Raw genomic sequence first — 72,089 nt, forward strand, 5'->3', positions numbered from 1 at the left:
TTTACAGATACAGATACTAATTGCTTAAATATTGAGTTCAAAACCAGGCACTAATATATGTGGAATAATTGGTTCTTGCTGGAGAAGGAAACCATAATAAAGAACTTGAAAGTGCTGTCACATTTCACATAACTAGTAAAATCGCAGAATATTTGAAAAATATTCTGAAAGAAAATGTCTTGGGGCTTTCTTAATGAGAATGAATGTGGTTTGAAAAGATCAAATAATATTCACATATGTCAAATACAGGTTTTAATAACGGTTAGAGATAATGAATAAAATTAAAGTAGGTCAATTTAAGTCATTTATTTTCCAAAAGGAGTTACACATCATAATCACTACTTGTTAAGACATAATTAAAAGCAAAAATGATATTTACCAAAGAAAACTGTTACTAAATGTAAAAATTCAACATGAGTAATTTTACCAATTTTGAATTTCCATGTTCATTCATATTAGCATATCAGCATTTTGTAGTTAATGGTCATATGTAAATATAATACTGTAATAATAATTGAGATAATAATAACTAGACAGTCATGAAAACAGTGCCTTTGCTTTGGCACTTTTATTGTGATTGAGAAACAAATCAGATGCTTTCTAGCACAGATAAAACATTTCTTGGACATACATATTTTATCTGTGAGAATAAACAACTGTAAAACAATGATAAACATTCCTTGGATTCATCAAAAATAAGATTAGATATAAAACATGACCCTCACATATACATAAATTAAATAGCATAAGGCTGTGATCTTTACTGTAACAAAACATACTCTTTGTAAAGAAGATTCTAATACTAAACCTATCAGATCATGACTTCAAAAAGATTGCTCTTATTTGGGATTGCAGGTTGCTTAATAAAAGTTTTCCATAAATTCACTATAAATGTCTAATTTTCTTTAAAAATCAGACTCAAGGAAATTGTTTCTTTATAAAACTAACTTCTAAAGTCCAATGTACATACTATCTAGAATACTAGAATACTTTTCTATGATAATCATTTTATAGATGCCAGTTTTAAAGAATTCTAGATAATCAATCTATACTCTAGAAGTCTTGTCATCATTTCTTAGTATTTGAACAAAGTCAAAACAAAGTCAGAATCAACTAATTCATAGTATGAGTCAGGATGGCAGATGCCATAATAATTACTCTTTCATTAGTTCAGCAAATGAAGATAACTTTTTAAAAGTCTATATTATTGGCACATTTCAAAGAATAATTCATTTCTATTATTTTAAAATAACAAGTATACAATTTCTCACTTATGTGGCATTGACCAAAATACCTACTTAATGAAATCTGCTTCAACTCTAAGAATGAATGAAATCTTCACAAATTTTACTCTACTAAATAAGAATTTGTGATTAATGGAATACAGTTTATTTGGACTAATTAAATTATATAAACATAGTTTTGTAAACCTGGTTTGAGAAAAGGAGATCTTTAAACATATTTTGCCATGCATGCTAAGTCGCTCAGTAGTGTCCAACTCTGCGATCTTGTGGACTATAGCCTGCCTGGCTCCTCTGTTCATGGGAATTCTCCAGGCAAGAACACAGGAGTGGGTTGCCATGCCCTCTGCCAAGGGATCTTCCAACCCAGGGATAGAACCCGGGTCTCCTGCATTGTAGGCAGATTCTTTACCATCTGAGCCATCCAGGGAAGCCCATATTTATACACACACACACACATATATATATATATTTATATAATATATATGCACATTCCATACATTGTTGATGTGTCTTCTGAGGTTCTTGGATTCAATTCTATATTTGTTTTTTAGGCTGTGTTTCCTAAAGGTGTCATGAAATATTTTATGTCTTTACTGAGAGAATTGATTTTAAAATATTGTCCCTATGCTTATTGATTTCTATATTTTTTAAACTCTATTTTACCTATGTATATTTTATGTCTAGTTGATTAATTCTCTGCTTTAGTTTTCTTATATGCTTATATTTAAGCCACTTTATGTTTTTTATATATACATGCAAAATATATCTTTGCTTTTGAAATTGTCAGTATTTAGTACATTATATTAAATTATTGATATGTTTAAGTTCAGCTCAGTTCACTTCACTTCAGTCGCTCAGTCGTGTCCGACTCTTTGCGACCCCATGAACCACAGCACACCAGGCCTCCCTGCCCATCACCAACTCCCAGAGTCCATCCAAACTCATGTCCATTGAGTTGGTGATGCCATCCAACCATCTCCTCCTCTGTCGTCCCCTTCTCCTCCTGCCCTCAATCTTTCCCAGCATCAGGGTCTTTTCAAATGAATTAGTTCTTCGCATTAGGTGACCAAAATATTGGAGTTTCAGCTTCAACATCAGTCCTTCCAATGAACACCCAGGACTGATCTCCTTTAGGATGGACTGGTTAGATCTCCTTGCATTTCAAGGGACTCTCAAGAGTCTTCTAATTCTTTGGTGCTCAGCTTTCTTTATAGTCCAATTCTCACATCCATACATGACCACTGGAAAAACCATAGCCTTGACTAGATGGACCTTTGTTGGCAACAAAATGTCTGTGCTTTTTAATATGCTGTCTAGGTTGGTCATAACTTTCCTTATATATTATATTACAGTATTTGACTCACCCCTTCTACTTCCTTTTTCCTCTTTTATTATTTTTTTTTAGTGAAATGCTTATTTTTAATTTATCTTTTTCTATTTTATTATGTTCTTTATTTCATATACATTTATCTTCATTTAGTGGGACTCTAATGATTGCAGTTGGTTCATATTACTTACTAGTCAGAGTCCCATGTAAGAACTCGGGATGTTATTTTTACTATGTCTTCAGCAACTTGACATTGTGACATTTAAACTCCGTTTGGCTCCTATAGATTTATGTGGTCGATCTTTATTGTACTTATTTTAATATGAATTTAAGACACTTTTTTAGACCAGTTTTAGGTTAACAGCAAAATTAAGGGGAAGGTACAGAAATTTTTCATATATTCCCTACTGTCCACACATCTAGCCTCCCCTAGGCTCTACATCCCTATCAAAACGGTGCCTTTGTTACAACTGATAAAACTGCGGTGACACATTATAATCACCCAAAGTCCATAGTTAACCTTAGGGTTCCCTCTTGGTGTTGTACTTTCTATACATTTAGACAAATTTATAATGACGTGTAATGACCACTACGGTACCATACAGAGTATTTTTACTTCCTTAAAAATCCCTAATGTTATTCCCAATCATCCTTTCCATGGCTCCACCACAACCATTTTCAACCACTGAAATTTTTGCTGTTAATAGTTTTGCCTTTTTCAGAACGCCATACAGTTGGACTCATACCTTATGTAGTCTTTTCAAATTAACTACTTTCACTTAGTAACATGCATTTATGGTTCTTCCAAAAACTTCACATTTAGAGATGTGTCTTCTGACAGCACGGTATAGTTGGGTCTTGTTTTTCAATCTGTCTAGCCACTCTACATCTTTTGATTAATGAATTCTGTCCAATTACATTTTGGGTGATTATTGGTATGTGAGAACATATTGCTGCCATTTTAACTTTTGCTTTCTATTTGCTTTATGTTGCCATTGTTTTTTTTTTTTTTTTCATTTATTTTTATTAGTTGGAGGCTAATTACTTCACAACATTGCAGTGGGTTTTGTCATACATTGACATGAATCAGCCATGGAGTTACATGTATTCCCCATCCCGATCCCCCCTCCCACCTCCCTCTCCACCCGATTCCTCTGGGTCTTCCCAGTGCACCAGGCCCGAGCACTTGTCTCATGCATCCAACCTGGGCTGGTGATCTGTTTCTTTTTCCTGTGTTTCTGCCTGCCATTATAGTTTGATGATTTTCTGTGAGGATTTTCTCACCTTCTTATTTTTCCGTTTTTTGCCTCTGGTTCAGTTTTATGTTTTGTGGTTACTAAGAAATTTGTGTATATTTCTCAAATATAAAATAGTCCTTTTTTGCTTACAGAATCTTTTCTTCATTTGTCAATACAGGTTTTGCCCTTTTCTTCTTTCTCTTTTATGTTATTGTCTCAAATTATCTCTTTTTATGTCTTGTATTTGCAGCAAATTGAAGTAGCTATGGTTATTTTTACTGTTTTTATTCCTTTTCACTTTTATGCTATAGTTAAGTGTTGAACAGGCTATTCTGCAATAGAGCTGTGATTTTCTGATTGTTACATAACAATTTAGTACAATTTTGTGTACTTTGCTTCTTTTTTTCCATTTTAGGTAAAAGACCTCAACATTTCTTATAAAGCAGGTCTAGTGTTGATGACTCCTTCAGCTTTTGTTTCTCTTGGAAATCCTTTATTTCTCCTTCATATCTCAATGATAAATTTGCTAGATAAAGTATTCTTGGGTGACAGCTTTTATCTTTCACAACTTGCAGTATGTCATTCTACTCTCTCATATCTGGCAGAGTTTCTGCTAAGAAATCTGCTGATAGCCTAACAGGTGTTCCCTTGTAGGTTACCATCTTTTTCCACTGACTGCCTTTAAAATTCTTTCTTTGTCATTAAGTTTTGACAGTTTTAACATGATATGTCTTAGTGAAGGTGTTTTTTACTTGAAGTAATTAGATGTTCTCTTAGCTCTATGTCCTTGTACATCCAGTTCCTTCCCCAGGATTAGGAAGTTCTGTTATTATTTCTTTAAACAAATTCTGTGTTCCCTATTTCCTCTCTTTTCCTGGGATACCTATTATCCTAATATTACCCTTGCTAACAGAGTCAGATGTGTCTTCAGAATTTCTTTTTTTTTGTATCCGTTAGCTGCCCAGTTATATCCAACTCTGTGATCCCATGGACTGTATGTAGCTTGCCAGGTTCCTCTGTTCATGGAGTTCTCCAGGCAAGAAAACTGAAGTGGGTAGCCATTCCCTTCTCCATGGGCTCTTTTCTATCCAGGGATTGAGCCTGGGTCTCCTGCCTTGCAGGAAGATTCTTTACTGTCTTAGCCACCTAGATTTCTAACTTTGAGCTTGCTAACTCCCCCTTCCAGATAGTTTGGTCTATTTCTAATAATTTCTAATGTATTCTTCATCTCATTTATTGAGTTCTTCAACTCCAGAGTATAGCTTGATTCTTCTTTTAGAGTTTCAGTCTCACTGGTAAAGTATAACTTCTGTCCATCAATTTTGTCCCTCAGCTCACTGAGCCACCTTTCTGAGCTCTCTTTTAGCTCATTTAGTTCATTCATGACAGTTATTTTGAATTGTCTATCAAAATAGCTATAAATAAATAGCAATACCCTGTGACTTCAAACTTGGTTTCTGCAGACTTGTCATTTTCTTTTTGCGATATTTTGTTACTGTGGTTTTCATGGTGCTTGGTGAATTGTTCTTCTGCTGGTGCAATTGAAGTTGCGAACACCAATTTCAGGCAAAGCCTTTTCTTTCTTTATTCTTTTTTTACTTGATTCTAAGGGCTCAACAGGTGGCGCTAGTAGTAAAAAATCTGCTTGCCAATGCAGAAGACATGAGACAAGGGTTTGATCCTTGAGTTGGGAAGATCTGCTGGAGGAGTACATGGCAACCCACTCCAGTATTCTTGTCTGGAGAACCCCCTGGACTTTCCTGGTTGTCTACAGTTCATAGAGTCTCAAAGAGTTGGATACAATTGAAATAACAGCAGACACGCACAAGGATTCAACAAGGTAGTAACTGGAGGCCTTTCTTTAGTTATTCAGTAGGTGGTAACGTAACACAAGCTTTTGGTTTCTCTTACCTGAGACCTTGGGTTATATTTGAGGTCACACTCATTGCCTGGTGCACTTGTTATTTCTTGGGACTCTGGGGACAGTGTTGATGGCATCACTGTCTGGGGCACCAAGACTGTGGATGCCTCTGTCGCTGAGGGGCAAGTTCCACTTCTGTGGCAGGAAGTGGGTGGAGGGTGCATGAGAGTTTCTGCGGTGACCAGGGTTGTTGGGTTCACAGGTACTGTTACTGCATGCTAGGTGTCTGGAGTCATGGGCATCTTCATGGCTAGAGGTACAAGTGTGTAGGTCCCACTGTTGCTGTCTATTTATCCATGGCCATGGGCACTGCAGCAGCCAAGAGGCTGGGGTCATGTGTCCTGACTTTTCTGATGCTACTGTGTTCTCCAGAGCTGCAGACTCAGCTGCCATGGCCAGAGGTCCAAGATCATAGGCAATCCTTTTGCTGCTTCCTGGTTCTACCTCCTCCACCTACCTTTAAATGTTCAGACTGTGGAATTCTCTGGCATCTTGGTGTGATGGGCAAAGGCAACTTTGTCATATTATGTTTTACTGGTTGTAGACTGAAGAGGTACAATAAACGAAGCATTTCACACAACCATGATGCTGACATCACTAACCCTGGAGGCTTTTTGAAGATGCTCAGTCGTGTCCGACTCTTTGCAACCCCAAGGACCATAGCTTAACAGGCTACTCTGTCCATGGGATTTTCCAGGCAGGAGTACTTTAGTGGGTTGCCATTTCCTTCCCCAGAGGATATTCCCAACCCAGGGTTTCAACCCGGGTCTCCCGCATTGTAGGCAGACGCTTTACTGTCTGAGCCACCAGGGAAATCCTAAATACTACATAGGTTTTTGCTAATTGATGTGAGTTTTCTCTCTCATAAATAGTAGAAGTGTGTTTACTGGATCAGTTTTTGAGTCTAACTCTCTGACCTGTATCAAAGATATGTTCATACCATATTTGTGGAATGTCCTTCAACAAATTCCTTTTTTCTTAAACTAGAGTGAATTTTGTTGTTATAATATAAAATCTGATGCAATGTTTGGTATCTGATTAAGGCAACATAAATGGGAATCTGTCAGTAATACTGAAACTATTAATAAAAAATGAAGTGAATCAGGCAGCCTGCAGTATTCAGAAGAAAAATCAGTAAGAAAATTAGTGCCTTTGATTGAGGGTAATAAAATACCCATTTGAGGCAAGCTTTAAGGCATCCAGTAGCCATTGACACTAAACAGTGTGATGGATGTAAAGAATAGGAAGACTGTGTGATGAAACCGTGGCTTCTAATTGCACTGAAGAAAAAAATAAAAATTTCAAAATCCTTCGCTCAAAAAATGTTCAGATATTTGGAAGAAAGGAATGTGTTATTTTCTACAGGATCAGATAAAATAAAACTTGAAATTTTATTCTCTGCTTTTCCAAATGTGACAACAATTTTTTTTTTCTGAGATGTTAGAGTCACTTAAATGACACTGAGAGCATGGATTTTAAAACACTAGGGCACTATATTGGGAAAGAAAGTTTTGGATGGTTATATGTCTTAAGAAACCTCAAAAGACCTGGTGTTTTATTAAACATCTTTTGGGTATCTAGTGGGAGGAGATACAGTTAGGAAATGTAAGTATTACATTGATTTCTGTAAGTAATGAAATGTAAGATACTATAACAAGATGTGTCAAATCAAGGTCCATAATCTTTTATATGAAACCAAAATTTTTTCACTTTCTAAGGAAATAAAAAACATTAATACCATTATCCAGGATTTGATGAATTTGGGACATATCCTCATGATACTTAGAGGCATTATTGTGTGCATTAAAAGCATAGTTGTTAAAACCAGACACATTATTTCAAATCCTAAGTCTACCATTTCCTAGGTTCATTTTCTAGGACGGATTTTTTTTTTTCTGTTCTGTGCTACCTTTCACTATCTGCAAATGCAAATAAAAATTAAAAATTTCATCTATGTACTTGCTAGAAGTAATGTAAGGAGTAAATGAAATAAAGTTACAAAGTCTTAGAACAGAGCTTAAAATTATGTGCATGTTGAATTAAAAAGAAAAATAAAAGATCTTTGACCAGCTAGATTCCAGTTGGATCTTGAACAATGACAGCAAATTATTACAAGTTAAATCACTTGCTGAATTTAACTTTCTGGCTGTTTTGCCAGATATGGCCACTTTAATATAGGAAAATAAAAAGAAAAAACAAACCAAAACAACTAGAACAACTCTGACACCTATTGTTCAGCTCTTCAGCTCTCAAAGAATTTTCCCCTGTATTTCAAAAAACCATGAAAACACCAGGGAAAACCCAGGTGGGATGCATGAGACAAGTGCTCGGGCCTGGTGCACTGGGAAGACCCAGAGGAATTGGGTGGAGAGGGAGGTGGGAGGGGGGATCGGGATGGGGAATACGTGTAAATCTATGGCTGATTCATATCAATGTATGACAAAACCCACTGAAATGTTGTGAAGTAATTAGCCTCCAACTAATAAAAAAATAAAAATAAAAATAAATAAATAAATAAATAAATAAATAAAGGGGGTCAAACACCTACATTAAAAAAAAAAAAAACCATGAAAACTAAAGAAGCCATTATCTTTCACTTGACAGGCACGGCAATACACTTTCATTATCTGAACTGTCTATCATTTCTGAGTTTTATATTATCATTTATAATGCATGCATCTTGATATCTTTTCATGTAACAGGATAAAAACTGGCCCATTTTGTAGATATTGTATGTTGATAATACTAGATGTTTGTGAAATAGAAGGTATCCTATATTTCTTATAAATATTAAATGCCTGCCAGAGGGTGAGAGTTAAATTGAATAAAAATATGCCACCTTAATAAAATTCATTTAAATGTAAAATTTACATCTTCTATACTTGCTCCAAATCTGTTTTAAATGATATACCTGGATTTTCTTGTGTTTGTTGTTTGTCTTGCTTAGTTTAATCAACTCAGTGGTCTCTATCTCATAATGTTATCTGCTTAGTCTGTGCTTAATCACTTAGTCATGTCTGACTCTTTGCAACCCCATGGACTGTAGCCCACCAGGCTCCTCTGTCCATGGGGATTTTCCAGGCAAGAAGAGTGGAGTGAGTTGCCATACCCTTCCTCCTTCCAACCCAGGGATGGAACCAAGGTCTCCTGAATTGCAGGCAGATTCTTCACTGTCTGAGCCATCAGGGAAGCCCCTTAATGTTATAAATTGCCTCATTTATATTATTTGGGCAAAAAAAGTAAGTCATTTGTTTTCTTCTTCGCATTTTTTTTTGTATTTTATATTTGTTATAAATTTCTGTATTTTTGAAATTTTCTTCTCTTTTGGTAAATTGGTTAAAATGTTTTGTTTATTATTTGTTTTAGCTTCTGATTTTACTTATTTTTTATTTTTATTTTTTTGGATGGGGCACATCATACAGTATATGGAATCTTAGTTCCCTGAGCAGGGATCAAATCCATGCTTCCTGCATTGGAATCATGGAGTCTTAACTGCTGCATGGCCAGGGAAGTGCCTAGCTTTTGCTTTTAAAGGCACCAAACATATTGTCCAAGAAACACATCAGTGCTGTTGTTACAAAGAACATATCCTCCACTTTAATCTCTACAGCAATGTGATAGACACTGATTATTAAATGCAATTGTTTGTTGATTGCTGCTGTTAGATCTGCAACTTCTGATTTCTCTGGGAATAGACACTACTTCTTCAAATTCTGTGACCAACAATAGAATGAATTCTTTATGATTCCTATTGCTTCACAGATAAATCTAGAACAGGTTTCTGTAATTAATAGATGTTGGAATCACATTTTAGATTCAAAAGATGTTGTGATTTTAGCTTCTATGATGGGATATGAATTTTGCATCACAAGATGATGGATGCTCTAAAAGTAGGAGAGACATTGAGAAGCTCAGCTGCCAGAAAGCAAAGAAGTTTGGCAAAATGTACCAAAGTACATTATCAAGAATGGAAAATATAACTTTATTTATGACTCATTTATTATAAAAATCTCTCTTTTCCCACAAAAAAACTCCATGTCTCTTCAATTTTTATATGTTGGATTCTGAGCTGTTAATTAATATACTTTTGATATATCTTTTATGATTTTATATACATGCTCTATAATTCAAGAGGTAAGTATTAAAATGAACCACAAACAATGCATTTCTATATACAATGGTAAATGAAGGGGAGAATTCATAAATAAAAATGCATAATTTTGTTATGTCATTACACAGAAAGTTAAGACATGTTGGTTAATGCCATTTATCTATTTATATAATTAATTGTGAGTCTATTGTTATTTATAAGGGATATAAAGGAACTTGTGCCAATTTTCTCAGTGATGGACCATTAAAGGGGACTCTGGATTCTATAGAAAATGTAAATTGCAATATACCTTAAGAAAATCTTTAGGTTGCTACAAGAAAACAAGAGATGCTTTAAAAATTTTGCTTTATTAGTTGAAGATGAAGAAACAAAGAGCTCTACATTGGTAAAGGCAAGAAAAGGTAAGGAAATACAAAATTAGCAAGAAGTAATATTTGTATAAAATTTTCAAAGGGCTAAATTCTTACTCATGAAAGAAATAAGGATATTAACAAGTTTATCCAAAAGTACATAATATATATTCATCTGAGAATACCAACACGAATAAGAAAAGTAGTCAGTGTATATCAAAGTAGAAGAAAAAAATATCTATTTGTTGATATTCAAATTTCAAATCATAATTTAGTATAAAATATTAAATGGGACATGAATATTCATCATATATTGATAAAATGTAAACCCACAGAAATACATAATGGATATAAACCTCAATATTTTGATGTGAACAGGAATATGTCTTCATATTCATATTGAACTATTTATTTTCAGATAACTTTCAACGCCTTATATCCCACCACTAATCTTATCTTTGTATCAGCTTCTTTATTTGAGACGTTAGCATCTTCAGAACTTCATTTGAGACCTGTTAGCATCCTTCAGAACTTCAGCTCAAGGTACTGATTTAAGGATTCTCAGGTGGCTTAGTGGTGAAGAATCTGCCTGCAATGCAGGAGATGTGGGTTCAATCCCTGGGTCAGGGAAGATTCCCTGGAGAAGGAAATGGCAACCCACTCCAGTATTCTTACCTGGAAAATCCCATGGACAGAGGAGTCTGGTGAACTACAGCCTATGAGATCACAAAAGAGTCAGACACAACTTAGCAAGTAAACAGTGACAACAATTAATTTAGCATTCCACCAAAATTCATAATCTTTATTTCTCCATACTAGTCAGTCTCTTCCAAATTCTTATCTCACTTTCCCCCTCATGCTTTTTGAAGTTTACATTTATCTCAAGTGCATTCATCGTTATAATAAGTTTTAGACATTAAATAGGAATAATATTAAACATAGTAAGAATGGTGATAATGATAATAATGTAGACCAAATTTATGAAAGTTGTAATAGAGGCAATAAAAAGTGAAGAGATCAAGTTATAAAGACAAAGGCCTATCTTTGCAAGAAAACAAAATATCTCTGGTTCTGAGATGATATATCCCAGAAAATTTTACTTATTTTTTGATAGATTTTTCCCTCATTTTTTCTTTCCCCTATTTTCTTATTTTTTGCTTGCTATTATATTTGATTAATTTAATTACATACCAATTTCTTTTCTACTTATCGTGCTGTGCTGTCCTTAGTCTCTCAGTCATGTCTGCCTCTTTGTGACCCCATGGACTGTTGTCCGCCAGGTTCCTCTGTCCTTGGGGATTCTCCAGCCAAGAATACTGGAGTGAGTTGCCATGCCCTCCTCCAGGGGATCTTCCCAACCCAGGGATCAAACTCAGGTCTCCTGCATTGCAGGCAGATTCTTTACCGTCTGAGCCACCAGGGTACCTCAAAAAATCTACTTATTGGCCTTTGCTTTCATGATTGAAGCTTAAAAGACTGAGTTGTTTTCAAATGAATTTTTCTCTCATTCTAGATTGGAAACAACTAATGGTATATATTTCCAACTTCTTTGGTGCCTTAAGGCATAAGAAATGGGTTCACTTTACAAAGGATGCATGGTAATATCTAGCAAATTAGTATTAGTTATTGAAATTAGTTATTGGTTTTAATTGTCTTATAAATTCAAGTTCTTTGGTGCTTCAGAACAAAGCACTGTCTGGTTCATTGCTTGTGTGAGTGCTAAGTCGCTTCAGTCATGTCTAACTCTTGGTGACACTATGGACTGTAGCCTTCTCTGTCCATGGAATTTTCCAGGCAAGCATACTGGAAAGAGTCACCAGTTCCTCTTCTAGGGGATGTTCTTAACCCAGGAATCGAACCCTCATCTCTTTCATCTCCTGCTTAGCCAGGGATTCATTACCACTGAGTCACCTGGGAAGCCCCATATAACTGTACTAGTTAGACTCAATTATTTCTTAAATTTTTTCACTCTCACACAAACATTCCACAGGGTATATTATTTCTGCATGTCATTAAAATTTTTTAATTACATATTGATTCATGGTGATTGCATTCTCAGAGTTTTGCTCTATTGCCAAGTCCTGGGAGATCATTTTCTAGTTTCTACAGAAAGACTACTTAGGCCTATAGTAGTACTTCTATAAGACTAACTAGTTATCTAAAATATTTTTGGTGTCTACAATGTGTTTGTTCTTCTTTCCTTAACATAATTCAGATTTTATTTAGTTGCTTAATTATAGGCATGATGAGAAAGAAACTATCTTTGAAGAGTACATCTGCTTTTTAAAAAAGTGGTATTTTAAAAAAGTGGTATTCTTGGTATTCTTCCCCAGCATTTCCTGTCTCTAGGGTGGAATATTCCCAATTTTAGATGAGAACCCTAAAGAGAGAGCTTGAATATGCATATGGTATTCACTGTGACATTAGCAGGTGCAACATTGCTTTAAAGACTGCAGCAAGGCATTTTAAAATGAATGTGATATTGCTCAGGGAACTCCAATTCATTTGATTTAAGCTGAAGGAGAGTTTCCACTTGGGTTATTCTTCCATATTCAAAACACTTTGTATCTTTTTTCCTTCCATTAATGATACAAAAATAGACTACTAAAATCATGGTCCATATAAAGACATAACACTCAATTTATATAATCAGTTTAGAAAAACATGAGACTGAGATATTTTAAAGATTTCTAGAATCCTGTTGATAGCTGTTTACCTGTTATGGCCAGAATTCAAATACCCTACCTAGTCTTCATAAAATTTTTGGCAGAAGAGCTCTGAATTAAAGCAAGAAAAAATTTCATTTTCTTTCTACCTAGCTAAAGTTTGAAAATATCAGTTAAAATTCCAATCTTGGTTTTCTTACGAAATAGCTCAACTGGAATTCCATCACCTCCACTAGCTTTGTTCATAGTGATGCTTCCTAAGGCCCACTTGACTTCACATTCCAGGATGTCTGGCTCTAGGTGAGTGTGAGTGATCACACCATCATGATTATCTGGGTTGTGAAGATCTTTTTTGTACAGTTCTTCTGTGTATTTTTGCCACCTCTTCTTAATATCTTCTGCTTCTGTTAGGTCCCTGCCATTTCTGTCCTTTATTGAGCCCATCTTTGCATAAAATGTTCCCTTGGTATCTCTAATTTTCTTGAAGAGATCTCTAGTCTTTCCCATTCTATTGTTTTCCTCTGTTTCTTTGCACTGATCGCAGAGGAAGGCTTTCTTATCTCTCCTTGATCTTCTTTGGAACTCTGCATTCAAATGGGTATATCTTTTCTTTTCTCCTTTGCTTTTCATTTCCCTTCTTTTCACAGCTATTCGTAAGGCCTCCTAAGACAGCCATTTTGCTTTTTTGCATTTCTTTTTCTTGCGGATGGTCTTAATCCCTGTCTTCCGTACAATGTCACGAACCTCCGTCCATAGTTCATCAGGCACTCTATCAGATCTAGTCCCTTAAATCTATTTCTCACTTCCATTCCTTTTAATGTTTGAGTAATATTCTGTTGTGTATGTGTACCACATCTTCCATATCACTCATCTGTCAATAGACATTTAGGTTGCTTCCATGTTGGCTATTGTAAACAGCACTGCAATGAACATTGGGGTGCATGTATCTTTTTGAACCATGTTTTTCTCTGGATATATGCCCAGGAGTGGGATTACTGGATCATGCAGTAGCTCTATTTTTTAGTAGTTTAACACCATACACAAAAGTAAACTCAAAATGGGCAAAAGATCTTAATGTAAGACTAGATACTATAAAGCTCTTAGAGAAAAAATTAGGCAAAGCACTCTTTAACATAAATCTCAGCAATATCATTTTTGTTCCATCTCCTAGATTAATGGAAATAAAAACAAAAATAAACAAATGGGACCTAATTATACTCAAAAGCCTTTGCACAGTGAAGATATCCATAAACAAAGCGAAAAGACAACCCATGGGATGGGAGCAAATATTTACAACAATGTGACCATCAAGGGGCTGGTCTCCAAAATTTACAAACATCTCATGTGGCTCAATTTAAAAAAAAACAAAAATTGGGCAGAAGACCTAAATAGACTGTTCTCCAAAGAAGACATACAGATGGCTCAGATGCACACAAAAAATGTTCAACATCATTAATCTATTAGAGAAATGAAAATTAAAAACACAGTGAGATATCACCTCACATCAGTAAGAATGGCCATTACTAAAATATCTACAAACAATAAATGCTGAAGAGAATATGGAGAAAAGGGGATCCTGCTACACTGCTGATGGGAATATAAATTGAAACAGCCAGTATGGAAAATAATATGGAGCCTCCTTAAGAAATTAAAGATAGAGGCACACATTTATTTTAAAACGTTATCACTATTATGATCTTATGACTGTCATCCACTTAACAGAAAATAATATCTGCTTTATTTGCAAATTGTATCATGTATATTAACCTGAAATTTCAACAGGAAATCAAGTGCTCAGAAATCAGTGTCATGGATTGGGCAAGTAATTCTTTATATCTCAAGTGTTTACTTATCAGTAGTTACTGTGTTGATTAGACAGTGTGCTGTAGGCTTTACAAATATTATTTTATTTAATCCTCATATAACTCTAGAGGTGGGTAGTAATATCTCACATTAACTGCTCCGGAAGATGAATTAGATAGAACAGTGCTAGAGCTCTTATGAAGGATTGAGTAAGTATTTAAATTTTACCACTTACCTCTGTAAATGTACCATGTGTATAAACAGTCTATAACTCAGATCTTTCACCTGTAAATGCTGTACAATTTATTTATCTCATATTTAGGGAGAAATGAATTAAGTTAATATACTGAAAGTGACTAAAAAGAGAGCACATGTTAAGTAACATTTAAGAGTTTACTGTTATTACAATAACAGAGATAGTTAATTGCAAAACCAGAACATCAATCCAGGCATACCTGGTTATTTCAATGATTTTGTAAGAAACAGAATTCATATTGAAGTATATGAAGGTTGACTGTAAAACAAATATCTATGTTCCACTAAATCAAGAGGAATTTCACCAAGTGCTTTCTCTGTTCTTATTAAAATGAATTTATATTTTTTTCCCTTTAATTTGTTAATGGGGTGACTTTCCTTGGTTGATTTCTAATGTTAAGTGAATCTTGAATTCCTGAGCATCTGAAATTCAGCTCAATTTAATAAAAACACAGTGGAAAAATTTTCATACTGCTATACTCAATTTGTAGTGTCCATCTTCTGATTAGAGCTCCTCAGGTGGCTCACTGGTAAAAATCTACTTGAAGGAGATGTGGGTTTGATCCCCAGGTTGGGAAGATCCCCTGTAGAAGGAAATGGCAACCCACTCCAGGATTCTTGGCTGGGAAATCCCATGGACAGAGGAGCCTGGTGGTCTACAGTCCTTGGGGTTGCAAAGAGTGGGAGACAACTAAAAACTAGTGACTGAACAGTCTACTTATTACTCCGTGAAAGGTAAGAAATTACTCTCTTTACTCTCTGGCTGATATCGACATCTTCTGTTATTCTTTGCTATCCTGCAATTTCTCTGTGATGTGTCCAGGTGATAATCCGTTCTGCCTTTCCTCCCCTCCTCACTCCCTTTCTTTCTTTCCCTTTCCCTCTCTCCCTTTCTCTTTCATCTTGTTTGGGATTTATTTGAATTCTTTAGTCTGTCAATTGGCATCACTCATAAACTCTATTGGGCTAATAGATTAGTAGGTATGAGTTTACTTCAAATTCTCCCTAACATGAGAGTCCTTCAGAGTCCCCATTTAGTGGAGAAAGAGTTTCTTATTACTTTCCCTTGACTTTGTTTTCAGTTTTTGTACCTCTGTGTGTGTGTGTGTGCTCAGTCATGTCCAACTCTCTGCGACCCCATGGACTGTAGCCCACCAGGCTCCTCTGTCCATGGGATTATCCTGGAAAGAATACTAGAGTGGGTTGCCATGCTCTCCTCCAGGGGATCTTTCTGACCCAGGGATCAAACTTGGGTTTCCTGGGTCTCCTGCATTTCAGGTGAATTCTTTACCTGCTGAGCCACTGGAGAAGCCCCTTAAGAGTTTACTGGTATAAGTTACAAATGCTTTCAAGGCAAAAGAGGCTACAGTGTTTTATTTATCCTTCTGAATTTCTATCTTCAATTAGATATTGGTTTATTAATTTCTTACTATTATAGATGCCCCTCAATAATTTTCAGAATGTTTAAAAATATCACCTATCATTTTTAGTTAACTTTTTGTAGAAGAACTTAGTGCTACCTATTATCAGAAAAAGAAGTGACATTTAAGCTAGAGTACAATGCATCCTTAGAATATCTACTGTTCACCAAATATACTTCCCCATGAACTATTTTTAAAATACATATTGTGTGTGCCAAGTAGTTTTTAAGATATGCGGGATATATCAGTGAACAGAAGAAAGATCCCTAAGCTTAGAGAGCTTACATTTTAGCTTACTTTCTATATTTTAAAAACTAAAGTAAGATAATATATTAATCTGAGCACCAAAAAATTGATGTTTTTGAACTGTGGTGTTAGATAAGACTCTTGAGAATCCCTTGAACTGCAAGGAGATCAAACCAGTCAATCCTTAAAGGAAATCAGTCCTGAATATTCATTGGAAGGACTGATGTTGCAGCTGAAACTCCAATATTTTGGCCACCTGATGAGAAGAACTGAGTGATTCACTGGAAAAGACCCTGATGCTGGGAAAGATTGAAGGCAGGAGGAGAAGGGGACGACAGAGGATGAGATGGTTGGATGGCATCACTGACTCTATGAACCTGAGTTTGAGTGAGCTCTGGGAGTTGGTGATGGACAGGGAAGCCTGGCATGCTGCAGCCCATGGGGCAGCAAAGAGTCAGACACTACTGAGCGACTGAACTGAACTGAAGATAATATATTAATACCTAGAGAGGTAGACTAATCTTCAAGGAAAGACATTAAATATGCTACATGCTATTTTGAAAATTGCAAATGAAAGATAGTTTTTTTTAACACTGTTATTCTTTATTTTCAGTTTTGTTTGAATACAAGTAGACAGTCATGTTAAAGTTCCAAGCTGCTCTCATTCATAGTGTAATTAAATTGGTTAGTGAAGCTTGCTGTATTTTTTTTAATTGAAAACTGCTAAAGCAATTTAATGAAATAGTTTAGATTTGTTTTCTTTTAAAATCTGATATTTTCCTCAATCCAAGTTCTTCTGAGCATAAACAATATATTTTTTCTTTGTCTCTTCCTAGGAAGCTCGCCAGGATATTTGTTATTGAGCTATAATTAAATATTTTAACTGTCCATTTCTTTTTATTTTCTCTACCTTTATATCTGCTTTTCAGTAGTCCTCACTCTCTGTCTTGTTTGTATTTTTTTCATTCCTTGCCAACAACATTTTAAAACTGCTATTTGCTGCTGCTATTTGGCCAGGCCAGGGCTTTCTATTTGTCCTTGTTTCTTTTTCACTACAATTGATTTTTAACCACCCAAAGATAAACTGTGACTTCCAACTGCTCTGTGGCTCTACTTGTTGTAATTCCTTCTTTGAAATGGCTGAGTGAGCAGGAGATGACTCAAATCAGGAGCAGGAAGCAAATGATTTCTTCCCTCATGAATCTTTGACTCAGCATTTGGCAAATTCTAGCGATGTGGAGGTATTTCCAATTGCCTCATTCTTCTACTTTCCTCAGATTGTTCCACATTTATGATCAATCAGAACTTCACAGAAAGGTTCATCTATTTTTGCAGCTCATTGATAAGAAATAAGCTGAAAAATCTGATAGTATGTTTTGGGTGATAGTTGAGATGCCAAGGTGGAACAGAAATACAATTTCAGATAAGTTTAATTCATCTTTCAATTTACAGATTACTTGAGGACTTACCATTTACAATAAACCTTGTTAAAGAATTACTTAGCAAAGAATTAACTACTCTTTTTCATGACCTAAAGTAACATAGTACATGGAAAATAGAATTTGTTCTAGGGTCAGGAAGCCTTATGCTTCTTCCAGTGTTTAAGATCAATCAGAAGTTTGAAGGAAGTCTGTCTTATTTTTATATGACTGTATAATTCTAGGTGTATTATCAAGGTCTTAGTTTGGTCATATATGGGATAAAGTTTAAAAGAGATGACTCTTATAATACCACACAGTGTCTCTGCATATATATTTTACATATAATAAAATTTACTGTCTTTTTTTTTGCACATATAGCCCTGAGAGGACATCCAGGGAACTCAATGGTAAGGAATACACCTGCCAATGCAAGGGCCTGCAATGTAAGGCATTCAGGTTCAACCCCTGGGTGGGGAAAATCCCCTGGAAGAGGAAATGGCAACCCACACCAGTATTCTTGCCTGGAGAATCCCATGTACAGAGGAGCCTGGTGGGCTACAGTCCATAGGATCCCAAAGAGGTGTACACAACTGAGTGACTAAGCACGCATGCATAGTCCTGAGAACTTCATCACACATAAAAGTTCGTATACCTGCTGTCATAATCAGAACATAGCAAAGTTTGATCACATCTCTCCCAAACTCTTCATGCTCCTCCTTTACAGATACTCCTCTATCACCTCCATTCTCTAGCAAAAACCTATCTACTCTGCACTCCTGTAGAGTTGCCTTTTTGAGGATGTCACATAAACTGTCATACAGCATGTAACCTTTTAAGTTTAGTTTCTCTCACTCAGAATAATTTCCTTGAGATTCATCCAAGGTGTTTTTTGTATCAACAGTATGGTCACTTTTATTTTCTGAGTGGTATTCCATTATCTGGATATATAATCACAGTTGTTCATTCACCTGCTAAAGGGTACTCAATACAAACCTAGAAGTGGGATTGCTCAATTTTATGAAATTTCTGTTTTTGACTTTGCAAGAAACCTTCATTCTGTTCGCCATAGTTGCTGAACCACTTTCCAATTCCATCAATGGTCAACGGTACAGAAGGGTTCCCTTTCCTCCACATCCTTGCTGACACTTATTATCCCTTGTCTTTTTGATGATAGCCATTCTTACAGGTGTGAAGTGACACATTGTGATTTCATTTGCATTTCCCTGCTGATTAGTAATGTTGAGCATCTTTTCCTGTACCTGTTGGCCATTTCATTGTTTTCTTGAGAAAAAATGTCTTTGTAGTTTCTCTGCCCATTTTTTAATCAGACTGTTGTAGTTTTTGGTTTTTGTTTGTTTGTTACTGAGTTGCATGAGTTCTTTAAAAATTTGGAGTATTGACCCCTTATCCAGTGCATGATTGCAAACATTTTCTCTCATCCTTTACACTGCCTTTTCATTTTGTTGATTGTTTATTTTGTTGTCCAGAAATTTTTAAGTTTGTTGTAGTCCAACTTGTTGATTTTCTTTTTGATGTTGTTTGTACTGTTGGTGTTATATCCAAAAAAATCATTGCCAAGAAAAATGTACAGGAGCTCCATCCCTGTTTTCTTTTAGTTTTATGGATTCAGGTTTCTATTTAATTATCTGACCTATTTTGAGTTAATTTTCATGCGTAGTATACGATAGGGGTCCAATCTCATTTTTCTGCATGTGGCTATCTAGTTTTTACAACATTATTTGTTGAAGAACCTATCCTTTCTCCATTGGATATTTCTGGCTCCCTTATCAAAAATTAGTTGACCATATATGTTAGGGTTTAATTCTGGGCTAAGTATTGAACATATATTGTTATTTTTTTAAATTTGTTTTTAGGAAAAAATTGCTTTACAATATTGTGTTGGTTTCTGCTACGTAGCAATGCAAATCAATCATAATTATACATATATCACCTCCTTCGTGAGCCTCCCTCCACTCCCTGCATCCCACCATTCTAGGTCATCACAGAGCACCGGAATGGGCTCCCTGTGTTATATAGCAACTTCTCACTAGCAATCTGTTACACACATAGTAGTGTACATATGTTGATACTACTTTCTCCATTTGTCCCACTCTCTCCTTCCTCCACTGTGTCCACAAGTCTGTTCTCTATATCGGCATTTTCATCCTTCACTGCCATTTTTCTATATTCCATAGGTATGCATTAATATACAATAATGTTTTTTCTATTTCTGATTTACCTCACTCTGTATAACAGGCTCTAGGTTCATCCACCTCATTAGAACCGACTCAAATTCATTCTTTTTCACATTTTATTATTTATTCATTTATTCACACATATTTTTGAGTGATGAATCAGAGGGTGCCTGGTTTTGAACACAATTTATTTCCCAATATCATCTTGACTCTGTCAGTTTAGTCCCCTCATCGTGTGTCTGAAAGTTTTCACCTTATATTCTGCTCAGTTCTCACATCTATAAGAATGACTCTCAAATCTAATTCTGTGATGTATTGACAACTTTTATCTTAATTTCTAGCTAGATGTCTGATTGTCAGAGCTTTATTAATGTGCCAGGAGCTGCTTGATTCATCTTTTATACATTAAAACCTCCTATTTATCAAATTAGTATGTTCCTCATCTTTTCTTATTCTGTTGTGCCATCATTCTCAAAGTTTCAAGACCTCACCAACCTCTACTTCATCTTTCTTCTTTGCTATAGTCCATGAATTGCTGAGTTTGGTTGATTCGGTTATATACAATGTTATATATTGTATAACAATACATATACATGTAACAATACATGACTCTCAAGTCATCATCTATCCTCCATTATTTCTAGCACACTTTGGTTAGAAGCTTGATTAAATCAAAATATGCAGGATTTACAATGGGTGAACATTGTACAAATACAAGGTTTTTTTCCCCAATATTTAGAATAAATGTCTATTACAGTTATAGAATATTAATTGGAATATACAGAGAAAGTCATTTAGAGAAATACAGGAACCCAATGTTTACATGAGTGATGGGCTGTTATGGTGTTTATTGGGAAGAGATCATTGGCACACTACCTGCACGGGCTGTCGCTTCAGGCGTCTGACTCTTTGTGACCCTATGGACTGTAGCCCACCAGGATCCTCTGTGCATGGGGATTCCCAGGCAAGAATAGTGGAGGGGGTTGCCAATTTCTTCCCCAGGGGATCTTCCCTAAGGAGGGTTGGAACCTGTATCTCCTACACTGGCGGGCAGATTCTTTACCACTGAGTCACTCGGAAAGCTAAAATTCCCTTTGCTGTTTGTTAGAGCATCTCATGTACCTGTTCTTTTGAAGAGTGTACATGCAATGGACATAACAAATCTATGCTGCCTAAACTGCGTTTACAGGGCGTGTTCTTGGACTTCCGTTATTTATGGCTTTTTGCCAGAATGTGACTGCAGCATTCAGTTTAGAGAACTGCTTCGCACCTGCAATTCCTCCCCGTGAAAGTGAAGGTGTCATTCAGTCAGGTCTGCTCTTTGCGACTCCATGGACTTGTCCATGGACTGTAGCCACCAGGCTTCTCTGTCCAGGGAATTTTCCAGGCAAGAATGCTAGAGTGGGACGCCATGTTCTTCTCCAAGTGATCTTCCTAACCCAGGGATAGAACCCAGGTCTCCAACGTTGCAGGCAGATTCTTTACCGTTTGAGCCACCCGGGAAGATCATTTCTGTTTAAGTTGGCAGATGAGAATATTCTCTTTGGATATTTTCATTCAGCAACTTTGAATACATGCAAATCTCAGATTACCATCTGTTTTATCACCAATTACCACTGAGTGAATCCAAAAAGCAGTCCTTTGTACCTGACACATAATGCCTCTTTCCTGTGACTCAGTTAAACTTATACTTCAGTCTGATAAAGTTTTCAATAATATTGATGTTATTCTAATTACATGTATCAGTCACCTCATATATGCCCTTGACTCTGAAGAGTAATAATTCAGAAATAATCCAATGTCTTCAACATGTAACACATTGGGCATATACACTATATTAGAATAAAATATAACACCACATTAGTCATTTTCCAAGCAATATTTTAACCTTTTAAAACTTATAAATAATAAGAAATATTGAATAAAAGTAAAAGTTAATGTAATAATCAGTTTACTGATATAAATTAATGACTGTTAATGATAAAAATTTTTTATATTACCAGTGTCTGGTAGTTATATTGGTGAATGAGTAGTTAATTATTTGAAACTAAAGAGCCACAAAGTGATTATCAATCTAGGAAAAATTATATGTGCAAAAGGATTTAAAGTGATGGTGTTCAGGTTAAGAGGGAGAAGTTGAAGGTAGTAGAAATAAGCCAAGTCATAAATGGAAGATTTTTAAAGGAGGGAAAGTAAATACATATTCTCTAAGGTTAATGAGAGAAATTTCAATTAAAAAGGTGGAGGTTAGGTCATTAAAAAAACTATTATATCCTGTAGTCTCTCTTCCTGACTGAAGGCACTATAAAATAATGGATCAGATATACAAGATAATCTTTTTTTCTAACTCTCAAGTCTCTGCTTTTATTTATTTATTTGCTGATTTATTTGCTTATTTATCACGCCACTCCACTTGCGGGCTCTCAGTTCCCTAACCAAAGACTGAACCTGGGCCCCTGGCAGTGGAAACATGGAGTCCTAACTATTAGACTGCAAGGGAATTCCCTCTAAGACAATCTTTATGAATGTTCCTACCACTATATTTACCTTATAGTCAACATTTAAAGTATATAAATTTTCTTCTTTCCTACCCCCCCAAACTATTTTTACTATAACTTTAGAGTCTTAAAAAATGTAGAGATGACATGATAAATTTCAATACTTATATATGTAAAATGCTGCCAAAGGTCTCAAATATCTTCATGTTTATCTAACTAATATATTTCAGTTAATTCATTCAGTCAGAATCAAAGATATCAAGCTAAGTATAAAGCTTTACAAATTTGGTTTATTATCCATCATAAATTGTCATATGTATAATAAAAACTATCAGTAATATATACAGAGAATTTAGCAAAAAACCATGTATTGCCTTACTATCTTTCAAGAAAATTGAAAATGATGTATGTTCTTACAAATGGTGTATTTATATGAATCACATATATATGGAAAAGTTTTTAGCTATGAGTTATAACAAAAACTTTGAGATCTAGGGAGATAATATTTGAGCTCAGTGTAGAAGATCAACTGGAAAATTATAATGATATATTTTACAAAGTATTTAAATAGTAGGTAAATTGCTGCAAAGTGGATTGACTTTCAATAATGGGCTTCAGTGACTTGGAAGTCATGCATATAATTATTGGAGGAAAAAGATTTTATCAAATTATTAATATTTCTTGTGCATTTCAATGTATCTATTCATGTTCATAAATTTGGGATTAAGAAATTTATAAATTTCTTTGTAAAAAATGAAACACTTAAAGAATGGTGGAACAAGGACCTTAAAAAACTCACATTACCACAAAAGCAATGAGACAGCTTATAAAATTTGACAAAATCAATTTTTTCAGAACCCTGAAATTAACCAAAGGTTTTCTACAATTTGAGGTGCTATTTTTTTAAGAAAAGCCTCTTGAATGCTGGTAAGAACAGCAACACTGATGGTATTTTAACTTCCTCCATTCCTCTATCCCTTTTCTTAAGTGATGCAGTGAACTTCAGAATCTTCAGCATTGTAAACATAGTGAAAACTAGAGTTTAACAACTGCTGGAGAAAGCAGAAGGCTTTGTGCTTTCCCCCAAACTCTATATACTAAAGATTGTTACTTCTGAACCTCATTTACCAGCTTCCTGAAAAAATTTTGTTCAAAGGATTTGTGTTATTTGACTTGATTCAGTGCTCAAGAAGTAATAACCTCATCACCAGGACTTTTTTTGAAACAATCAGTGGTGATTATTTAACTTCACAGTTGTCTGAGTAAGCACTGGTCAAGGACTTAAAGAGGAAAATATGGGGATTAGACATCCATAAGGGCCTTTGTAAAACACCAATATATGGGACTTCCCTGGTAATCCCATGGTTAAGACCTCACCCTTCAAAGCAGAGAGTGAAGATTTGATCCTTGGGCAGGGAGCTAAGATGTCTCACAGCCAAAAATGTCAACAAAGTCTTAAAGAAAAAAAAGCCAACATATTTCTGGACATCGAGAAGGCCATACTTTTGTGCAAGGCTTTGCATATGCCCAGGAAAGCCTTAAGAAAATTCTAAAGTATTACATATAACTTAGGTTAATACCTAATCATGAGAGTAGATATGTGCGATGGACAGAGTGAGTGATTATTTGAAGCAAGGAAGTTGGTAAAGAAACAGTCAAAAACAGATATAGGAGCCTGTAAGTTTTCTACTATCTTAATCCTTCAAAAACTCTCATCATTAACAATTGAATGTGTCAAGACATGAAAGTTGAAAATTGCTCTACAATTTCAGCCTATCCATCATTTTTATCAAGGAACTTGGATAATGGGAGTGATGTCAGTATGAGATGTCCTTTTTTTTTTGCCCCACTGTCATCAGCTGAAAACCAGTATCCATCAAAGAACAAAAGTTATCTGCAGGAGTTGTGGGATCTGGTACCATATGCCAAAGGAACTGGGAGGAATCTCCTCTACTCATGCATCACATGAGCAGATGCTCAACGTGTCTGACTCTTTGTGACCCCATGGACCGTACCCCGCCAGGCTCCTCTGTCCATGGAATTCTCCAGGCAAGAATACTGGAGTGGGTTCCCATTATTTTCTCCAGGGGGGTCTTCCCGACCCAGAGATCGAACCCGGGTCTCTCACATTGCAAGCAGATTCTTTACCATCTGAGCCACTAGGGAAGCCCTACTTTCACTTTCACTTTCATGCATCAAAAAATAGGCAGACAGACCCTGGTATGGTATGTGGAAATGGGAGGTGTCTAGGAATTGTTTCAGTCCCTCTTGACTATGACTGGGGAGCATCTAGATTATGCTAATTTGGGCAGACAGCCACAGATGAGAGAGAATGTTTGTAGAAATCCAGGTTTTCTAAGGGAAGATCCAGTACTCTGTCTTAGAGATAAGAAATGAGCTTGGACAAGTTGGAGAGGAGGAGAAGAAATTTGCCAGTGCCACCTCCTCCTTCAGCATGGAGCTGAGCTAGTCCACAGTGACCAAGAGGAAAGTGAGTGAATGCCTAGTTTCTCCAAATGTTCAGCACATTTCTGGAGAAACCTGTTTCTCTCCCTTAGTACCTAGAGTATTGAGGTGGGATCTCTTATTGCAGGGAGAGAGGAGTTTGGGGAAAAGGCAGATAAGACTATCAAAACATTAAGGGACACTGTTCTTTCTGACTGCATTCAGGACTCTAACATGAAGCCAGCCTATGAACTACTGGACAAGCCTCACTCAAGGATCCCCTCAATTGTCCTGTGAGTACTTCCAGTGCCTGAGTGCCAAACCCACATGTTGTGTCTCCTTGTGCACATTCCTGAGGACAGCAGCAAGAGTAAGCTTAGATAGACAAAGAGGCTAGCAAAGAACTGGCCAGGTTCTATGAAAGAAAACTACAAAGAAAACTACAACTTTGAGAGGTAGAGCCACTTTCAGGCAAAAAGAAAAAACACACACATACAAAGATTTTCAGCAGCTGAAGTAACGTTTAAAAATGACTCAAATAAACAAAATCAGGAGTGAAAGAAGAGACATTACAACCTATTCCACAGAAATTTAAAAGACTAAAAGAGATTACTATTGATAATTACACACAAAAAATTGATGATATAGAATAAAAGATAAATTCCTAGAAATGTAAAACCTACTAAGAATAAATCTTGAAGAAATAGAAAATATAAGCAGATGAATAATGAGCAAGGAGATTGAATCAGTAAACAAAGTTTCCCAATACTGAAAAGCCCAGGATGAGATGGCTTCACTGGTGATTCTTCCAACTATTTAAAGAAGAATTAATGTCAATTCTTTTCAAACTCTTCCAAAAATTTGAAGAGAAGTGATCATTCTCAAATTCATTTATGACACTTGCATTTTTCCTGATATCAAAGTCAGATAAGGACACCAGAAGACAAAAAAGGGCTTTCTAGGTGGGGCTAGTGGTAAAGAACACGCCTGCCAATGCAAGAGACATGAGATTGGATTTGATCACTGGGTCAGGAAGATCCCCTGGAAGAGGGCATGACAACCCACTCCAGTATTCTTATCTGCAGAATCCCATGGACTGAGCAGGCTGCAGGCTACAGTCCATAGGGTCACACAGAGTCAGACAAGACTGAAGGGACTTAGCATACACATGCAAAAGACAAGAAAACTATAGACTAATATCCCTGATGAATTCAGCAGCAAAAATTCTCAACAAAATATAAGCAAATCAAATTAAACAACCAATTGTTCACCATGTTCAAGTGGGATTTATCCCTGGGACAAGAAAGGTTCAACATACAAGAATCAATTATGTGAAATACCACATTTAATAGTGTGAAAGATAAAAATGATACAACCATCTTAACTGATGCAGAAAACATTCAACAAAACCTAACAGCCTTTCATAATAAAAACTTTCAACACATTGCGTGTAGAAGGTACATAACTGAACATAATAAAGATCGTATACAATAAACTTACAGTTAGTATCACTCAACAGTGAAAATGTAAATGCATTTCCTCTAAGATCAAGATAAGGATGCTCTCACTACTCTTATTCGATATAGCATTGGAAGTCCTAGCTAGAACAATCAGATCAGATAAAGAGATAAAAGGCATCTGAGTTGGAAAAACAAGAAGTAAAATTGTCATTATTTGCAGATGATATGTTCTTATATATGGAAATTCTAAAGGTTAAACTAAAAATTTGTTGGAACGAATCCAACAAATTCAGTAAAGTTGCAGGATACCAAATCAACATACAGAAAGTTGCATCACTGTACACTAACAGTGAAATATGTGAAAAGGAGTAAAGAAAACAAACTCATTTATAACACTGACAACAATAAAATACTTAGGAATAAATTTAAGGAAGTGAATGATCTAGGTAATGAAAACTATAAAATTTTGATGGAAGAAATAGAAACATATCCTATCAGAAGAATTAATATTGTTAAAATGTATATACTAACTAAAGTGATATACAGATTCAATGCAATTCCTGTTGCAATTCTGATGGCATATTTTACAGAAATAGAAGAATCAATCCTAAAATTCATATGGAACAACGAAAGACCCAAAGATGCAAAGCAATCTTGAGAAAGAAGAACAAAGCTGGAGGTATCACATTTTATGATTTTAATTTTTTTATGGTATAGTAATCAAATGGTGTGTTACTGGCATAAAAACACATGGACCAACAGAATAGAATCAGGAACCCAAAACTAAACCTTGACGTATATGATCAACTAATATTTGACAAGGAAGGCAAGAGCACTTATTGGAAAATAAGAGTCTCTTTCATAAATGTTGTTGGGAAAACTGGATAATCACATACAGAAAAATGAATTTGACCCATATCAAAAATAAAAAAAAAATGACCCATATCTTACCCCACTCATAAATATTAACTAAAAATGTACTAAAGACTCAACCTAAGACTTCTGATCATAAAACTCTAGAAGAAAAAAAAATAGCCTAAACATTCTTTGATGTAGATTTTGGTGACTTTGTCTTGATTTGCTTCTAAACTATACTAGTATTCCTGGTTGCCTCAATGATGTGTCAAGGAATAAAAAATGCTTTTCCTTTTATGAGCTGATTAAGGGAGGCCATGTTCATTTCTTCTTTCTGATTGTAGAACGTGACATTGATGGCTTCCTATCAATAGGTTAGATTTGTTAAAGAAGGTTAATTAGAGAATAGAAACAGTGACCTTGTTCTTTGGAAGGAAGTTAATTATTCAAATAAACTAATAAATGTGTATTTTATTCTAGGAAAATTGTGCCTTTTGCATGAAATCATAATAAATCAGATAATACAGTATCTGAGTTTTGTGTTTCACATTGTTTATCAAAGATAAGAAATTCTCTAAGTACAGGCATGAAAGATTGAGCAAAGGAGAACAGAAGTTAAATTCAGGATTGTTTCTGTACAGAAATCACACCATACATTTTTACAAGAAATGAGAAATTAAACTATATAATCATACATGTATTGTTTCTATGTTTAGTGGATATCACTCACTTGTATTCAGTTTAATCTAGGTTATATTTTGGGAAGATTTCTGTCCTTCCAGATACTTATTGAAAGAGAAACATGAAAAATGATACAGAACTAAGACATAAAGATAGCAACTTCACAAAGAAGAATGAATCATTGCACATTCAACAATGGATCTCATCAAAATTGTTCTTAGCATCACATACTTTACATTCAATGGTCAATCTATGAACAAACTAGTGACTGAGCTATGGGTTCCCCATCTCATTTATCACAGCAAAACTATATCTTTCGCATTTCAAGAAAATTACAGAAAATAAAACTGCAATAAAACCAAAAAGCTGGAAACAGAGATGACACCCATGACAACATTAAAAAAAGGATACTGTAGATGTGCAGCCATCCGCTCAACTTACAATTAATGCAGCTCAAGATGGATGTCTGACTTTTCCTGGTGCAATATCCAACTGAACCTAAAACAGGCCCCAATGGGAATGCATCAAAGACATGAACAAAAGCACACCAAAACAGGTTTCATTATTGATTTAATTGGTGCATAAATCATATGTATTTCAGTTATATACATATTTATATGTATTTCCCTATGGCTCAACTTTAATTCAGTACAAGTATGTAAATATATAGCATTTGTTAATCTGAACCCCCACTAAGATGAATCTATGATTTAGATCTGACCTAATACAATGCATTTCTCTCAGGGTTCTTATTCTTGGCTATAATCACTTCTATTTGTGGTATTCCAGCTAAGTAGATTTATCAGAACTACATGCTTCAGATTACATGTTTGTATATGTATACAGATAGGAGAGAAAAGGGACAGACAAAAATGGGGTGTGAAAGGAGGTATATCAATAAAGATAAACCTGATTCATATAGAGTGCTATGAAAATTAGGTTGCCTTATAATATTGCAATCTTATAGGTTGCTGGTCTTCAAAACAGGGAAAAATGTGACCCAGAGGGCGAGAGAAAAACAGTTCCAAGATTTCTATTCATACTTAGTTTTTCAATTTATATTTCCATTTTCATTGTTGTTGTTTGGCCGCTAAGTTGTGTTGACACTTTGTGACCCCATGCACTATATATAGCCTTACCTATCTATGGGATTTCCCAGGCAAGAATACTGGAGTCAGTTGCCATTTCCTTCTCCACGGTATCTTTCCAACACACAGATAGGAATGAGAAACGATGTCTCCTGCATTGTCAAGCAGATTCTTTACTGCTGAGCCACTAGGGAAGCCTGTATTTCCATACAAGAATATTAATATTGTATAAAATGCTTTTTAATTAATGCTAATACATATGTTGACAGGGCATACTCGATTTTTTTTCAGTTTGGGGATCATTGCCAAACATTACCGTTTGGCCTTATCTGACTTCACATACATCATGCAGGCTGAAGAAAGATAAATTTATTTCCCAGAAAAATATTCCTAATCAACAAATTGTATTAGAACAATAGATATGGACTGACAACTCAATGGGTATGTGCTTATCACTGATAAGAATATTGTGATCAGATTTAATTCCCTGTTGCCGATTTCAAAAGCCTAGTCTCTAAATATATAGTACTGGCCCCAAATCTATCTTAAGAGATTCACATTATGCAATTAATGGTAATGGTGAGGGTGGTAAATACTGTGTGTGTGTGTGTGTGTGTGTGTGTGTGTGTGCTCATTCTTAAGAAATCAGTATAAAGTATTAAAGAAAAAAAATATCCGGGAATGAGTTATTTGGTTCCTGTGATGTAAATTTGTATTCATAAAGCATATAATTTTGAAATAAACACATAAACACATACGGCTCATTTGGAACTTTATATAAAATAAAATTTGTAAAGTTTGTACAAACAACATTTATGTAAGATTTATTTAGGAGAAAAATTACTGAAAAAATGCTAACTTGGTGAAAAAAAGAATGCAATTTTTCATGGGTTCTTCTACTTTAAAATACTTAAAAATACTGTACCTAAGAAAGAATTTGCTGCTGTTGTTCAGTCACTAAGCTGTGTCTGACTCTTTGTGACCCTATGGAGTGCAGCACTCCAGGTTTCCCTGTCCTTCACTATCTCCCAGAGTTTGGTCAAACTCATGTCCATTGAGTCAGTGATGTTGTCTAACCATCTCATCCTCTGTCATCCCCTACTTCTCTCGCCCTCAATCATCCCAGAATCAGGGTCTTTTCCAATGAGTTGGCTCTTCGCATCAAATGGTCAATGTATTGACCACTTATTGATCAATACAATGTATTGACCATTTATTGACCAATTTATTGACCAGCTTCAGCATCAGTCCTTCCAATGAATATTCAGGGTTGATTTCCTTTAGGATTGACTGGTTTGATCTCCTTGCTGTCCAAAGGACTCTCAAGAGTCTTCTCCAGCACCTCTAAAAACACTGTACTTAAGACAGAACTTGTAGGAAAAATATGCAGTAGACATGGCTGATGGTGGCAAGGAGTGTCACCTTAATGTAGTGAATGGTAGTGGAGATAGTAGAGGAAGATCACAGAGGTAACTCAGGTTAGCTCCTCTCATAGAGCATGCACCTCCCTCCTCATGAATTACTGGAATGGGGGTGGTGCAGTAAACAAAATTCAAAAAATGCAAACTACTCAAAGTTAACTAAAATGCATGAATATGGACTTCAACTCAGAATATATTTACAAGTACTTCCTTTAAATTATGTTTTCAAGGATGAACATATAAAAACATATCTCTCGTTTCCCCCAACATAGATTGAAGATTTTCTTCCATCTCCTAATCCTCAGCACCTGGCACAATGTTTTCTATAAAGTGGGATAATATTAGTTATTTGTTACTGAAATAATATTCTATATCACCCAGCATAGCACTGTTACTGTGGTGGTTAAAAGCTAAGATACAGAGCCAAATTATGAACATCCAAATTCTACGTCTGCCATGTTTTATTTACGTGACTGTGGGGTAGTCACCTACATTATCTGTCTGTAGTTTGTCATTTGTGATTTGAGGAAAATCATTTTACCTATTTCATAGACTTGTTGTGTGGATTAAATATGCCTACAATATAGAGCTCTGTAATTGCAAGTTACAACATTCAGAAAACTAAGATCTTGGCATCTGGTCCCATTCTTCATGGGAAATAGATGGGGAGACAGTGGAAACAGTGTCAGACTTTATTTTGGGGGGCTCCAAAATCACTGCAGTTGGTGACTGCAGCCATGAAATTAAAAGATGCTTACTCCTTGGAAGGAAAGTTATGACCAACCTAGATAGCATATTAAAAAGCAGAGACATTACTTTGCCAACAAAGGTCCGTCTGGTCAAGGCTATGGTTTTTTCAGCAGTCATGTATGGATGTGAGAGTTGGACTGTGAAGAAAGCTGAGCACCAAAAAATTGATGCTTTTGAACTATGGTGTTGGAGAAGAGTCTTGAAAGTCCCTTGGACTGCAAGGAGATCCAACCAGTCCATCCTAAAGGAGATCAGTTCTGGGTGTTCATTGGAAGGACTGATGCTGAAGCTGAAACTCCAGTACTTTGGCCACCTCATGCAAAGAGTTGACTCATTGGAAAAGACCCTGACGCTGGGAGGGATTGGGGGCAGGAGGAGAAAGGGACGACAGAGGATGAGATGGCAGGATGGCATCACCAACTCGATGGGCATGGGTTTGGGTAGACTCCTGGAGTTGGTGATGGACAGGAAGGCCTGGCATGCTGCGATTCATGGGATCACAAAGAATCAGACACGACTGAGTGACTGAACTGAACTGAATTGCTAGTTAATATTATAGTTGGCCCTTGAACAATATGAGTTTGAATTGTGAGGGTCCACGTATATGCACATTTTTCTCTCAGTAAATATGTCCTACAGTGCTACACTACCTGTGCTTGATTCAGTTCACCAATGCAGAACCACACACGGAGAGTGTGCTGTATGCTAAGTCACTTTAGTCGCGTCTGATTATGTGATGCTGTGGACTGTAGCCTGCCATGTTCCTCTGTCCATGGGATTCTCCAGGCAAGAATACTGGAGTGGGTTGCCATGCCCTCCTCCAGGGGATCTTCCCAACCTAAGGATCATACCCAAGTCTCTAGATATAGAAGGCTGACAGTAAAGTTAAACTTAGATTTTCCATTGCATAAAGAGTCAGTGCCCCTAACCCTTGAATTATTTTTTAATTATTTTTTTATTTTTCCAAATGTCTAACATATTTCCTTATGCACTTAACAGAACTTAATAAATGCTGTTGAATACATGAATGAAGACATATGGATACTCAGGCAATTTTGTGTTTTGAATCATAGACTTAAGGAATGAATAAGAAGAACAGAGAAATTATTCTGGCTTTGGAAAGTGCAATTCATTCTCTACTAAATTCTTAGTAGGGCACTCTGTCCTCATTCTTCAGTACATGTGTGTGCATGCTCAGTTGTGTCTGACTCTTTGCGACCATATAGATGGTAGCCCGCCAGGCTCCTCTCCATGGAATTTCCCAGGCAAGAATACTGGAATGGGTTGCCATTTCCTTCTCCAGGGGATCTTCTAGACTGAGGGATCGAACCTGCATCTCCTGCACTGGCAAGCAGATTCTTTACCACTGAGTCACCTGGGAAGGATCATATACTGCTTAGCATATTAGAAACTTTTACTTATTATTTTCAGAATAAACACTTTCTACTATTATTCCACCGATGAATTAAAAAATGTATTATATGATTCAACTGAGTTTATTGTTGGTTTTCTTTGCTTCTGGACATTTATTAAATTAGTTAAGCAGTGATAATACTTGTTTGTTCACAGAGCCTTGCATATGCAGATACTAAAGAAATATCTTTGGAATGCATAAATAAATGGAAAATCCCATTTTCCAGATACTACCCTCAAAAAAAGAGACAAAGATAATGTGTCAAAATCAAAACATGAGATGAAAGAAATATTTTTTTAATTTTCTAAGATATATGTGCCAATTTATTTTATTGTATGCTTATATGTTTCTGGATATGCATGTATATATGTTTGTATTTATCTTACTATATAATACTTTCATAAAGATAGCATTTTTGCTGGTCAGGGCTATATTTTAATGTATCTGTGTGCCACAATAGAATGCAACTTTTCCTGGAAGACAGTTCTGTAGCAAGAGTTGACAACACTAAATGCTATATAGCGACACTCTGGGAACTCTACAACTCTTTGCAAAACAGTTACCATGATAAAGTCTGAGAACATTCCTAAAGTATAGAAAAGCTGTTCATCAAAATTTAAAATGCTACTTTAAAAATATATCAGTGAAAAATCTAGTGAGAATATGATCTAGCGGAATTCATTCATTCTTCATTCACTCATTCATTCAAGCCCAGTGTTAGGATCTGAGGGTAAAATGATAAATGATACTCATATGTTTCCTGCTCCCATGCATCACTCTTGCATGAAAAAGAAATGGTAATTTCGATTTCTGAGTGACAAGTGGGAGAGACAGGTAAATTCTGAGGTCAAGGGTACTAGGGCAATGCACATTTAGTTGGAGTTTTACCTTCAGAAGAGTTTACCTCGTCTCTCTCACTTTCTCAAACATCATTTCTTTCTTTAGCTCAAGTTGAGAGTTGAGCCTATACTTACTTATGGTGAATGCATACAAATACTAATAAAGTACATCTAGAAGTCTTTTTATTCAGCTTGTTGAATATGTATTGCTGAAACTCAGGTACCATATAGAATAAAATATAATACATTTGATATATAGCCCTTCATACTCAAGGTATCCCAAAGCACTTTACAGAGCAATGACTTAGATAATGTAGTGCAGTGATTGTGTTGGCAAACTTGACTGTCATTACTAACTCAGCAATAGATCACACTCTAGCCTTGAACATTATAACCTGTTTGAGTGAGAGAAGCAAAGTTAGCTAAAATGTTAAGAATTATGCCCTGATAGGTTTTTTTAAATGACTCCCTGTATTGTTTTTTTTTCCTCCTAAGTCTGTTTTATTTAAAGAGCAAACTATTCCTTTGTTAAACATGTTATCCATAAGATGGCAAGGCATTAATGCTGCAATTTTTATTATATTTTATATTTAAGGAAGAGTAATTGGAAATCGAATCCAGTTCACATTTTATGGATTTAAATCTATGTGTGCCTAAATTTTCCTTCACTCCAAAGATAAGTCTGGAAAATGTTTTTTGAGGGGAGGGAGTATCAAGTATGGAAAAAATATATGTGTATTATAATAATAAATTATTTTTGTTGATACGTGTGATACATCATTCTAGGAATTTCATATATCTTACTTTCAATCCTCATAACAACCCAATGAGATGTACATTATTACCTTCATCTTACTAGTGGAGAAACGGGTGCAGAAAGGTAGGGGAATTCATTCAAGGTCACATTGTCAATAAGCAGGAAAGTAGTATTTAAACCCAGCTCTGTCTCCCTTCAGAGTGTATGACCCCCTCCCCTACATGAACCAGTCAATGTAGTGTGAAGATAAAGAGTAGATTGATTCCTTTGTGTTGAATGTTTCATTGAAAGTTGAAGTTAGAAAGCAAAGTCATGCCAATGTGTCTAGGCTAAGATTATACTTCAAATATAAAACACTAATTAAGATAATGTCACAGTAACAAAAAAGACTATCTTGAAATCTTGAAAATAGCTTCAGACACTTCCAATGTTCAAAAATACTCAGTGTTTACTTGTTTTAGAAGCAAACCTCTCCAACAAGAAGTGAATCACTCTGAAGACAAGCAAAGTCTAATTGTTCCCTTGATTACAGTTATTTGACTTCACATAGCAATTGTTCATGAAAATAAAATTGTATACTTACCTCTTTACTCATTGTCAATTAGATATAATATTCTATATTAGGATTGAAGAATTATAAATATGAACTAAATACAGATGCAGCTCTCAAGAGTCTTACATTCTAGTTTGCTTGTACACAAATTTCAAAATGCAACTATTAATAGAATTATTAATTAATAGAAATATTAATTAATATAATTATTAATAGGATGAAACAACAAAGGAAAAAGTACTGAAAGAGCAGCTGATGAAAGACTTCCAGGGGGAGGTCAGGGAAGACTAATGATTACAGGTACATTTGTTGGACAAGTGTCCAAGTCCAACTGTACAGATGCATTTATGCCACCTGCTCTATATTGAGTAATAACAGCATTATATACTCAGACACTTACATGGGAAATCTACACTCTCTTTGACTTTTCTTCCTCATCCAACATGGAATACTGTCAGTCCTAGCTGGTAAATGTGCATTTCTTTTCCATCAACTTTACCCTCTTCCCTATTCCCATGAAATTCCAGACTTCTGTTATTATCCCGTAAGCCTACTCACCTCTGAATTTGCCTTATCTCTTCTTTTCTCTTTGATTGCTGGCTCAGTGGTAACAAATCCACCTGCCAATGCAGAAGATGTGGGTTCAAGCCCTGGTTGGGAAGATCCCCTGGAGCAGGAAATGGCAGCCCACTCCAGTATTCCTGCCTGGGAAATCTCATGGAGAAAGGACCCTGTGGACTACAGTCTGTGGGATCACAAAAGAGATAGACAAGACAATGACGAAACAACAACAACAGCAATCTTCTCTTCACACATTAGCCAAGGTTATCTCTCATTATACAAATATCACTATGTCATCTCCAAGCTTAAATTTTTATCTTAGTCCTCAGTTTAAAGTTCAAATTTCTTAATTTTTAACTGAGTCATTTTTGGTGGCAAATGATTATTTCTCTAGTATCATTTCACCACTTCCCACCTAATTCATACAAGTATTTGAAGTTATTAAAATACACTCTAACTCCTAGGATCCCTACAACAAACTGTTCTCATTGCTTAGCATGACCCCTCTACACTTAATTATGGTCCAGATTTCAGTTTAGTACTCACCTCCTCCAGTCACACCCAACAGGCCTTATAGAAATCCATACATTGATTTACGTACCTTCACTCTCTACCTTCACTATCACTATCACTACCTTCACTATATCTCCTTTAAATATATCTCACTAGATTTTAAGCATCACAAGAACAACAGCTGGCATATAGTACCTGCAAAATATCTATTAGTGAAATAAATTTACAAATGCATTAATTTTTTGTACTTTTCCTCAAGATTGTTCCCTTCCCACCTGTATATTTTTGTGTACATATTTTATGTTTTAAGAAAAATGTTCAGTAAAATTAAAACCCTGAAAATGGTTTCACAAGTATTTTCACAGGGTATTTTGCTGTGTTTGGGTCTTTTTGTGCATATTTCTTTGAAATAATTTCTCGATCAGAAAACAATCTGAGATAGATATTGTGACAACTATTTCTTGAGATTATTTGCTGGCACAAGTGATTTTTTTAAAAGTGAAAATTTCTATAGTTTTCTAACACTTTTAACAAGAACTTTCTAATTGAGAATTTAATGTGTTTATCTACATGAAACATATCAATGCAGCACAAATATATACATGAGGAGGTTATATTTGTAGGAATTCTTTTATGTAAATAATTAAATATCTCTGTTAATATTACAATGTAAAATAAGATAGAAAAGGGCAAAAGAAGGCAAAGTGCTTTTTGAAAAAATTATTTAACAATATGATAAAACTGAGAACTCACTACTCTGTTTATCTTAGTTTTTAATTCATTTCTTTCTTTCTCCTGCTTGCAGTCTATTCCAGGAGCATTGTGTCATAGTTAGCTGAATTATAAAGAGGTGAAATAATTGGTTATTCAGTCAGTGATTCTACTGGATTAAAAACAAGACAGGTTGGTAATGATCCAGCCAAAGTGAATAAAAAGAGAACAGGTAAGCACATATGGTACAACATCTGCTTCCAAACTTGGAAAATATCTTCTCTAATCCCTGAAGCTTTCTTGGCTTTTCTTCTAATTCTCTTTCTTTGCAGAAGCACTATAAAAACACACCCTGACTATTTTTTACATTTATTATAATTTTTCCAAATATTAAATCACTACAACTTCCATTTCACACTTTCTGATCCTATCACAAAAGCTTCTGAATACTGAAGCAAATAGATTGAGAACAGTTAAACATGATACTGAATCTGTATCTCAAAGAGAATCTTTCTCTTCTTTAAGGGGATTCAGTCTGTTTTGTTCTTTATCTTTTATGATAAAAAGTAATTTTAGTTTTTTTAGAAGCCTGTCAATACATTATAGGAATGTTATACAAATGAGTTTATTGTATATTTCACTTGTATTATTCTTCACTTTCAGCAAGTTTAACTAAATGTACCCAGGCATCATTCTGAATACTGTGCTGCTTTGAAAACACATTTTAACCTTTCCTTTCTGCAATGATGCTAATCCACTATCTTCTTAAAAGTCTTGGTATGAAAAATTAGTTTTCAAATGTATTATTTTGATTTCTGATAATTCAGAATTTCTGATAACTCAGAAGTTCAGACGGAGTAGCAATGGCACCCCACTCCAGTACTCTTGCCTGGAAAATCCCATGAACGAGGAGCCTGGTAGGCTGCAGTCCATGGGGTCGCTAAGAGTCGGACACGAATGAGCGACTTCACTTTCACTTTTCACTTTCATGCATTGGAGAAGGAAATGGCAACCCACTCCAGTGTTCTTGCCTGGAGAATCCCAGGGACGGGGGAGCCTGGTGGGCTGCCGTCTATGGGGTCGCACAGAGTCGGACACAACTGAAGCGACTTAGCAGCAGCAGCAGCAGCAGCAGAAGTTCAGATTGATCTGTAAAAGGAACTTTCCCATTTATTAAATAAATAAAGTAGGTTCGATAAGCAAGACATTATAAGGGATATTTTAATTTCATGATTATTTACTAATTATTTAAAAATAATTATTCAATGATATTTACTTACTTGTTCAGTTCTCCAACCTCTCACAATGATTTTACTGCATTGCTCTAGAGGTATTCCAACTTTTACTGAGGACATTACTAACTCATGAGTTTTCATAACATTTGCCTCATTGACACTCATAGCTACCCTCAAGACGTTCCCATACACAGACTAGAAAGTGAGGCTTAGAGCTGGTAAAATGAGTCTGATGTCATAGAGCTGGAAATGGAGAAGCTGGCCATTCATTTCAATCTCAGTGTCTTTGATTTCATAACTCATGGACCCCTGAGTATATGCTAATTTACCTTTATCATAACATTTATGAATTTTACTTTTTCCTATTTGAATTAATCAAAGATTAATACAAAATTCTAAATTATACATGGAGTGAGGAATATTGCATTTATTGTTTGAATCATTGTAACAACCATCTCTTCAAAAACAGCAAAGGGAAAATACTGCCTTTATGAAACTCAGAAAGACATGATACAGGTCAATGATGTAATTCCTTCTGTAAGACATAAGATATTGTGGTGGATTTTTCTTACTTCTAAGGATTAAGGTTTACTTAGAAGATATAAGGCTTCCCTGGTGACTCAGATAGTAAATAATCCCTCTGCAATGTGGGAAAACTGGATTTGATCTCTAGATGGGGAAGATCCCCTGGAGAAGGGAATGGCAACCCACTCCAGTATTCTTGCCAGGAGAATTCTATGGGCAGAAGAGCCTGGTGGGCTACAGTACATGTGGTCGCAAAGAGTCAGATATGACTGAGTGACTAACACTTTCACTTAGAAGATGTACTAATTATTTTTCCCAATTTACAATCAGAAAATATCTTTAGTATTCTAAATGCTGATGTTGTTTGGAAAGAAGTTGTTTACATTTTCTTGTCTCTCAATGGATGAAAGTTCAGTGTTTAGTCTGCTTCAATATTGTCTTTAAATTTTTCTGTAATTTTGCCATATTTTATATTATGGCCTCACACAAGAGATAATAACCTCATAAAGATACAGTTCGAACATCCTTACTTTTTTGTTGAATTAGCTTTTGAACTTGTGAATGGCTTTTTTTTTTTTTCTACTGATCATCAGTCATTTCTTGCTGCACAATAGTTTTTATATGAAAGGCATAACTAGTAGCTTCCTTTTACTTGTGCATCTAATCGGTTCATGATGACCATGAGTTATAGTCACCAAGTGATTTCAGAACCACTGAACAAGTATTCATGTCATTCTTATTAATCAGGCATTTTATATTATCAGCATCTTCTTCAATATCATCCTTAGATTATTCTATCTGACCTATTGTCTTTACATGAAGTGTCTCAATAAAAATGTAGGCACCCAGCATTGGAATAACAGAGGAAAGGAGAGTCTATTCAGAAAAAAATACAATGTAAGTGAATTTGGTATTATAGCATCAAGTGATATAATTCTATTGTACTGTATTCCATACTTGCAAAGAAATCAATGACTCCTCAAGTGCATTTACTAAAGAGAAAACAGGATGAAAAAGAAAAAGGGGATGGATGGAAATAATCAGCTCTATTCTTCTCCTGGCAGGCAGGAGTCCTGCTAAGCAGATTCCTTAGAGAGAGAGAGAGTGTGTATCATTTTCCTGCCTATTCCAGACTAGAGCTGCTGCAGACCAGACATCTACGACTTTCCTAGGAACTGTCATTTTTGTGGAGGGAAATATTTAGGGAACTTATCCAACAGCCTGGAATACTATATAATGTAAGCACCATCTTTTGAAGCAGTGACTCCATAGGATTTTCTTCCTGTAGAGTCACAAGCTTTGCCCATAATGCTGCAACCCTAAGCAAAAATGATTCAGTGGTGTGGAGAGGAAACGTGAACTTTATCTTTTGCCTGAAGTGACTTTGCCTTTTCTCAAACATTTATTGAGTGCCCTGAAAAAATTTTCAAATGGAATTGGTTAGTAAGCCATAGTTAAACAAATATATTTCATTTATATCACATGTATATTGTTGTTGTTTATTGCTGAGTCATGTCTGAGTCTTTGTGACCCCATAGACTATAGCCTACTAGACTCCTCTGTCCATGGGATTTTCCAGGCAAGAATATTTGAGTGGCTTGTCATTACCTTTTCCAAGGGATCTTCCTGATCCAGAAATTGAACCTATGTCTCCTTCATTGGCAGGCAGATTCTTTACCACTGAGCCACCTGGGAAGCTATCACACACACACACACACACACACACACACACACATGTGCGTGCACATATATGTTTATTTTTTTATAATTATTCTATTTGTCAGAAATTCAATCCATCATACGGTTCATGGGGTTCTCAAGGCAAGAATGCTGAAGTGATTTGCCATTCCCTTCTCCAGTGGACCACATTCTGTCAGACCTCTCCACCATGACCCGGCCATCTTGAGTGGCCCCACGTGGCATGGCTTAGTTTCATTGAGTTAGACAAGGCTGTGGTCCATGTGATCAGATTGGCTAGTTTTCTGTGATTGTAGTTTCAGTCTGTCTTCCCTCTGATCCCCTCTCTCAGTGCACACAGTCAAAGGCTAAGCCTTTGATTGTGTGGATCACAATAAACTGTGGATAATTCTGAAAGAGATCTGGGTATGCCAGACCACCTGACCTGCCTGCCTGAGAAACCTGTATGCAGGTCAGGAAGCAACAGTTAGAACTGGACATGGAACAACAGACTGGTTCCAAATAGAAATAAGAGTATGTCAAGGCTGTATATTGTCACCCTGCTTATTTAACTTATATGCAGAGTACATCATGAGAAACACTGGGCTGGAGGAAGCACAAGCTGGAATCAAGATTGCCAGGAGAAATATCCATAACCTCAGATATGCAGATGACACCATCCTTATGGCAGAAAGTGAAGAAGAACTAAAGAGCTTCTTGATGAAAGTGAAAGAGGAGAGTGAAAAAGTTGGCTTAAAGCTCAACATTCAGAAAACTAAGATCATGGCATCCAGTCCCATTACTTCATGGCAAATAGATGGGGAAACAGTGGAAACAGTGGCTGACTTTATTTTTCTGGATTCCAAAATCACTGCAGATGGTGATTGTAGCCATGAAATTAAAAGACGTTTACTCCTTGGAAGGAAAGTTATGACCAGCCTAGACAGCACATTAAAAAGCATAGACATTACTTTGCCAACAAAGGTCTGTCTAGTCAAGGCTATGGTTTTTCCAGTGGTCATGTATGGATGTGAGATTTGGACTATAAAGAAAGCTGAGCGCCGAAGAATTGATGCCTTTGAACTGTGGTATTGAAGACTCTTGAGAGTCCCTTGGACTTCGAGGAGATACAACCAGTCCATCTTAAAGGAGATCAGTCCTGACTGTTCATTGGAAGGACTGATGTTGAAGCTGAAACTCCAATACTTTGGCCCCCTGATGCGAAGAGTTGACTCATTGGAAAAGACCCTGATGCTGGGAAAGATTGAGGGCAGGAGGAGAAGGGGGCAACAAAGGATGAGAGGGTTGAATGGCATCACTGATTCGATGGACGTGGGTTTGGGTGGACTCTGGGAGTTGGTGATGGACAGGGAGGACTGGCGTGCTGTGGTTCATGGGTTCGAAAAGAGTCAGACACGACTGAGCGACTGAACTGAACTGAACTGAAATCCATCAAGGAAGGTTAAAAATGCCTGTCCGGGTAAAATAGTCCAGAGGCTACATTTCAGATTAGGTTCAGAAATTGCATTACTTGAGCACAATAGGGCCTGAAGTACATAAACTAGCATATCTAATCTCTTCACATGAAAATAATAGATTCGGCTTTTAAATATGAAGATGTCTATAAATCTTATAAAGTCGTATAATTTGCTTGCTACTTGACTATGCATTTTAGCTAATTTTAAATATGAATTTATTTCTTACATAAAAATGCTGAATAGATAGTTAAATAGGCCTTGCCTTGTGTAGTAGAAAAAAACATTCTTATGCTTCCCCTCACAGATAATTAGCATCTTCTTCAAACTAGTAAATAACGTGGATCTACCTCTATTGGTAAATGATGAAGGTAAGTAGAGACGGGTTTTCATCAAAGTTTCATTTTAAAGCTGTGAGTAACAAAGATGTTACAGATATGAGATACAGATATAGAACACAAGTTCTAGTTTGCTTATCTCCTTAAAGTTTCCAGTTTTTGGCATAGTCTAAGGTTAGAATTTGTTTTTCTCCTTCCACATGGTTGATGGCTACTCAGAAAAGTCTTTAGAACCATCCTTCCCATTTAGTTAGCCCTAGATTGGTGTATATCTTTAACAAGGAATAATAGTAAACTTTTGATGTAAATGTAAATATTTTAATGTAAGATAACTTCACCATGATTCCTTATCTTGACCATGAAAATTATAAATGAGAAAAAGATATAACTAGACAAAAGGCATTATTTTTGTCTGTGTAAACAACTTGTAAGTTATCTAATTACTGAATACATAAACTGCTAAATCTCTTTCCCCCTTTCTTCTTACCATTCAGGTACACGCTATTGAGTACATTGTAATCCTTCCAACTTTCCTTGCCCCTCAATAGCTCTTATCAGAGTGGTCTCAGGACTTTGAGTTCATGTTAAAAAAATATCCAAGCCACTGGCCAATCTTTTACTACTTAGATATTTATGTGTAAGGTCTTCTGAGTACAAATTCAGAAGCCTATTAATAATCTTACAGAGGGATGACTGACATTCTGGTTAGTTGGGGCTCCTTCCCCAACTAATGGGAATGACTTGATGCAGCAGAGAAAATGACATTCCTAAGTAAATCCATTCTCACACATTTAATCCCACAAAATTAAACTGTAATGAAAATTTACATGATCTAAGACATAACTTGTGCTCAAAGTCAGTTTGGTTTAAAACTGACAATATAAATGTAAAAAATCTGTTATGAATTTTATAACTTTTACAGTCACTTTCTTTGTATTATAAAATTAAATTAAAAAGCAAAAAGGCTTTATAGAAAAAGTGATTGATATAAGCACATTTTCCTTTTTTAAGAGCAACCAATTTCACGCATTTTAAACATGTACACATTTATCAAGTATGAAATGTAAGAGACAAAGAGAAAGACTTGTAATAATATTTATTGATAAAAGTCATGCCCACTATTTTTCAGCTATATTCAGTTAATATTGGCTGATAAGTATGATAGAAGATACTTGTTACAAATTTGTAGCATCATTATCCATTAATTGTCTCACATATTTCTGAAATGCATTATTCGCTACTAGAGACACGTAAAACAAATTATCACTCCTCTTTGTTCACATATATATAATCACGCCTGGATTAAGAAGTTTAGTTTTTGTTTTAAATTATCTTTCCATACTTTGACTTGAATAATTATCTCATTTATAGAGATAAACCTAAATTGGATTTTTTATAAAAATGATCATATCTATTTTTAAGGGAAATATATCAATTCTGTATGTTGTTTTTCTTTCATTTATATCATGTGGCCTGACAAGGGCTTCTCCCAGGATAAAAGCAGATGGTTAATACCAGCTTGCAAGTGCAAAGATTGTCTGCCTTGTGAAATAAAAAATCAATGTGATGTATCTACATTTACTATTTTTAATAGAGCTGTTTTCCTCTATTTCTTTCCTTTCCAATAAGTGATACTTTTACAGTTCATTGGTGGGACAGAGAGGCAGAACTGGATCTTTGAAGATCTCTATTGTCACCTCTATCATTATTTCTGCTCTGATGACAACAGGGAACATACTGTCAACGTTCTCCAGGTAATACCCTTATTACATGTGTCATTAGAGGATGTTTGCCATATCTGCTTTAACACCACAGACATTTTAAGTAGGTTATTCCATCACTTTGCCATTTTGATTATGACAACAAAATGACACCATATTGAAATGGATTTTGGAAAGAAAGGCTAACTGTCCAAAGAGGTCCATGCTCATTCTAATTAAAATTGGCTTAGGTGGCACAACCTTCATAATTCAGAGTATGACTATGAAGGATATGTATGTTGAAAACCTTCTTTGCTCATTAGTGCTATTTCTGTCAGACACTACTACCTGCTCTTTTCTTAATGAATGCTAAGCCATCTCTTTAGAAGATTGTGCTGCTTCCCTGAACTGAAGGAACTGTCTTATTTCCTCCCAAGTTCGTCAGGAGTAAAATCGGGGAGTCACCTCTTTGACATTTCTCAACCTCTGTACTTATTTATCTCTTTGAGACCCTGCGCTCCAGAGATATCACTGTCTTAATTAAGAAGAAGGATGTGACCATGGTAAATTGACTGATTTCATTGATTAAGGACTAGCTGTACAAGTAACATTGATTTTAACAGTGGGTCTACATAAATGTAATTGTTCGAACATGGGGCTGCATAATTATGGTGATGTACGAGAATAGCTGGTTTGTCCTTTTCAACCTTCACTAACATTCTTTTGCATGATAATGTACCTTGTGCAATTAGCAGAAATTTTAAATGTTACAAAATGTCATTTGTGAAGACACAAAGTAATAATCATATTCTAATTTAATTCAACAACATCAGACAGGTTTTCTTCTTCTTTCTTTTTATCTTTCTTCTCTTTGTACACAGGAGATAATGTATATGGTAACATGAATATGGTATTTTACCTTCTAATTTCAATGATCAGTCTATACAAATATGTACAAATAACCCATTTTTAAATTAAAAATGAATATGCTATGTATTTTCTGAAATGATGACTTACTATTAAATGAATTTTTAAAATAGGTTCTCCATATCAGAGTTTAAAGGCAAGAAAGTATCTATTATCTTTCTACATATTTATGGGAAAAAAAAAAACTATGTAAATGTCACTAAGTTTGCAAAAGATAGATAGTTATTAGGTTTTCATGTTAAATGCTTTAATAAAGCAAACATATAAATCATATGTGAATTGCTTTGCAAATAAAAAAATATAATCATTGCTTTATTTAATATTACTACTATATTTATGTGAGGAAACAAAAAGATTTTTAAAATATCACTGTAGAGGATTATCTAATAGCAATTAGATTTCCATGTGGATACTATTTCTCTATAGACAGTCAAGTGCTTTTGATGTTTGCTTAATGAACTGAAGAAAGAGAAAAATTCTAACTCTGCATACAGTAAAATTGAAAAAAATAAAGAGAAAAGAGTCACAAATTTACCTAGATAAAATAATCTTGGTTAGTGAATCAGCTGCATTGGATTTTTGTCATAAAACTACCACTAATTAGTTTTGTGACCTTTAGTAGCTGTGTACCATACATAATAAAAAGTAGCACAGGAAATAGTGCAAGGACTCATTCCTCATGTGGTTCTGTCTCTTTTATCCACTGGTAGGTAAACTAAAAAAAGAATTCTATAAGCTATTGGGAAAAATGCTAAGCTTCCAGGTTGACTATGTTTGTATGTATATTTGCTCATTTGTTGATCCGTTGGTTTTTAAATCGTTGATATTTGCAACTTGAACTAGGATGGAAGGTTAATGATGAAACTGATAGCAAAACTATTATTCCTATATATCATTAGCATCCAGTAATCACTTGATTTCACTTTTATAAGTTAAACTCTGTTCCACTACCTTACACATGTATGTAATAGGGGCAACATTTTTGAAACACCATCTAATGCATATTCCCTTATCAATCAAACAATTTCTTTTTCTATATCTAGACCTTCATTGAATCTAAGCCTGGCATATTCCTCTTCCACTTCCCACTTCAGAAAGGAGGAGATATAATCCTACACAATCCAACCCAATAAACTTTACCCAAAAGCCATAAAGAGGAAGATTCATAACCTTCTGGAATATGGGAAGAATATGAAAGATGGAATTTTTTAAGATATATTCTCTAACAAGAATGTCCTTATTTGCTTCAACTGGGCCAAAATCCCCAAATACTGTGAGTGTGTGTGGTGGAGGGTGTAATTTGGAAGGTGATGGGAGATATGGAAAGTAGAAGAGGTTTTGTTGGGATCTTCATTTGGAATGTTGAGAGAAGAATCATGCTCAGGTGGTTCTGTGCTAACTCTGGGTACCTGCACAAGAGGAAGAAATAACCCTACAGAATGTTTGAAAGAACCAGCATCACCTTTCTTTGGTTTGCATGAGGGACAGATGTGAAAGTGCCATAGAGAAAAATAAATGTAACTGAGTTAAGAACTAGCATATCTAAAATAAGGCTGCTGCAGCAATGGCCAAAATGACCCTACCACAAAAACCACCTGTGGCCACCCCAGACACAGCCTTGAAGAATTCTTCTGAGACTTTAAGCTTGATGTTCCTATAAAAACCAAAAAGAGACAAATCAAGTAAGGAAATGCCACTGAAATCTGATTCAAGAGAACAAGCTGCCCATCTGTTAGCTGCACCTCAGAAGATATTAATAGCAATGTAATGGTCCCTGGGATCAGAGATGACCCTGGGCATGGAGAAAGCAGATGTTCAGAGAAAAGCTCAGATACCTTACAGGGACTGGAGACCCTTTTCTTCTTTGTTATTAGGACACACAAAGACCAAAACATCTGAAAACCTTCTGAGAGTGAAAGTGAAATTGTTATCTCTCAGTCATGTCTAACTGTTTGCAACCCCCATGGACTGTAGCCCACCAGACTCCTCTGTCCATGGAATTTTCCAGGCAGGAATAGTGGAGTGGATTGCCATTTCCTTCTCCAGGGGATCATCTCAACCCAGGGGTCGAACCCGGGTCTCCTGCATTGTGGGCAGATTCTTTACCTTCTGAGCCACCAGGGAAGCTCAGAAGGCCACATGAAGACCAACACATCTGGAGACTTTCTTGGAGGCATTTATCTAAAAGGAAGTATTTAAACTTGAATACAAAGAGAAACAGAGAAGCTAAAGTTAAAAGTATATCTTTGTCCCCAAACTACGCCAGCAATTAACCACAGGATGGATCTTCGTTAAAGTATATCATTTATACAAATGAAGGAAGTACCATTTTCTTTAATGTAAGCAGAAGTGTAAGCAGATTTGAAATTATATCCACTAAATTTAGCTTCTAGGCATGGTCATTTCCATTTGGTCATCATCTTATTGGTTTTAAATTATCTTTACTTTAAATTCAAAGCAGTCAAGAAACCCCAATGGATGGAGGGGTTGAGTGGAGAGGAAGTTGCTACTGGCCAAAAGCCTATGTGTTCCAAGTTCTGTGTTGAGCACTCAAGATACATGTGTATCATTTTCAAGCCTGGATTTACACGTCTTAATCCAATCCAAACTCCGGGAGATGGTGAAGGACAGGACAGCCTGGCATGCTGCAGTCCGTGGGGTTGCAAATAGTCAGACGCGATGCGGTGACTGAACAGCAAAACAATCCAGTGTTAACAGTGAGGAAGTGCATCCCGAGATTTTGGGGGAATATGGGGATATAATCCTGCTTACTTCTTTCATGCACACACATAAACACACACACCTCTATCTTTTGCTCAAAAGAGAGACAATTCATCTACAGTTATAGGAAGAAATGAATTAAATCTATTCACAAACATTTTCCTTTCACATTTGAGAGACACATTGTTACTTTTACTAGGGCTAGTCAGAAAAGGAGATCTCTGTAAAAGTTTATTCTTAAAATCTGAATAGTTTTTTGCTTGTTGGCAGAAAAGGCACACAGAGAGACTAGAGGAGAGGAGTGAGACCTGAAATAGCAAAGGAAGTTTGGAAACCTGCAAATCATTTGGAAGGGTTTGAGCATCCATGCAAAATGGCAGTGTTGAGAGATGAAGCTGGTGAGTCATCAGGGGCAAATTATAAGTGATTTATGCCTTATTAGAAGGCCTTGAGATTTCATCCCAAAGACAGTAGAACACCACTGAAGGCTTTTAAGCAGGTGTCTGACATAATCAAAATGGCATTAAAAAAGTCCTCTGCCATCCATGTAGAGTTTAATACAGGAAGAAGAGACTAGCCAGCAAATACTCAGTTCAGAGGTTTCTGCCAAAATCTTAGAAAGAAACAATGTTTTTGTGAAATAATGCAGTGGCAGGTAAAAGAAGAGGTGGAATATATTTGCAAGATGGGAGAATTCTCATCATCAGGTGGGACCTCAACTCACTTTTTTTCTTCCAAAATCTGTGGGCATAGGGTGAATAATTACTACAGGAACAATGGTAGAAACAGTTTTCAGGCCACGATTTCCCTGATATTCCCTTGATCACGCTTGGGCTCTCCTGAGACTGTGATTCCCTGAATTTTTGATAGTCTTGGCTGTCAGTTGAGCAATGGATCAAGGCTAATAAGGTCAGCTAAAATCTTTACTTGCTTCATAAGATCAAATGTGTGTGAAGCCATAGTCAGCACATTTTGTTTTGTTTTGCTTTCTTATATCTATAGATGAAAACACAAAAATTTAATTATGCTTCATGGAACTTTCCTAGCAGTCCAGTGGTTAATATTGTGTTTCCAAGGCCAGGAGCATGGCTTTGATCCCTAGTTGGGGAAGTAAGATCCCACATGGGCTGCTGTTAAAAAAATTTTTTTTAATTATGTTTCATAACTTTTGGGCACATTATATATATATATATATCAGTTCAGCTGCATAGAGTTGGACATGACTGAGTAACTGAACTAAACTGAACTGAAACTTTTGGGCATATATATATATGTACGTGTATAGACATACTATGCTTCTGTATTTAAACTAATTTATCTTATTAATTTTATTGCTTTATGGGTTATGAAATTGACATATTTAGTTGAATTTAATTTTCTTAATGCCTTGTACTAATTAAAATTCTACTATGTAAATATGTACCTCATTCTTTGCAATTGATTTTGGAAGGTTCAGTTTCTTAAACAGTAATAAAAATTGGTAACATATATTATTAATTTCCTATGTATCAAAAATGATAAGTACTCCACGTGGATTTTTTAAATTTAATCCTCACAAGTACAAAGTGAGATGAATATTGTTATAAGGAAACTAATACCCATGAAGTTTCCCCTAGATCACATAACTCAGAAGTGGTAGTAAGATCAATTCAGATTCAAACAATTAGACTTCAGGTCTTTTGGTACAGATGGTTTAATTTGCCAGGTAGTGACTGGGGTACAGTAGAAGCTCAATAAAGATTTATTGCATGAGTACGCAAGTAAATGTCCACTTACAGATTTTGCCCACCTATAAGTAAATGTCAAACTTATATTCATAGACCTAGGATGACCTTCCTTGAGAACAGTGGGTGGACATCAGGCAACATGAGGGCTGTCACATGAGTGCTATGCTAAGTCGCTTCAATCGTGTCTGACTCTTTGTGACTCTATGGACTATAGCCCACCAGGCCCCTCTGTCCATGGGATTCTACAGGCAAGAATACTGGAGTGGATTGCCATGCCCTACTCCAGAGGATCTTCCTGACCCAATGACTGAATCCACATCTTTATGTCTCCTGTATTGGCAGGTGGGTTCTTTACCATTAGTGCCACCTAGATTTGCTTTATAGGTAGCAAAGTTGGGTTCCAAAACCAAAAGTACATATGGCAAAGGAGACAGTGAATCTAGTCAAAGAGCTGTTGCAGTAATCCAATGAAAGATTCAAAAAAAAAGGAAGAAAAGATGGAAGAAAATGAATTTTATATGAATTAGAGATGGAGAATGAACTGAAGTTAGTGACTAATATGATGTTGTGGATTAGGAAGAGAAATGAGATTTTTTTTTTTACACAATATTATGCAAAAGTATCTAAAATTCACAGCTGCTTTCCTTTAGTGATACTGATGGGATCATGTCTTACAATTTTCATAACTCGTAATTTGTTGCAACAATTTGAAAACTACATATGAGGAAAAGAGATATTGCCATATCGAGGAACTATAGGTTGAGAAAAAGAGAAAAAGGAGTTTTTGGAAAAGATTGTTTAGGACTTAGGTATGTGACATTTGAATGCTAAGATGCCTTAATGTTTCTCTTGTATGTCTTATTTGAACACAGCCAATATTTGTGTTCTTTTCAAATCAAGTAAACAAGTATTGCTTAAGAATCTATTATGCTTATTCATCCATTTAAAAAAACAAACACTGAGCAGGTGGCAGGTGCTGTATCAAACACTTTACCTATTTAGTCACTTACTTTATAATGAAACATAGAAAATATAGCTTCTTGGAACAATAAATTTAGGTGGGCACAAAAAATCATGCAAACAACTTCCTCACAAATATAAAGAGTGAAATGAAGCAGTATGGGTTATTATTGAAACAAATTGATGGAGAAATATACCATGTTCATGGATTGGAAAAATCAATATAGTGAAAATGAGTCTACTACCCAAAGCAATCTATAGATTCAACACAAGCCCTGTCAAGCTTCAATGGTATTTTCCCACAGAATTAGAAAAAAATAACTTCACAATTTGTATGAAAACACACACACACACACACAAAACTGAATAGCCAAAACAATCTTTAGAAAGAATAATGGAACTGGAGGAATCAGCCTTCCTGACTTCAGACTATACTACAAAGCTATAGTCATCAATACAGTATGGTAGTGGCACAAAGACAGAAATATAGATTGAAGGAACAAAATAGAAAGCCCACAGATAAATACATGTACCTATAGACACCTTATCTTTGACAGAGGAGGCAAAAATATACAATGGAGAAAAGACAATATCTTAACCAAGTGGTGCTGGGAAAACTAGTCAGCCACTTATAAGAGAATGAAACTAGAACACTTTCTAACACCATACACAAAAATAAACTCAAAATGAATTAAAGATCTAAATGTAAGACCAGAAACTATAAAACTCTTAGAGGAAAACATAGGCAGAACATAAATGACATAATTGAGAACATAAATGACATAAATCACAGCAAGATCTTCTATGACACACCTCCCAGAGTAATGGAAATAAAAACAGAAATAAACAAATGGGACTTAATTAAACTTGAATGTTTTAGAACTGAAAAGCTTTTGGACAGCAAAGGAAACTATAAGCAAAGTGAAAAGGCAGCCTTCAGAATGGGAGAAAATAATAGTAAATGAAATGACTGACAAAGAATTAATCTCCAAAATATAAAAGCAGTTCATGCAGCTCAATACCAGAAAAATGAACAACCCAATCAAAAAGTGGGCTAAAGAACTAAACAGACATTTCTCCAAAGAAGACATACAGATGGCTAATAAACACATGAAAAGATCAACATGACTCATTATTAGAGAAATGCAAATCAAAATCAGAACAAGGTATCATCTCATGCCAGTCAGAATGGCCACCATCAAAAAGTCTACAAACAATAAATGCTGATGAGGGTGTGGGGAAAAGGGAACCCTCTTACTCTGATGGTGGGAATGCAAACTGGTACAGTCACTGTGAAGAACAGTGTGGAGATTCTTTAAAAAACTGGAAATACAACTGCCATACTACCCAGCAACCCCACTGCTGGGCATACACACCAAGGAAACCAAAATGGAAAGAGACACATGTACCCCAATATTCACTGCAGCACTGTTTACAACAGCTAAGACACGGAAGCAACCTAGATGTCCATCAGCAGATGAGTGGATCAGGAAGTTGTGGTACATATACACAGTGGAATATTACTCAGCTATAAAAAAGAACACATTTGAGTCAGTTCTAATGAGGTGGGTGAAACTGGAGCCTATTATACAGAGTGAAGTAAGTCATAAAGAGAAACAAAAATATAGTATATTAGTGCATAGATTTGGGATTCAGAAAGGTGGTAATGACAATCCTCCAAGCAAGGCAACAAGAGACACAGATGTAAAGAACAGACTTTTGGACTCTGTGGGAGAAGGCGAGGGTGGGATGATTTGAGAGAATAGCACTGGAATATGTATATTACCATATGTAAAATAGATGACCAATGCAAGTTCTATGCATGAAGCACGGTACTCAAAACCAGTGCTCTGGGATAACCCAGAGGGATGAGGTGGGGAGGGAGGTGGGAGGGGTGTTCAGGATGGGGGGACACCTGTGCACCTGTGGCTGATTCATGTTGATGTATGGCAAAAACCACTACAATATTGTAAAGTAGTTATCCCCCAGTTAAAATAAATTAATTAACAAAAATAAAAAATAAAATAAAAACAAAAAGACCGTCCTCAGGAGGAAAGCAAAGTAGGATAGTTATTGTGACTATACTATAACATGGCTTTCTTTAGCCTTTGCAAGGGAATATAAAAATAAGAAAAACTGTCTTCTCACATGATGCTTAGTGCTTCTCTGAGGAATTCTCAAAACTTGAATTGTCAGAAAACCAGAAGAAAGTATCTCAAACAAGAAAATGGTATTGTAAAAGAATCCCCAAGAAACTGGTGTATTGGGGTAGGTGAGACATATTGGGAAGTAGAAGAAGATGACTGTGGATACATAAAATAGGACTATTTTCTTGTCAACTTTTGGGGAGCATATGAGGTCCTTGGGAAAACTCATCTTAGTATGGTTCACATAAAATGGGATTGCTTGTTTTTTTCTCTAAAACAAAGTTACAGTCAAGGAAACACCAGTCCAATTTTAAATGTCTCAAAGAGTAATGTAAAGCTTTATATTAGTGTACCTTGAAGGAACAGACAGAGCGTTACAGCGTGCCAAATACGAAATCTTGTAACTGCTCTTCGATTTCTCTTCTTCTTTTTGTCTCTCCATCTTCATAGTCTTCCTCCCCCTGCCTCCCACACTGCACTGTTTTTATTCACTCCTGAGTAGAGGTATTAATGTGTTATTTCGTGTTTTTATTCACTCCTGAGTAGAGGTATTAATGTGTTACTTCATGATAAACACCTAGACACACTGCATAGGGGCCTTCTCAATCTTTCTCAGATTCTTCCCCTCCACCCCACTCCTCTAAGGAGCAGCCCTTCTAGAATCCTGATAAATAAAAATGTTCATCTTACTACATCATCTACATAGAAAACAACAGCTATTTCAACAAAGTTATTTTGAAACTTGTGGAGAGAAACAGTTTTTAAAAAATGTGTGGAGAGAAACACTTTTTCATCACAGGAAAGGAAATCGAAACTGTAATCAAAAATCTTCCAGCAAACAAAAGCCCAGGACCAGATGGCTTCACAGCTGAATTCTACCAAAAATTTAGAGAAGAGCTAACACCTACCTTACTCAAACTCTTCCAGAAAATTGCAGAAGAAGGTAAACTTCCAAACTCATTCTATGAGGCCACCATCACCCTAATTCCAAAACCTGACAAAGATGCCACAAAAAAAGAAAACTACAGGCCAATATCACTGATGAACATAGATGCAAAAATCCTTAACAAAATTCTAGCAAACAGAATCCAACAACATATTAAAAAAATCATACACCACGACCAAGTGGGCTTTATCCCAGGAATGCAAGGATTCTTCAATATCCGCAAATCAATCAATGTAATACACCACATTAACAAATTGAAAGATAAAAACCATATGATTATCTCAATAGATGCAGAGAAAGCCTTTGACAAAATTCAACACTCATTTATGATTAAAACTCTCCAAAAAGCAGGAATAGAAGGAACATACCTCAACATAATAAAAGCTATATATGACAAACCCACAGCAAGCATCACCCTCAATGGTGAAAAATTGAAAGCATTTCCCCTGAAATCAGGAACAAGACAAGGGTGCCCACTCTCACCACTACTGTTCAACATAGTGTTGGAAGTTTTGGCCACAGCAATCAGAGCAGAAAAAGAAGTAAAAGGAATCCAGATAGGAAAAGAAGAAGTGAAACTCTCACTGTTTGCAGATGACATGATCCTCTATATAGAAAACCCTAAAGACTCTACCAGAAAAGTACTAGAACTAATCAATGAATATAGTAAAGTTGCAGGATATAAAATTAACACACAGAAATCCCTTGCATTCCTGTATACTAACAATGAAAAAACAGAAAGAGAAATTAAGGAAACAATACCATTCACCATTGCAACAAAAAGAATAAAATACTTAGGAGTATATCTACCTAAAGAAACAAAAGACCTATACATAGAAAACTATAAAACACTGATGAAAGAAATCAAAGAGGACACAAACAGATGGAGAAACATACCGTGTTCATGGATTGGAAGAATCAATATTGTCAAAATGGCTATTCTACCCAAAGCAATCTATAGATTCAATGCAATCCCTATCAAGCTACCAACGGTATTTTTCACAGAACTAGACCAAAGAATTTCACAATTTGTATGGAAATACAAAAAACCTCGAATAGCCAAAGTAATCTTGAGAAAGAAGAATGGAACTGGAGGAATCAACCTGCCTGACTTCAGACTCTACTACAAAGCCACAGTCATCAAGACAGTGTGGTACTGGCACAAAGACAGAAATATAGACCAATGGAACAGAATAGAAAGCCCAGAGATAAATCCACGAACCTATGGACACCTTATCTTTGACAAAGGAGGCAAGGATATACAATGGAAAAAAGACAACCTCTTTAACAAGTGGTGCTGGGAAAACTGGTCAACCACTTGCAAAAGAATGAAACTAGAACACTTTCTAACACCATACATAAAAATGAAAATAGAAAATTGTATGTACTCATCAATGTGTTGTTGTGATTTGATGTTTCTGTATATTTGTTTACTAACCACCCACTTTTTTTCAATTCCACTTTCTCCTCCTCTTGGGCTTGGCATTTACTCTGTTTCCCTTGATAATTTTATCACCTGTATCAACCAGCTAAAGTCTACTAAAACTTGTTTTAGAAAACTCTGGGGTTTTTTGCCTTGGTTAATTGCTCCAGGAGTTAATGTCACTTCAGTTTCTTTTGGCAAGTGTACGATTGGGCATATAATGCCCTTGCATGATGCAATGGTAACAAACGTAAGGAAGACAACATCTTGGGCCATTCAGCCCACATTAATAAGGTGACTATCCCATTCTGAGACAACAGCAGCTGAGGACCTGACATCCATCCTATAGGTACAATTTTTGCCCAACTCTGCTGATGAAAGCACATTAGAAGATTGTTCTTTAGTCACTCAGTCGTGTCTGACTCTGTGACCCTATGAACTGCAGCATGCCAGGATCTGCCAGTTTGCTCAAACTCATGTCCATCAAATCAGTGATACCATTCAACCATTCTCATCCTCTGTCACCCCCTTCTCCACCTGCCCTCAATCTTTCCCAGCATCAGGGTCTTTTCCAGTGAGTCACCTCTTCACATCAGGTGGCCAAAGTATTGGAACTTCAGCTTCAGCATCAGTGCTTCCAATGAATATTAGTCTCCATTCAAAGTTCTGGACTGTTTTAGTTTGGAGATCATGCTTTACATACTGGGACTTTGCTTGTCCAACATTAATTTCAGTAGGGAAAGATGTGGATGTATTGATTCCAGTTAGCAAAACTCAGAAACTAACAGGTTGAATGTTTTTTATAACACATCTTAATTCAATTTTTACACAGGAAAGCACACAACAACAAAAAAATCTTCCAACAAAAGATTTTCCTTACAGAATTATAATGGATAAATGGAGACAGACTAAGAAATTAAAAATCAGTTTAGAATAATACAGAAATAATTGCTGCAGGTGAGACTCAATAATGAAAATTAACATTAGTAGGTGAAAGTTTAAGAAAAAACAGGATATTTATAAAATCCTAAATTATTTCTCAGGCTTCCCTGGTAACTCAGCTGTTAAAGAACCCACCTGCAATGCAAGAGACCCTGGTTCAATTCCTGGATTGGAAAGATCCCCTGGAGAAGGGATAGACTACCTACTCCAGTATTCTTGGGCTTCCCTGGTGGTTCAGACAGTCAAGAATCCTCCTACAATGTGGGAGACCTGGGTTCAATCTCTGGGTTGGGAAGATCCCGTGGAGGAGAGCATGGTAACCCAAGCCAGTATGCTTGCCTGGAGAATTCCCATGGACAGAGGAGCCTGGTGGGCTATAGTTCTTGGGGTTACAAAGAGTCAGACATGACTGAGCAACTAAGCGCAGCACACAAAGTATTTCTCTCCCCAAATATTTAATTACTTTGGTGATTTTACCGTTGAGTCCACATATTCTTATACATATATTATTTTTTCAAGAGGTGATTTTTAGTTCTCCTTTACTTGAGTGTGAATTGGACTTAGGAGTCAATGAATAGAGTATGGAAAGGGGGAAAAAGAATGACTTTACAGCAAAGAAAACTGACAGACACCATTTTATACACTAATATCCCCAGTGTGTGTGTTCAGTCCCTCAGTCTTGTCTGACTCTTTGCAGCCCCATAGACTGTAGCCCACCAGGCTCCTCTGCCCACTGAATTTTCCAGGCAAGAATACTGGAGTGGGGTGCCGTTTCCTACTCTATGGGATCTTTCCATCCCAGGGACTGAACCTGAATCTCTTGAGTCTCTTGCATTGACAGGTGGATTCTTTACCGACTACCTGGGAAGTCAGTAATGAGACATACTGCTATCATACACCCAAATTTCAGGTGACAAGAAAGAAGTAACATTTCTGTAGTATTCTTCCCAAAAATCCATAATTTCATTCTAATTGTGAAAAACAGCAAACAAACCCATATCAAGGGGCATTCTATGAAAATCCCTAATCAGTGCTTTTTAAAAGCATAAAGGATATGAAAAACAAGTTCTTCCTTGAGTTTCTGTCACATAACACTAAGGAGATACCACAGTTAAATATGATACAGTATCTTGGATCAAATCCTTGAAATTAGTGTAAAACTTGGACAATTTGAATAAGGTCTGCACTTTAGTTATAGTATTGTCCTGATGTTAATTTCTTAGCTTTAATAATTCAAGATATTGCCATTATGATGATAATGCAAGATACTGACACTAGATGAAGCTAAGTGAATATGTGGGAACTTCGTATTTTCCTTTCGACTTTAATGGAAGTCTAAAAATATTTCAAAATAGAAGTAAAGCAAAAATTTAAATAAAAATATATGTCCCTCCCCAATTTTTTTAAACTTAAAATTCCATTTTTTTCCCTAAAATTTCATATTCACTTGAGCTGCAAAACCTCTCTTTTTTTCTCTTTGTACACTTTTCCTGATCCTATGAAGCTCTGTCCTTAACCTCCTGTCCCTGGTATTGTTATAGAACCAAACTTGGGTCTATTTGCCTATGGACAGTGAAGCCAATCTACTGACCCTGGGTTACTCTGAAGGCAAAAAGTACTGTGTTGATTGCAGAGCACCAAAACAAGGGGTATGGGGGAGATAATGCTCAAAATGCCCAAACTTCCTGTTTTCAGGGAAAAGTTTTTTTTTTTTTTTTAAGATGTTTACTTTATTAAATGTAACGTTTTAAGTGGCGATTACATAAGAGAATTTTTAATGTAAAGTGCACATTTAAAAAATATTTACTAGCATCTTTTATCTCTGCACTATTATCATCACTGTCCTTTTTTCCATTCTTTTTTTTTTTTTCACATTTCAGTGGGTTTAGTCATACATTGATATGAATCAGCCATGGATTTACATGTATTCCCCATCCCGATCCCCCCTCCCACCTCCCTCTCCACCCGATTCCCCCGGGTCCTCCCAGTGCACCAGGCTGGAGCACTTGTCTCATGCATCCCACCTGGGCTGGTGATCTGTTTCACCATAGATAGTATACATGCTGTTCTTTTAAAATATCCCACCCTCACATTCTCCCACAGAGTTCAAAAGTCTGTTCTGTATTTCTGTGTCTCTTTACTAAACAGACATTTCTCCAAAGAAGACATACAGATGGCTAACAAACACATGAAAAGATGCTCAACATCACTCATTATTAGAGAAATGCAAATCAAAACCACAATGAGGTACCATTACACACCAGTCAGGATGGCTGCTATCCAAAAGTCTACAAGCAATAAATGCTGGAGAGGGTGTGGAGAAAAGGGAACCCTCTTACACTGTTGGTGGGAATGCAAACTAGTACAGCCACTATGGAAAACAGTGTGGAGATTCCTTAAAAAACTGGAAATAGAACTGCCATATGACCCAGCAATACCACTTCTGGGCATACACACTGAGGAAACCAGATCTGAAAGAGACACATGCACCCCAATGTTCATCGCAGCACTGTTTATAATAGCCAGGACATGGAAGCAACCTAGATGCCCATCAGCAGATGAATGGATAAGGAAGCTGTGGTACATATACACCATGGAATTTTACTCAGCCGTCAAAAAGAATTCATCTGAACCAGTCCTAATGAGATGGATGAAACTGGAGCCCCTTATACAGAGTGAAGTAAGCCAGAAAGATAAAGAACATTACAGCATACTAACACATATATATGGAATTTAGAAAGATGGTAACGATAACCCTATATGCAAAACAGAAAAAGAGACACAGAAATACAGAACAGACTTTTGAACTCTGTGGGAGAAGGTGAGGGTGGGATGTTTCAAAAGAACAGCATGTATACTATCTATGGTGAAACAGATCACCAGCCCAGGTGGGATGCATGAGACAAGTGCTCGGGCCTGGTACACTGGGAAGACCCAGAGGAATCGGGTGGAGAGGGAGATGGGAGGGGGGATCGGGATGGGGAATAAGTGTAAATCTATGGCTGATTCATATCAATGTATGACAAAACCCACTGAAATGTTGTGAAGTAATTAGCCTCCAACTAATAAAAAAATTAAAAAAAAAAAAAAAACAAAAAAAACAGTAAAAAAAAAAAAAAAAAAAAACCACAATGAGGGAAAAGTTTTTAAAGACAGAGTGAGGGAGAAGGTTTCAGGATGTCTGATCAGCTCATGGACTTTCTCCTAATTTGTTGCTGGTGAGGTAATGGGAGTCAACATCATTAACCTTCTGGTTCCAACTGGTCTGTGGTCTACCTACTTGTAGTCACCATGCAGTTAACTTCTTCTACCTGTAGCAGGTTTTAGTATCTGCAAAATAACTCAAGAATATGATTGAAGATATTATCCATTGCCTTTGAGAAGGAACTAAGTGTCTTTGGCTTTGTTTAATGGCTAAGCTATTATTATTATGTCATGTTTGACTGTTTTCTCTTGTTTCTTCATTTTTCACTTCTCTGATTAAATTTGATCTTTGGAACTCAGGGAAGACCTAGTACTCTAAAGCTTTCCTACAAGCAAGAGGCAGGGGAGGACTTCCTTGATGATCCAGTGGTTATGACTCTGCCTGGTTATCCAGTGATTATGAGTCCCCAAAGTAGGGGATACTAGTTCAGTCCCTGGTGTCGGAAGATCACACATGCTGTGAGGCAACTAAACCTGTGAGCTGCAACTCCTAAAATCTAAGCACCCTAGAGCTCATGCCCTGCAACAAGAGAAGCCACCACAATGAGAAACCTGCACACTGCAACTAGAGCGTAGTCCTTGTAGCAACTAGAGGAAGCTGGCATGCAGCAATGGAAACCCAGTGCAGCCAAATAAATAAACAAAAGAGGGAGGTGACATGGCCAGGTCCTTCTCAGTTTCAGTGGCACATTTTCTTCAGAGCCAGTCAAAAACAAAATACAGTAAAATAAAATAAAAATACAGGCTTAACAGCTAACTTTCCCAACCAGACAAAGGTCACTGGGGTTATTCAGACCTTGAGTCTTGAAATGTCTTTATTAATTGATTCCCACATCCTGATTAGTAAGCTCTTTCTAGGTTGGGAGTAAGGGTAGGACAGGGTGAGATTAAAATTACGCTGTCTTGTTTGCTTTCTAATTTAGAAATCCTCCCTCAAGAATTTGGAGCCCTTCTAATGACAGGGTCACAATCTGAGCTATAATTCTTACTCTTTTTCTTATTGACTCTGGAAACACAGAATGGTCATTTAACCTCTGTAGACTCCATTTCTTTAAACACAAAACTGTGATAATTGCTTCACAGAGCAGTTGCTATCATCATATATTTGAACATCTCAAGTCTTTCACTTTTCATCTCCACTGGCACTCAACCCTATTCAAGCACTGATCCTTTCTTCTCTGAACCACTGTTTGAGCCTCTAAGCAGAATGACCTATATTCACACTGGCCATTATCCAATCCATTCCTCATCTTATGATATGAACAAGCTTTCCAAAACACAAATCTAATCATTCTCTTCTTTCACCTTCAACCTTCAAAGTGTTACCATGGCTTGTGAAATAAACTGGACATGGAACAACAGACTGGTTACAAATAGGAAAAGGAGTGTGTCAAGGCTGTATACTGTCACCCTACTTATTTGACTTATATGCAGAGTACCTCATGAGAAACACTGGGCTGGAGGAAGCACAAGCTGGAATCAAGATTTCTGGGAGAAATAACCTCAATGTGCAGATGACACCACATTTATGGCAGAAAGTGAAGAAGAACTAAAGAGCCTCTTGATGAAAGTGAAAGAGGAGAGTAAAAACATTGGCTTAAAACTCAAGATTCAGAAAACTAGGATAATGGCATCTGGTTCCATCACCTCATGGCAAATAGATATGGAAACAGTGGCTGACTATATTTTTCTGGGCTCCAAAATCACTACAGATGGTTACTACAACCATGAAATTAAAAGACGCTTGCTACTTAGAAGGAAAGTTATGACCAACCTAGATAGCATATTAAAAAGCAGAGATGTCACTTTGTCAACAAAGGTCTGTCTAGTCAAGGCTATGGTTTTTCCAGTTGTCATGTATGGATGTGAGAGTTGGACTATAAAGAAAGCTGAGTGCCAAAGAATTGATGCTTTTAAACCGTGGTGTTGGAGAAGACTCTTGAGAGTCCCTTGGACTGCAAGGAGATCCAACCAATCCATCCTAAAGGAGATCAGTCCTGGGTGTTCATTGGTAGGATTGATATTGTAGCTGAAACTGCAATACTTTGGCCACTTAATGTGAAGAGCTGACTCATTGGAAAAGACCCTGATGCTGGGAAAGATTGAAGGCAGGAGGAGAAGGAGACAACAGAGGATGAGATAGTTGGATGGCATCACCGACTCCAAGGACATGGGTTTGGGTGGACTCTGGGAGCTGGTGATGGACAGGGAGGCCTGGCATGCTGTGGTTCATGGGGTCGCAAGGAGTTGGACATGACTGAGCGACTGAACTGAACTGATACATACATCCCATCATCCTAGGATTTCCTTCCCATTTAGGTCACCACGGAGCACTGAGTAGAGTTCCCTGTTCTATATGGTTGGTTCTCATTATTTATCTGTTTTATCTATAGTAGTGTACATAATGCCAATACTAATTGCCCAAACCATCCCACCCAACCTTGCCCCCATTGGTATCCATATATTTGCTCTCTACATCTATATCTCTATTTCTCCTTTGCAAATAAAATCATCCCCACCATATATACATATATATGCATTCCACATATATTCATTCATATGCAATACTTGTTTTTCTCTCTGATTTCTTCACTTTGTATGATAGTCTCTCAGTCCATCCATGTCTCTGCAAATGGCACAATTTCATTCCTTTTTATGACAGAGTAATATTCTTTTGTATGTACATGCCACATCTTCTTTATCAATTCCTCTATTGATGGACGTTTAGGTTTCTTCCATGTGCTGGCTATTCTAAATAGTGCGGCAGTGAACACTGAAGTGCATGTGTCTTTTTGAATTATAGTTTTCCTCTGGGTATATGCCCAGTCCTTCTCCATGCAGTCTTAATTCCAGCCACAGTATTCTTCTTTCAACCTTCTATATATTATGCAACTTCCAGCCCGTACTTTTTTTCCTTCAGTTATCTCCAAATCTGACTCTTTTCATACTTCAGTCCAGGCCACTTCTTCAAGAAAGGTCTCTCCAACTTCTCCTTTATCACTGTATAAATATTTATACTATTTTGTGCACCTATCCTTTAACATCTGATTCCATAGAAACTGTACATGTATGTGTGTGATTATTTGATTAATGCCTACAACTTATTTCACATGAAATATACATCTAAGATTTCTGAGAATAAGATCATTTCTATTTTGGCTTAATTTGTGTTTAATAAAATGTCACTTATCAGTGTTTGAAAAATATTTGTTGATCTATTAGTTAAAAATAATTGCCATATGTATATAACTATATAAATATTTATATTATCACCACATCATTACTTAAACAGTATCTTTGATCTATGCAACCATGATATTTTAGAGTTTAGGGATAACTTGGCTTTAGAATAGATGCTCTGGGTTTGTTGAAAATTATTACTGTGTCCCCATCAATTTAGTAAAAAGAATAGAATATAAATTAAAGTCAATTCTCATTATTCTTGGTAGTTATATTCTATAATAATGTGTTCATGCTCATTCGTGTCTGATGTTTGTGACCCCTTGAACTGTAGCCTGTCAGGCTTCTCTGTCCCTGGGATTTTCCAGGCAAGAATACTGGAGTGGATTACCATTTCCTCCCCCAGAGGATCTTCCCCATTCAGGGATCAAACTCTCATCGTCTCTGTCTCCTGCTTGGCAGGCGGATTCTTTACCACTGAACCACTGGGGAAACCCAGCTGCCCCAGGCACCGAAATAGCCAATACTGAACAGTATGAGAGGGCAAAATGATAGGATACTGAAAGAGGAACTCCCCAGGTTGGTAGGTGCCCAATATGCAACTGCAGATCAGTGGAGAAATAACTCCAGAAAGAATGAAGGGATGGAGCCAAAGCAAAAACAATATCCAGTTGTGGATGGGACTGGTGATAGAAGCAAGGTCCGATGCTGTAAAGAACAATATTGCATAGGAACCTGGAATGTTAGGTCCATGAATCAAGGCAAATTGGAAGTGGTCAAACAGGAGATGGCAAGAGTGAATGTCAACATTCTAAGAATCAGCGAACTAAAATGGACTGGAATGGGTGAATTTAATATTATATCTACTACAGTGGGAACGAATCCCTTAGAAGAAATGGAGTAGCCATCATGGTCAACAAAAGAGTCTGAAATGCAGTACTTGGATGCAATCTCAAAAATGACAGAAAGATCTCTGTTCATTTCCAAGGCAAACCATTCATTACCATGGTAATCCAAGACTATGCCCCAACCAGTAACGCTGAAGAAGCTGAAGTTGAATGGTTCTATGAAGACCTACAAGACCTTTTAGAATGAACACTCAAAAAAGATGTCCTTTTCATTATAGGGGACTGGAATGCAAAAGTAGGAAGTCAAGAAACACCTGGAGTAACAGGCAAATTTGGCCTTGGAATACAGAATGAAGCAGGACAAAAGTTAATCGAGTTTTGCCAAGAGAATGCACTGGTCATAGCAAACACTGTCTTCCAACAACACAAGAGAAGACTCTACACATGGACATCACCAGATGGTCAATAAAATCAGATTGATTATATTCTTTGCAGCCAAAGATGGAGAAGCTCTATACAGTCAGCAAAAACAAGACTGGGAGCTGACTGTGGTTCAGATCATGAACTCCTTATTGCCAAATTCAGACTTAAACTGAAGAAAGTAGGGAAAACCACTAGGCCATTCAGGTATGACCTAAATCAAATCCCTTATGACTATACAGTGGAAGTGAGAAATAGATTTAAGGGACTAAATCTGATAGACAGAGAGCCTGAAGAACTATGGATGGAGGTTCATGACATTGTACAGGAGACAAGGATCAAGACCATCCCTATGGAAAAGAAATGCAAAAATGCAAAATGGTTGTCTGAGGAGGCCTTACAAATAGCTGTGAAAAGAAGAAACACGAAAAGCAAAGGAGAAAGGGAAAGATATCCCCATTTGAATGCAGAGTTCCAAAGAATAGCCAGGAGAGATAAAAAAGCCTTCCTCAGCGATCAATGCAAAGAAATAGAGGAAAACAACAGAATGGGAAAGACTAGAGATCTCTTCAAGAAAATTAGAGATATCAAGGGAACATTTCACACAAAGGTGGGTTCGATAAAGGACAGAAATGGCAGGGACCTAACAGAAGCAGAAGATATTAAGAAGAGGTGGCAAGAATACACAGAAGAACTGTACAAAAAAGATCTTTACGACCCAGATAATCACTCACCTAGAGCCAGACATCCTGGAATGTGAAGTCAAGTGAGCCTTAGAAAGCATCACTATGAACAAAGCTAGTGGAGGTGATGGAATTCCAGTTGAGCTATTTCAAATCCTGAAAGATGATGCTGTGAAAGTGCTGCACTCAATATACCAGCAAATTTGGGAAACTCAGCAGTGGCCACAGGACTGGAAAAGGTCAGTTTTCATTCTAATCCCTAAGAAAGGCAATCCCAAAGAATGCTCAAACTACCACACAATTGCACTCATCTCACACGCTAGTAAAGTAATGCTCAAAATTCTCCAAGCCAGGCTTCAGCAACATGTGAACCATGAACTTCCAGATGTTCAAGCTGGTTTTAGAAAAGGCAGAGGAATGAGAGATCAAATCGCCGATGTCCGCTGGATCATCAAAAAAGCAAGAGAGTTCCAGAAAAACATCTATTTCTGCTTTATTGACTACACCAAAGCCTTCGACTGTGTGGATCACAACAAACTGGAAAATTCTGAGAGAGATGGTAATACCAGACCACTTGACCTGCTTCTTGAGAAATCTGTATCCAGCTCAGGAAGCAGCAGTTAGAAGTGGACATCGAACAACAGACTGGTTCCAAATAAGAAAAGGAGTATGTCAAGGCTGTATATTGTCACCCTGCTTATTTAACTTATATGCAGAGTACATCATGAGAAACGCTGGGCTGGAAGAAGCACAAGCTGGAATCAAGATGGCCGGGAGAAATATCAATAACCTCAGATATGCAGGTGACACCATCCTTATGGCAGAGAGTGAAGAGGAACTAACAAGCCTCTTGATGAAAGTGAACAAGGAGAGTGAAAAAGTTGGCTTAAAGCTTTACATTCAGAAAACTAAAATCATGGCATCTGGTCCCATCACCTCATGGCAAATAGATGGGGAGACAGTGGAAACCTTGTCAGACTTTGTTTTGGGGGGTTCCAAAATCACTGCAGATGGTGACTGCAGCCAGGAAATTAGAAGACGCTTACTCCTTGGAAGGAAAGTTATGACCAACCTAGATAGCATATTAAAAAGCAGAGACATTACTCTGCCAACAAAGGTCTGTCTAGTCAAGTCTATGGTTTTTCCAATGGTCATGTATGGATGTGAGATTTGGACTGTGAAGAAAGCTGAGCGATGAAAAATTGATGCTTTTGAACTGTGGTGTTGGAGAAGACTCTTGAGAGTCCCTTGGACTGAGACAAGATCCAACCATTCCATCCTAAAGATCAGTCCTAGGTGTCCATTGAAAGGACTGATGTTGAAGCTGAAACTCCAGTACTTCGGCCACCTCATGCGAAGAGTTGACTCACTGGAAAAGACCCTGATGCTGGGAAAGATTGGGGGCAGGAGGAGAAGGGGACGACAGAGGATGAGATGGCTGGATGGCATCACCGTCTCGATGGGCATAAGTGTGAGTAAACTCTGGGAGTTGTTGATAGACAGGGAGGCCTGGCGTGCTGCGATTCATGGGGTCACAAAGAGTCGGACACGACTGAGCGACTGAACTGAACTGAACTGAACTGAACTGAACCATCGCTTCTAGAAGAGATAGAAGGTTAAGTTCCTGAGAGCCTCTGGCCATAGCATTATCAGTTGATCATATGTAATCTTGTTTTACATGACTTCTCTTTAAAGAAACTTCACTTAATATATACTATTATTTAACACTGAACTCATGGCCAACAGCAACTATAACTCATGTGTGAGTGAAGTTTATCTAACATAAGTATTTTCCCTGTAAGTCACATCACAGCCTTCTTGCATTTCAGAGCACCAAGTAGCACTTTTAACACTTGATATTTGGAGTCATTGAAGAATAGCTAACTCACACACACAAAAGAAAACAATAAAAATGTGAAAAATGAAAAACGTGACACTAAATAGACTGCAAAAGGGATACTTGTTTACAGTATGAGAGCTAGCTAAGCTGAAACAAAAAAGTCAGAATATTACTTTTGACCTCAGCTTGGAACTTCCAATCAGCAAGGTAAATTTGTCACAGCTCTTCATTTGCTGTTAATTTCTCAGTGATCTGCACCTGTTGGTGGATGACTGCCCTGGTAGCACTGAGCTTGGCTTTACAAAGACATTTCAACAAGTAGGTAAATGCACAACTATGGGATCCAGGAGGGAAAAACATGAAGATTCTCTGACTATGTTGCTTCAAGTTGATCTAAACGTGATTTCTTTTGTATTTTCTCTGAAAAATTATAGACTGAAAAAGTATTAAAATGTGCTTCTTTAGCAGAAATAATCCACCCATTCGAATCCATTCTGAAAGGAATCTACTTCAAACTGGGGTCTCTTGCATTGCAGGCAGATTCTTTACCAACTGAGTTATCAGGGAAGCCCTTCTGAAATATATGATTAGTGAATTTCTACCTTCCATAGTACAGAACCAAATAAAATATTGTCCTTGGAGGACAAAATGTGTTATAAAGGTGTTATATTATATACTCATAGAGTGCACAGTAATTTCCTTTGTTCATTTAAATATTTCTTTAGACTGTTTTATTGTATCTTTAGGTTGGTTCCAGGCAAATGTTTCAAGTTTGTCACAGTTCCACATACACTTGCCAGTGCTAATGTTGAAACCTGTTTCACTGACATGGGTGGACCAAAGGATGACCACAGCAAACACATACCCACAGGTAACTCTGGGAGTCAAGGAGGAGATCATGCAAAAATGCTGCCTTCCTCACAAACTGAAGTCATACAGATATCATCTAAAACATGATATTTTGTAATTTGATGTGCATATGAATAGTTTACAGGTAGTGTCATTTTATTTTATATATATACATATATGTGTATCTATGTATTACCTGTGTTACAGGTAATGCTTGTACTGTGCAATATAAATGCTAACTCACTTAATTTAATGCCATTTTTCTATGCTACCTCTTAGGACGGATGGTAGCATGGTCATTTTTAAGAAAAAAGACAACTACAGAATTTTCTCATGCAATTTAAAACACACCAGTTTAATATTTTCTTCTAAGAATGATTCATTTTTAACAGGAATTTCTGCACCAATAGTGGAGATAAAGAAATACAAAATTTTTAGCAGGTTAACATACAGTGCTTTTAAGAAACACAATTTTGCACTAGATGTGCTAAATTGCTTTTTTTGTTTTTTTTGGTTTTTTTTTTTTTTCAGAAAACAAGTAGGACTTTGCTTATTATGGTAAATTGAAGTGAGGACATGTGTACATACATATCACTTAAAATAAAGAAAGGCATCAAAATAGAGATTAGCATGACATATTTGGTATCAGAGGCCAACAGCATCTGATTACAAATGCACAATCAATAATATAATTTGAAACACTGGATCTTTCACTTTGTGTTCATGTCCATAGTGCACTAATACTACTACTAAAGACCTCGAACAAATGGACGCTCTCATAAATTTGTGCACAGAAGAGAAGGAACGCTTTAAGCATCTAAGTCAGAGTGGAATACTGTGTACTCTTTCCCTTTTAGTCTTTATTCTATTTGCACTACCTTTTCCTGACCTATACAATTTCTCTGGCTCTCAGTGACCATGGAAAAGAATTGATTTTACCCAGACTTCTGATACTAGCAGTCTTCTATTCACTTAAGTCAGAGTTTTATTATACCTTCTTGGGGGGAGAATGGGAGATTAGAAAAGAAACTCTCCAGAGTTGAGAGAATAGGTGAACTTGTTTTGCATTTGTTTATTGCTCTTGGAACTTCTTAGAATGATCTATGTCTCCTTACATTTGCCCATTTTCCTCCTCACTCTCTCCTCCTCTCATTTTCTTTCTCTGTGTGTGTATATATATTATATTTATAATATATAATGCATATCTGAATATTATACATATATGGAAATATATTAATCTATCTATAGTATGAAATATACATGTGGGTATGTATATATACATATGAAATGAAAAGTGTGTTGTTAGTCGCTCAGTCTTGTCAGACTCTTTACAACCTCATGGACTGTAGCCCGCCAGTCTCTTCTGTCCATGGAATTTCTCAGGCAAGAATACTGGAGAGGGTTGCCATTCTCTTCTCCAAGGGATCTTCCTGACCCAGGGTTTGAACCAGAGTCTCCTGCATTGCAGGTTGATTGTTTACAATCTGAGCCACCAGGGAAGCCCCACAAACATACATTTTATTCCACATTCCTTGGCATTTAAAATGATGACCAAAAACTGATAAATTTCTTCATACTGGTATCTCCTAGAATTCTTTTGTCATATAGACTTAAAGCTCTTTGAGGTAAGTTCTAAGTACAGTGTTTAGCTGACTGCATATGTTGAGGTGAATAACTGCATATAATGAGGTGAGTAATGATTTGAAGACACCTAGTGGAATCCGTAACTACCCATTTTCGCTGGCTGAGCACATCTGGTGAGGTGACTTTTCACTCACTTGAATCGACCTACCTCATCTGATGTTTAAGAATAGCCAACTCTCTGCTAATGTCTAAATGAGAAGCTGAGCCTGCAAGTCAAAGCACTACATTTATATTGACTTTTTGATGTTGTTTGTGAGTAGCTATGTTTATATGCCTATGTTGTGCATAAGTACCACACGCAGATATACCAAAAAGGTTTTGATTTTGCTCATGTAGGTCATAGCTGAAACATAGATATATAGGGAGCCCATAAACATACTTAAAAGGATGAAAATAGGTACAGAAAGAGTCACAGATCTGGAAAATCACAGAAGTCAAAACTCAGTGATGTATATCAGTCAGAGACATAAACAATATTACTTCTATAACAGGAAATACTTTTTAGAAAGCTGTAAAAGATAGACATTGCTATGTCATGAGAAAATAAAAGTGACTTTCAGCACTGTACACTTTAGATACTTATGCAAAAAGTCAACAAGTAGTATTGAGATGTCTTTATGTCTAGTAAAATGCCTATTGATTAAAGATATTTCAGATCTCTGGCTGCAAATCAAATGTGATGAACATAATAGGCAATGACTATGAGAATTGAGTAGATAGGAGCTCATCTGCTTACCTGGGCAGATTCTTAGTCATACTAACTTGAATTAGTTTCTTCTTTTGTGAAATGCAATTTTATTTTTCTTAAAATTATTATAGTCTTAAAGCTTTTATTTAAAATCCAATCCAATTATTTATATTGGGTATTTGAAGACAATGCAAAATAACTATAAACATTAAACAAACATTGCATAAGGTAGAAGAAAAGAGACAGAGATTAAGAGGGATTATGTGTGTGGTGTCTATGGAAGGGATACAGAGAAATTCTCAGCTTCTTCACTTCTGCAGTTAATAAATGAAATTAAAACTTCCCAAATAATTTATTGCTTTTCTCAAAGATGCCAGGAGAATGACTCCCTTTCTCTAAATCATGCTGTTACCTAATAATTACTTAAAACTCCTCTAATGTCTCACCATTCCACTCAAAGAAGTCACTTAATGTCTAGAATCAAAATACAAGTGAAATGGCTCAGTCGTGTCTGACTCTTTGCAACCCCATGAACTCTAGCCTACCAGGCTCCTCCGTCCATGAACTTTTCCAGGCAAGAGTACTGGAGTGGGTTGCCATTTCCTCCTCCAGGTTATCTTCCTAACCCAGGGATTGAACCCGGGTCTCCCGCATTGCAGGCAGACGTTTTACCATCTGAGCCACCAGGGAACCCCCAAAATACAAGCTGCTGAATAAATCTTGGATGATGCCTTCAAGGTGGCAACTAGAAGTTTATTGGTGATTTTGTCCTATTTTCAGTTGTTTTTGTTTTAGGCTAAAGTTAAAAACACAAAACTCACTCTTGTCAGTATTGACCGTTGATTCACTGTAGTCCAAGAGTTACTGAAGATTATCGTAAGACTCTCGACAATGGCATTATACCAGGTATATGTACATATTAAGACACTTAACAACATATGTTTCAACATAACATGCTTTTACATTTGATGCCTCCACTTGTTCGTGAGTTTTCTGAGGACTATATCACTCCTTCCCAACCTCTAATTCAGCATTTCAGACACAGAAAGTGCTTAACGAATATTTGTTGAATGAATAATCAAGGAAGTTCACATTTAAATTTAATGTATATTTATTTTAAATAAACACTGATAATTGGTCTGTGCTTTTCATTCAGTTTAATAATGGGAAATAACTGAATCTCACAATGCCTTTTCCAAGCTATTTTATCGATATCATTTTTTTAATGCCATTATTTTTAAGCATAATATTCTATGCTTTTATGTGATTTGGAAATTTTTTATTCAACTATAAAATTTTTGAGTGCATTACTATTGAAAGGTCTATCAAATATACACATCTTTAAATTGGAAGGTTACATTTTCTCTGTTCTTACACTGGTAATATGCAAAATAATGAAACTAAAAAAAGAGATGAAAAACCCAACTATAGATGAAAGGCTTCATGCAATACTTACAGAATATTTATTAGAAATTAGAAAACAATATTAGACAAAATCACAAGTGCTCATATTTTCTTATTTTGCTTCTCCTTAACTCTTATTACTGATGCTTATCTCTCATTGCTTTTAAAAATATAGCAGTGATATTTGATGCTAATAATACCTTAAGAAAAAAAAGATTTCCAAATTTGTCAGATTTTTCCAAAAAGATTCTGTAATTCTTTGCTCATAACTCGCTAGGTTCATGTTGAATGCCCTATACTACACATGTAGACCTAAAAAACATGCAAACTTTTAAAACTCTAGCAAATAGAACTTACAGTTTTTAATGGACTCTAAAGCATTTTATGTAGATTAGGAAAGGCTAGAAAAATATAATTTTAAAGTTTTCTCACTCAGAAGCTAATACCTATCTGATTTATATAAAAAAAACAGTATTTAACTTAATACAATAATGACCTTTTTGTAGTAATTTGCAATATGTATTATTCCTTTAGGGGAATATCGTTATGCATTCTGGTAAGATGAGCTTTCCTATGTAAATGCTACCCTTTTAAGGTCAAAAGCTGTGCTCAGTTAAGGACAGCAAACGAAAAATAGTTAAGTCAGATGTTCAATATAAACAACAAAGAAAATCCAGAGCTTTGTGGTAATCCTCTAATATACTTTAAAGCAGTTATAGCTATTTTAATATATCTATATATGCATGTATACCTATAAACTGAGCTATATAGATATACACACACAAATACATGTTTCTCCAGAGTAGCATACAATTATGCTATTATTTTAAATTTCAGTTTGAGTCTTAACCTATACTAACAAGGTTAGTAAAACCTTTCTAAATACCATTAGCATTGTACATTCCATATTTTACTTCAAGCATTGGGCATACATCTGTTTTTATATTGTTAAGAATCTAAAGTGCACATTGGACCAAACATTCATACAACATCAATATTCTCTATAAAAGTTACCCTTCTGGGCATACACTTAGGAAATCATCTTTAAAGTAAAAAGAGATTCAGTATTCTTTTTTTCTATAATTGTTTACAATCTTGTGTTAGTTTCTCCTGTATAACAAGATGAGTCAACTATGTATATAAATAACCCCCACTCTCATGGCCTTCCCCCTCCCCACCTCATCCCACCTCTAGATCATCACAGAGCACTGAGCTGAGCTCCCCGTGTATATAGCACCTCCCCATTAGCTATCTATTTTACACATGATAGTGTATATATGTCAATCCTACTCTCTCAATTCGTTCTGCTTTTTGGAGACTTAGTATTTTAAATGCTCAGTATTTAAATGCTTTTTGGAGACTTAGTATTTTAAATGATTCTCTCTTTATTTATAATCAAGGAATTAGTGAAGCCACTATTCAGAATCTTTCCCTTCTGTTACCATTACCATAGCTTCACAAGGCAGTACAGTCTAAACAACTTAAGTGCCAGCATATTATATATACTTTCCATAAGATCAGCTTTTCTCAGTGAAAAAAATTAAGAGGAAACAGCACTTAAATAGAGGGGGGAACTAGAACTTGTTCAGTTCAAGTTTAAGATCAGCAGTTACTCACAAAGCTGTCAAGTGGCACTGTTAACTATAGTAATTTATTCTATAATTTAATGTAATCTTGACCCCTGTCACATGTTAATGCATCATGAAAAAAGTGGGTAAGAAGCTCATGCTTATTAATGAATTGAAGAAATGTCACATTGTTTTTTGCCACATGAAATATCTTAATATTAGAATTAACAGAACCTAGACAATTTCAATGTATAATTATGTCTGTATAGATCTT

Source organism: Cervus elaphus, chromosome 22 (genome assembly GCF_910594005.1).
Source record: "Cervus elaphus chromosome 22, mCerEla1.1, whole genome shotgun sequence".
Classification (NCBI taxonomy): domain Eukaryota; kingdom Metazoa; phylum Chordata; class Mammalia; order Artiodactyla; family Cervidae; genus Cervus; species Cervus elaphus.